Here is a 65,497-nt window from a genome sequence, read left to right as displayed (position 1 = left end):
TCGGTTTGCATTTTTAGTTTAATTAATTGATTATTTGCTAAATTGTTTTATTGTTTTATTATTTATTTGAATTAATTGTTTAATTGTGTATTTAATTACATTTTTTGTTTAATTGGTTGTTAATTAACTAATTGTATTTTTATTTTTCTTTATTGGAAATTACTTATTTTAATTGGATTAAATTAGTGTAATAGTTATAATTTTAAATTAGGTTTACTCTTTTAGAATTCACGAATGGGCCGACTAAGGTTCAGTTTAGGGTTTTAATTGGACTTAGGTTTAGTAATTGTCTATAAATATATATCATACGTCCGCCTAGGGTTTTAGAACCCTATTCACGGCACACTGAAGGCAGAGACATAATAAAGAAAGATTTTGGGAAAACAGAGCACGTTCAGTGAGGGTTTCAGCTGTGGCTTAAAGGTTGGACCTAGGAGGAGGGAAGGTTGAGTAGTAGGAGGTTGAGTGGACAGTAAACGGACGTCGTCAGAAATCTTAGGAAGACGGCGACAAGGTTTTGATTCCAAAACTGCACAGGCAAGTTCTTTAGTTATATACTTGTTTTAATTGAATTGATTTATTTATAGATAATTATTTGACTGATGTAATTTAGCTGTTTTAATTGAATTAATTTAATTGAATTTAATTGTTTTTAACGTGACAATAGGGAGGCACACATATAGTTATATTAGGGTTTTATTTACAAAGATGTAGCCGGCACTGTTAAACCTAGGTTGTTCAATGGGCCGAGTTGTATAAGGATTAGGGTTTAGAATTTAAAAGTCTATAAATATGTATATTCTACGTTGGTTTAGGATTACAAAACAAAACCCTATTCACTGATACTTATACCGTGAGATAGAGAGATACGAAGAGTGGAAACTAGGACATTATCGGAGAGGTTCAAGGATACACTGGATGGAGTGCTTCTGGGGAGCACCTGAGGTGTAGAACAGGAGTCTCAGACGTGGACAGAAGTTTCAAAGATGGCAGTTTAGAGTTTCAAATCAAAAACTCAAAGGCAAGTCACTATTCTTCTCCTTCCCTTTAATTCGTATTTTGTGCATGCCTATTTAGACTCCAGGGATTAATTAAGCATTAAAACAGATTAAATTGAAGTTAATATCAATCTTGGAAGCATGGTTGAATCGACTGTTAAATCGTTGTATGAATCTGTTCTGTGTGTATGAAGTTACTCTGTTAAGAGTCTGTTTGCGTGGGTTTTTAAACTTGTTAGCCTTGTGTGTTTTGGAATGAATACGTGATTTTAATTAATTCTAGGACATCAATTGAACTCTAGAATAAGTTATAAAAGTTGTACAGAGCCTCTGAACCCCACCGGAGGCGAAGAAGATGATCAAACTACGCGCAAACGGGTCACAGGGGAATAGAGCCGGCTCACCACAAGGGTGGAGCCGCCTCTACAAGGGGTAGAGCCGGCTCCACTTATTGTGGAGGCGGCTCCTCTTTTATTTTTTTTATTTTTCACGTTTCTGACTTCCGATTGGCCTGTAGGAGGGTTTCTGGGTTGCTCTAGGGGCTGTGGATGGGTTATTAAACTATTCTAAAGTTTTAAAAGGATTGGGAAGCATGTTGGTATTAATTTTAAAGTATGAAATAACCTACAGATAATTAATACACTGCATGTGGAAGGTTGATTTTTACATTGACATTGTTTGTTGTTCCTATAAAGCACTTTGGTTTCTAGCATAAATTTTAAACTGTTGTTCATGGTTCAAATGTTGTATAAGCATATATTACATATTCTAGGAAAATATATAGGTATGCTTAAATGGAAATTAATTGATGTTTAACTATACTAGTTATTGCATCAAGTTATGGTACTGTTTTAGAGGAATCAGTTGTTGTGTTTTACTCTAACATTTTAAAGGAGTAGAATGTGACTTCTAGATTATATACTGGATATATATTTGAATCATACACAGATTGGATTGGTTGTATGTTGGTTCTGGAGTATAGTTAATAAATGTATATGGTGCTATTTTGTTAACTATGTTGGAAGGAGGATTGTATGCACCGGTATGGGACGGTGGCGTACTGGGTATGGACTGTTTTCAAACACTGTGTTCTACCTAATCTGGATGTAATGATGGATTAACCAAAAATGTTAAGTTCATCTAATAATTGTGTCATATCATTAAAACGATTGAATGACCTGTGGTGGTTTTAGGATGGATTAGTTATACATATATCAAACCATAATACAGATGGTTGATATTTTGTATTAGCAGTACAAGGATTATATATATATATTATATGATGCCATGGTATGAGTTTGAATCTCAAGACCATGGTTAGGGCGCGTATATCGCCTAGGATGGATAACTGGACATAGGTGTTGTTCCCTGGTAGGTCTAGGTACACATGACCACATTATTGTGCGATTTGCATGGTATCTCTACTCAGACTGAGACAAACCCACTGGACTAGTGAGCGTCCTATAGTGTGTATTATATATATACATATGGACTACTCTAGATATTTTTGAGTCTTCCTAGGATGTATCTGCATATCGGATTACTGTTTGGATCGTAGTAGAATAGGACTTGTATGTGGGCCTAACCCACTCTCTTATTTTTCAGGTGTTCGTCAGTTTCAGGGTTAAAGCTTGGACATGCAGAGCAGATACAGACATTCATTCCTCCGACTATGTTGGAATCTTTGCTATGTTTACCTTAAGTTTCTTTTTCAGTTATTTTAGTTTCTTTTGGGATTTTACTAAGGGGTCCACTAAATAGATTCCCGAGATGTAACTTATGGAGTTTTGGAGTTTGGATTTAATAGTTTTAATTAATTATATTTTGAGGATTTCAATTAGTATTCTTCTAGCTTATTGTTATTATTTATTTCATCTTGTATTCTGTGTTCGGTTATATATTAATTGATAGATATTTCCCTCGGGTTTGGGCCGGGCCTGATCAACCCGTGTCTCGGATCCGAGGGATATCACACTTGGCCTGTGTTCTGTGCATACCTAGATGATCTCTAGGGATTTAATGGGACGTTAATTGAGTCTTACATGCGTGATATATGCTAAATTGAACATCTGTATGTGTTTAAATTTTATCTAAAATAATTCTTGCAAGATTGGGATTCGTTGTTTGTTTTTAAGGCATAACAAGTTGGTAGTTGTTTTAATTGTGGTTATTAATTCTCACTATTATAAACAAAGGACTAGGATGATACTGGATATATATTAGACTGTTAAGATCAGTTTTAAGGAAGAACGGAAGGGTAGGAAAAAGCCGGAGACGAAGCAGATGGTCAAAAACGGATCAGTGCTCTCAAAGAGGGAGAGAGCCGGCTCCAGGAGGTTGGAAGTCGGCTCCCCTCTTCATAGAGCCGGCTCCAAGGGATAGGGAGCCGGCTCCATGGTCCATTGAGCCTGCTCTGTGGTTTTGAGAGCAGGCTCCCTTGTTTTGACGCGTTTAGGAACAGTTTTAGGCACTGTTTTGGACGTGTTTGATATTCTGGATTGATTCAAGGGCTGTACTGAGGATTTTAAATGTAATTTCATGGGATTTTAAACTCTCTAATTGCATAATTTGTTCAGTAGTGCACATAGAATGAGCGGTATAAAAATAAGAAACTTTGCACGCTGTTAACAGATAGGAAAAATTAAATTGTTTTACTTTTGTTTTAACAATTTAACGAACTGTAGCATGGACTCCAAACATCATAATATACTGTATTAGAACCTACACAGCATAATTTGTCTTTATATGCTAATGGTATTCACAGTGTAGAAGTTTTAAGCAATGTCACACATTATTGACAGATAACAAGTATTTAGTTGCTTAAATTTATTTTAACAACTTAGATGACTGGAGTATAGTTTTTAAAGTTGTTTTGGATGCACAATAGGGTCGTATACATATTAGAGTTTTTTATGCTTCTCCTGGATTTAATTGATAAATTAATAATATATATTCTATCAATTACATAGAAGTTAACCTAGATTTTAATTGAGGAATTATTGACTTGTATTCTGTCAATTACATGGATTTATGTGTTGGATTATAATTGCTGAATTATTATATTAATTTCTGTTAATTATCTGGATGTTGTGGATTGTATGCACCGGTATGGGACGGTGGCATACTAGGGATGGTTTAGCTCAAAATGCTAAAACCTACCCTATTGGAATAAGGGAATGGATTGTAAAAATTGAATCATACTTATATTTAGGTCAGATCAATTGAGTAAGTTGAGTGACTACATGGATTAATTGTTGTTGCCAGTTAAGTCAGATCAACTGAATAAGTTGAGTGACTAACTGGATTATAAATCTTATGTTAGATCAATATATAACTGAATGACATACTTTGGTTATGGACGGACTATAAATATATGGTTATGGTACCACGAGATGAGCTTGAGTCTCAAGCTTATTGGTTAGGGCGCGTATATGCAGTGGATGCATAGTTGGCTATGATAGGTTGAGGTGTACCCTGTTAGGTCTAGGTACTCATGCCCACCTTTGGGTGCATTTTTGTATGTCGCCTTCTATTCAAGTTAAAACCCCCTTTGCAGTCCAGTGAATGTCCCTTAGTATGGATATATATATTTATTTATGGACTAGATAGATAATGTGAGATATCTAGGATGTATCTGCGTATCGGGTTATTGTATGGACTGCAGTTAGAATAGAACTTGTTCGTGGGCATGACCCACTTTTATATTTTTCAGGTATCAGACGGTTCCAGTCTTAGGGCTTGTTCTGGCTGAGCAGAGACGGTCATTCACTCTACCGACGACGTAGGATTTCATTCCATGTTTTAGATTTGGTTTTTATTTCCAGTTGTTTATGTTCAGTTGGGATTTTATTTAGGAGTCCACTAGATGGATTCCCGAGTTGTGCTCTTGGAGGTTTTGGAGAGTTGGAATATTTTAATCTTTATTATTTGAGGATTTTATATTTAGAATTCTTCTAGCTTTACTATTTTATTTCTTAAATCTTTTATATTCTGTGTCATTTATATATTAATTATTTGATATTCCCTCGGGTTTAGGCTTGGGCCTGATCAACCCATGTCTCGGATTCGAGGGATATCACACTTTTTACCCCACTAAGGAGGGGATGCACAACAAGGTTTTTTATCCGAGCTAAAAGAGCCCAACATCTTGCTAGAGACATTAAACACTAGTGATTCGTAGGGTTTTTAACCCTATTCCTCCCTCATTTCTATTTTACCTTTCATTTCTTGCATTGTCTAGATATATTCTAAGATCATACACATTGTTTGAGACTTTGATAGGGAATGCATGTGTTTTCATTTTCGAATTAAACATTTAGTGTCTGTTCGATTGATCTAAGAAGAAGTTCGATCGATCGAAAAATCATCCCTACATAGTCCCATCTTCCTGTCCCATCGTGCGAAAATCTCTGCATATTTCATCACTCTATGTATCGTGTGAACTTTCTTCCAGATCGATCTGAGTATTCCTATATCAATCTAGCTTTTTTTCATATCAATCTGTGTCCTATGCTTAGAAAAAATTTTGAAACCATGAAAAAAATCACCTCTCTATGTATCATTCGAAAATCTCTACAGGTTTTCACCTATTCGATCGATTGAGTTCCAATCGATCAATCTTCAATCGATCTGGTGCACTTCCATTGACTTTGACTTCTTTTTTAATTTCAAAAATTTCAAAAATTTTCAAAAATATTTTCCATTTTTATAAAAAAATAGTAAAATAAAAAAAATAATAATAAATAAAAATTTCCAAAAATATTTTTAATTTTTAAAAATTCAAAAAATTTTAAAAATATTTTGTCGTTTTGTGGGTTCGATCGATCTGATCACCTTTATGATCGATCTGAGTTCGATCGATCTGATCACCCAAGTGATCGATCAAATAGGTCAAAAACGGTTTTTAAAAATATGATCCAAGGGTCACTTGGATAGATTTCAACATCGATCTAAGACCTTCCTTCTCTCCCATCGCTGTTCATTCATCTTCCCTACCTCGGGCGAACGTTCGGTGACATGCTTTAAAGCTTCTTTCTCGATCCCGATCTTCTTTCTCTCTTTGACCACTTCTCTCCCTTGTTTTTGGTAAGTTTTTTTTATCTTGTTTTCCATTTTTGAACTTAATCTAGTGATCCCCATGTTGCCATGTTTAGATCTAAAGCTTTCCATGATTTGTTGTTTCCATTTTGAGTTTTTATGCATATGTATATATATGTATATATATGGATATATATTTGTATATATTTTGTTTTTGATTTTTATTTCGGGGGTCACGTGCCAATTTAAGTGACTATTGTTGCTTTATTGAGGTGTATAGGGACCTACGAGCATATTCGGATGCCCCCGTGTTGTCCATGTCACAGATTCGTGACTGTTCATGTTTTTTCACAGGTTCGATCGATCATACTAGTGCTCTGATCGATCAAAGCCCGATCGATCTTAATCATATCATGATCAATCCAACTTGGATCGATCCCATCTTTTTCATGATCGATCGAACTTTACTGCTTTGCATATACAGCTCATATACCCTCTTTTGTGTTCCATGTTATCTCATTTATGCCCAATGCCTATGTTTTTGCACATTGGTTGCATTCTGCTCTGCCATATCTAGCATGTCTGACTTTATTGGAATCGTCAGTATCTATACTTGGCTGTATTATCACTTGCATAGATTCATGCAATTTATTCTGAGTTGTCTATCTTGACTTGACAAACATGTTTCTATCTATATGCTTTAAATTCTGAATCTCATATACTATTTCTTGTACTGACTATAATTGCAAGTGTTTTTCTATTTTGTAAACCATGTCTCGAGTCAAGACCACTGCCCCCTGGACATATGAGCACAAGGTGCGGCAGCGGGTAGAGAAGCCTGAGGAGCCAGCTCTCGCTCAGTCCGAGCGCTCCTCTTTTTCTGCATCCGCATCCCCATCTTCTTTATAGGTCGAGGAGGCCGAGTAGGCACTACCCCCATCACCTATTCCACCACCGGCACTGCCCGTGACCGAGTTGAGAGCAGATATTCGCGCCTTTCAGTGGCACATGAGTCCATTTTTTATGATACTTTCTTCTCCCGGTTGATACTGACCAAGGCGGCCTACGATGAGATTTACCGGTACAACATCTCTCCTATCTTGGCCCCGGTGGCCAATCCGGTTTACTCGCGGCTCTTCCGGTGGTCTACTAAAACCTCCGACAAGCCCTGAGTAACCTGGCGGAGTTGCGGACCACCATTGACGGCCATTCTAGTGCGGTCGTGTCGTAACACCGCAAATTGCATACAAAGTGTAGCCAAGTTTAAATTTATAAAGTGCCACTACTACCTCTAACTACTGATATAACTAGGGTGAGTAAGGATCGTCCTAAGGGATTGGGGGCAACGTTAATATGATATGAAAACAAAGTCAAACTAGTAGGTCAAGTGATCAAAAGATGGTTTGATTGGTTAATTAAACTATAATGTAAATAAATTCAATACAAAGCAATTGAAGAAAATAAAAGGTAGAGAACAAGAGAGAGAGGTCTTGGGAACTAAAGGTCACCACTAAACATCACCATTCTAGATACTCAATGTGTAATGAATGAGGGAAAATATGTGTTGTAATACAAAGAGGTGTGATTAATTGAATCAACAAACATGGATTAACTAATTAAGTATACATTGTCTAGACAACTTAGTGAATAGCACAATATATCAAACTAAGCCATTATTCCTTGTTTTAAGCTCACAATCAACACACTAACAAGTTAGAGAATTATACTACTTGCATTCATAAGTATGAAACATCAAACAACAAGCGTGAATTATCCTCGCTTCTAAGAAAGTAAAGCAATTACACTACATCTAAGCTAAGGACATGAAAATTAAACTAAATAAATTAAAGTAGAAGCACAATCCATCAAGAAATGAGTATGAACCATCAAATAAATCACAAGAGTATTCTATTTAAACACTATACCTTAACAATCTCTAGATTCATAGCATCAATATACATAGACATGCATCAATATCACAAAACCAAGAGATAAACACATGAACATCTATTCTAGCATACATAAACATATAGATAGAATGAAATGATCAATTGGAAGTATTAATCAACACAAATCATTATAAAAACAAGATTCATATATAAATCAAGTGTCAAGACAAGATTATAACACAAATCCCCTCAAAATACAAAACATCAAGATCTAGAAGGCAAGTTTAGGGCTAACTCTAGCCCCAAGAAGATGTTTAGCCACTCATTGATGTAGTTATCCAACCCTCAAGGGCCATCTCCATGGTAGGAATGATCTTCGTCTTGATGGAAACTCTAGATGAATGGAAGAACTCCCAAATAATGTATGTCTCTCTAATCTCGAGCCTCCTCTCCAATATAGATATGATGTTACATGAGATATGATGTAAAAATGGCTCGAAATCCTTATATAGGTAACTCAAGTGTCACACCCAATGGTCAGGTCTCGTGCATTAGAGTCCTCTCAATGATTGCACCATGAGCCATCTTTTAATGAGCTGGACTCTTTTATTTCGGACTTTAAGAGGTTCGATCGATTAAATTCACATGAGATCGATCGAACTCTAGCCAGATCAATCAATCCTTGGCGGCGCCTTTTTCGAATAAGACAAATCTGAGATATTTTTAGGGTATTTTGGAAAAAAAGACAAAAGTGGTAGGTGGGGATAAGATCAAAGAAGTTTGATCGATCTGAAGATAGTTGGATCAATCGAAGATAGAAATTCTTGAGGATAAGGACAAGGGGTTTGATCCATCTTGGCAGGACTGGATCGATCACTGTGAGATCGATTGAAAATATGTCTAATCGATCGACGCTTGCTGTTTTTCACCGCTTTGCTTCCATTTTGCTCCATTCTTCCATTTAACTTGAGATTGCTTCTTTTATGCTCTAATTTGGCTGAATTGACTTATTTTAGGGATAAGCGCCTGAAAAAGGCAATAATATGAAATTAGTCTAAAACGAGAAAATAAGATAGATAAAGGTCCTAGAATACTCAAGCTTAAGAGGTTTAAATGCGCAATTTTCAGTGCTCATCACATCCCATCCGCATTACAGTTGAGACACAAGCCACAGCCTCTCAATGCCCACACGTCTGCCCTCCCGGCATTGATTATCCTATTCTCCAGAGGCCATCTAATGCAGACATCGCCACAGCTCTGAATGGCCCTGCTAGTGCCGGTGAGACATTTGCCACCAGGACTCACTTGCCCAACGACCTATGGTTCTTTGATTCGGTGTTATACCGAAATTTATTTATGGCGGGGCACAAAATTCAGAGGCGATCAGATTTTCTTGCAGCCTTATATGCCTTCTACACAAGCCACTAGTTCTATATTCCTGCACTATATTGGAGTGTTATAATGAAGCTCTACATAGATTACATTAGCAAGAGTAAGCCCAAGAGGGGCAAGTTCCTCCCCTTCGCGCATTTGATTACTCAGATCCTTCGGGACCAGCACTATCATTTCCATTCAGAGGAGCGTCCTAAGACAGGGGCTTGCCACTATAGCAAGACGGACTAGAATAAAAGCTACAATGCTCTTATCAGGAGTCTAGAGGATGAGGCCATCTTGGCAGCCGAGGAAGCAAAGTTGGCAGATATGGAGGAGGCAGTGGCAGCAGCAGCAAATGATCCAGCAGACACACCGGAGGCTACGGGTGCACATATGGAGATAGACTTGGAGCAGCAGCCTCCAGAGGAGTCACCACATCACTCTCCAGCGAGGTCCCCAATACAATCTCAGGAGCAGAGTCAAGGTGAACATCAGTTTCATGATCCCGCCATTCCTGATGCTCCAGCTTAAACACCTAGCTTGGGGGAGCGTATCCAGACCTTGGAGGATGCGGTAGTATCCCTTCGAGCATATGTGGCCTCTTTCAGCACCAACGTGACTACTCTTCGTGCTGACGTCCTGACTGCGCTGTAGGGGCATTTCCAGAGATATCTGGAGATCACGCCCCGATCTACCGACCTCCTCTGTTTGATCTCTCTCTCTCTCTCTCTCTCTTATTATTATATATTTGTGTTATTTGATTGTTATTTTGATACTGGTACTCTATTTTTGCGGCCAGTCTGTTGGCCTGATATTGTGATGTACATTATACTTTTTCTATTTCTTTTTCTGTGCATAATATTGTTGGATGTCAGATTATTATATTGATATATCTATTTGTAATTAACTCTATTATCAGGTGTATCCCAGTGACTTCACTGAGAGAGTGCTGCCCAAATTTTTTAGGACCACCCTTATTCCTCTCTCTCTTTATTTCATTTCCTATCCCACTTGCACTAGCATATCCACTGTGCACCATTATTATCCCATTTGTTATTTGATGAGGCTTTATCCCAGTGCTATTTTTTCAAGACCACGGTAAATCCCAAGTTTAGGGGGGTTATACCACCCACTTTGGATACTTATGTCCTAGCCATTCTTTGCCATAGTTGCACTGGTATACTCTTTCCTCTTTATGTTATTCTCTTTGCACATTGAGGACACCGTGCCATTTAAGTTTGGGGGTAATGTGTGTTCTTTGCAGTGTTTGTTTTCAATCCAACATTTTGAGCATAACTTGTGTATTTGAGGGATTTTCTATGATTAGTCCATGACTAGCGATGATTTTGATCTTTTGAGGACTATATTGCTTATAATTTAAAAATTACTTGACTTAATAGTCCAATACTCCTTGTATGCCTTGTGGATGCCATTTAGGAGTAAATTTTTCGAAAGATTAATGTTTTGCTTGCATTTGTGGTCTACATCATCCTGATTTTGTGATTGTTTTGAGATTCACTCTAAAATTCTACACTAGCACAGGCGCACACTAGCATTCATTAATGGGGTACATGCTTTGTTGATTATTGATTTGGTTATATCCCAATTGAGTTAGTAGTGCATTGAAAGCTTTCATTCTTGATAAAGGTAGATACAAACCCTTAAGTGGCCGGGATTCTAGCCTCATCAAGCACTGAATTTCTCACGCGGAAAGGTAGAGGGCCCAAACTCTAGGTTAATAACTTGATACAAATAAAAATAAAAATAAGAAGATTGCAAAAGCAAATAAAAAAAGTGAGGACTTCTCCCAAAAGGTGAAAAGTGAGAAATGATAAAATGAAAGTTGTTTTGATTTGTAACCTAGTTGACTTGAGTTTGTAAGTCCTTAGGGGTGTTTAAACACCTAATGACCTAAAGCCGTCTGGTTTGGGAGTCATTGACCTAACGCTCGACCTCATGGATCGCTAGAAAGCTTAATAGATCAACACATTACACTATACTTCCATCTTTGATCCTTAGGGATAGAACAAATAAATAAATAAAATAATCGAGTGAAAAGAATAAGCGCACCTAGAACAATAAGGTTTTAATAAGAGGTTTACTCTTTGTCTTGATGATCAGTACTACATTTGTGTGCTAGTTTGAGGGTAAGAATGTGATCATTTCTTTAGTTGACTTAGATAGCAACATATTTGATGCCGGTTCACTTAAAAAGGATTCTAGAGTTGTTTCGATATGCATGATCATTTTCTTAATGTGTGAAGGACCATATTTGTTTACTTGATGTTGAGATTTTGGGAGAGAAATGGTTGAAAATTTGCACACTTAAGGTAGTTTTCTTCCAATGCTTGTTTGGAATATTGGTACCTCTTTTGTGAGAATGAGCTTAATGTTTGTGGGTATCATTTCTGGAAACCCTCATGAGACTTCACTCGTCCACTAGGGGTAACCTAGGAGTTTAAAAGGCTTGTTGCATCTGTTAAATGCAATTGGGTTCCATACGAAAGTGGCGTTATCCATTTATTGTTTTCTAATTCATAGTTGTTTAGTTATTCATTTCATTCCTTTACTTTGTAATTCATTGCTAGGGTCTAGCAATATTTAAGTTTGGGGATGTGATAAGCACTAAAAAGTGTGCATCTAAATCCCTTAAACTTGGGTATTCTAGGACCTTATCCTATCTTATTTTTCCGTTTCAGTCTAATTTCATATTATTTCCATTTTTAGGTGCTTATCCGCAAAATAAGTTAATCCAGTTGAATTAGAGCATAAAAGATGCAATCTCAAACTAGCGGAAGAAAGGAGCAAAATGGAAGCAAAGTGGTGGAAAACAAGAATCTTCGATTGATCACACCAAGCTAAGATCGATCTCACAGTGATCGTTCCAACCATGCCAAGATGGATCGAGCCTCTTGTCCTTATCCTCTAGAAATTCCAATCTTCGATTGATCCAACATTACTTCGATTGATCGGACTTCTTTGATCTTATCCCCACCTACCACTTTTGTCCTTTTTTCAAAATATCTCAAAAATATCTCAGATTTGTCTTTATTCCAAAAAGGCGCCACCATGGTTTGATCGATCTGACCACTCTTGTGATCGATCAAACCTCCTCAAGTGCGAGAAAAATAGAGTTCCAGCCAATTAAAATGTGTGCTCGTGGTGCAATCATTTAGAGGTCCTAGTGCACGAGGTCTGATCATTGAGTGTGACACTTGAGCTGCCTATATAAGGATTTTGAGCCATTTTACACATATACAATTTTAGAGAAAGGAACCATACACACAAGAGAGGTTGGAAGAGTCTAGAGATCAGAAAGACACGCACCATTTGTGAGTTCTTCCACTCATCTAGGGTTTCCATTAAGGAGAAGAAGATCATTTCTACCATGGAGATGGCCTTTGAGAGTTGGATGACTACATCAATGAGTGGCTAAACCATTCTCTTAGGGCTAGAGATAACCCTAAGCATGCCTCCTAGACTTTGATGTTTTGTATTTTGAGGGGATTTATGTTGTAATTCTTGTCTTGACATTTGATTTATATTTGAATCTTGTTTTTACAATGATTTGTGTGGTTTAATACTTCCAATTAATCATTTCATTCTATTCATATGTCTATGTATGCTAGAATAGATGTTCATGTGTTTATCTCTAGGTTTTGTGATATTGATGCATGTTTATGTGTGTTAATGCTATGAATCTAGTGATGGTCAAGACATAGTGCTTTAATGGAATACTCTTGTGGTTTGTTTGATGGTTCGTACTCATTTCTTGATGGATTCTGCCTTTTCCTTAGTTTAATTAGTTTAATTTTCATGTCCTTAGCTTAATTGTAGTGTAGTTGCCTTACTTTCTTAAATGGGAGGACAATCCATGCTTATTGTTTGATGTTCCATGTTTATGAATGCAAGTAGTATATTTCTCTAATTTGATAATGTGTATTGATTATGGACTTAAAAGAAGGAATAATGGCTTAATTTGATATGTTGTGCTATTCACTAGTTTGTTTAGACAATGTATACTTAATTAGTCACCCATACTTGTTGATTCAATCAATGACACTCACTAATATTGCAACTTATAATCCCCCTTATTCATTACACATTGAGTGTCTAGGAAGGCAATGTTTAGTGGTGACCTCTAAGTCCCAAGATCCCTCTCTTATATTCTCTACATTTTACTTTATTTCAATTACTTTACCTCGCATCTATTTAGTTAACATTGTAGTTTAATTAACCAATCAAAACATCTTTGATCACTCGACCTACTAATCCGACCTCAATTTCTAAGCATAATACACTCCATTTCCCTTGGGACGATCCTTACTCACCCTAGCTGTATTTATAGTTAGAAGTGGTAGTGGCAACCTCTAAATTTAAACTTGGCCACACTACACTCTACTTTTGCATTCAATTTGGTGCATTGGTATGGCACACACCAATGTGCTTATAGGGATCTTCAATAGTAATCCCATGGAAAGTTGGAAGCATTTGGATCATAACTGGCTTAATCTCAAAGTGGGTTGCATCAGATTATAGAAATTGAAAGCAACAAGGGGATGTATATAAGGTGGGAATGAAGTGATCCCTCAATTGTGGTTGTGGTGGAGAAACAGATGCTTATGGCACATGTGCCCCATTTATATTATCACCATTATTAGCCATGTTTAATTTAGAAAATTCTCCTAACAATTTAAGCTAATGTCAATGGTAACAAGTTGTAGCAAAAAGAAAAATTTCAAGTGAAGAAAAACAACAAAAACTCCTGAAACCAAAACTTCTATTCCTTAGGCATCTTCGTCCTCGCTACTACTAGATTCCTGCACTTGAAAAGAAAAAGAAATAATTTGAGATATCAGAAAGTCTTAAAATTATAAATTAAACAAGAATTAATCTCGAACATAATAAATCCGTGACACATGCCCCAGCAGCGGCGCCAAAAATTGATGTGTGTTTTTATTTATCAATAATAAAATACCACTCGCAATAGAACGAATCCTTGTAGGATAAGGCTATGTTGAGGGTATCGAACCTCAAGGACTGTGGTGGTTTATCAAGTCTTCAATTAATACTATTTTAATTTTAAAAGAGGAATTGATTTTGTGTGTTGTGATGTAATTCAATAATATAAAAGAAAATAAACGAAATAAAAGGATTGAGATTAAGAGAAGAAATACTTAGGGATTGACTTCACCACGAACCTCATACTATGATCAACTGTTCAACCTTGGGATTTCAACAATTATGCATTATATGGAATCAAACTCAATAACATTCATTTAATTCAGATTTAAAGAAAGATACATCATTGAACTTAGCTAACTATAACCTATCTTCGGTTGGCACAAATTATCTACCTATTTACTTCTAACTAATGTTGCAGTATAACTCGTCTTCCCTAGGCATAGACTATGAAAACATTCATTCATTAAAAACGTTTGAACACCATTGCATGATCTCCATTCTTATGTCCGATAGGCCTCCACCAAATACCGTCCAATAAGAATGGGTTGAATATAATTTAAGAACAATTAAATCTAAGACAAGGTATTAATCATTCAAAAACTATATAATCATTAAAAACCTATTGAATTAAGTCAATTGCCCAAAATCATGCAATTAAAATACATAATATATTACATTCCCAAATTATAGAATAATCAAACCATAATATTCAGATTCGGGCTACATCAATGCCTTAAGAGAGGAATTAGCTACTCATGACGACGCAAGATGTCATCTGTGTTGTTGTGGTCTTCATCTCCATGGACCGCCAAAACTCCTTTTGCATCTTCTTCTTCAAAACCTTAAAAGCCGCCGTGAGAGAGAGATGAATAATATGATGGATTGATGGATGGATCCATCCTTTAATGTGTCTTCTCCTCTTCTTTTATAGTGGAGAACAAGTCACGATCCCCTTTGGATTGGTTTTACAGCTTTTGGTAACAATTGGGCCCATTAGGAAATAAAGAAGAGTCAAAATATATAATTCCTGCATGCATTTTTAACCTTCAGGACGTCAGAGTTTGAGCTCTGGAGTCAGGGCTCGAGTTTAACCTGTCAGCAACTTGTTCTAACTTTGTAACGCAATTTTGAAACATTTAGAGTGTGAATCTTGAGATGGCTATTAGAGATAAAAACATCAGACTTCAAGTTTTCTTTTCCAAAGCCGCTAAGTTTGCTCAATTTAAAGTTTCAAGTCAAAAGTTATGCCCAAAATACTAAAGCAGTTTCAGAGTTTTCAGCAATGCTCGAGCCCTGAGTGGTTGTGCTTGAGCTTTGAAGCTTGGGCTCGAGCTCTGGGAGCAAAATTTGTCCGAAACGTCTTTTTATTGATAGTGCTCGATCCTCTCTTCATGGTGCTCGATCCCAAGGTGTTGGGCTCGAGCTCTGGGGCTGTGGACTCGAGTTTCTTGAACATGTGCTCGATCCATGAGGCTTAGCACGAGGTTCTGGGAGCTTGGACAAACTTTTCACATTTCGACGCATCATATGCTCGAGCTCTTAAGCAAAAGCTCGAGCACCCTGTGGTTGGGCTCGATCTCTGAGGGTCAGGGCTCGAGCTTTGTTACCTTTGGAATTTCTTGTCTTTTTCTACGGAGCTTGAGCCATAAAACTGAGGCTCGAGCTTCTGAACTTGAAACTCCCCAAAATTCACTATTTTGACTCTCGGCTTGCTTTGAATGACTGGCAACGACTCAATAATTTTTTTATCATTATTTTCATTATAAAAGCTCGGTTTTAACCTTTTGTTTGGGAAAGTACATAAAAACACAAAATACACAGATATCAGTTTAACAATGGATAGAAGTATCACTTTAAGTCTTAACATACGTATATTTAGGGGTTCAAATATGCAATATTCAACATTCATCAGGTGGGTGTGCATGACCTCTCCTTTCGAGACAAAATCCCCTCCTGCCTCACAGTGACCGGTTCCATTTGGTGCCAAATAAGTGGCTATAAATGCGCCAGGTCAATTAAAAAATTTGAGTAACGAAATTTTCACCTCCCCTTAAGTTGTATTCCATATATATAAAAACTTTAAATATTATTTCCAAAATATAATATAAGTTATTTTAATAGACAAGGTGGGTCTAGTTTGTTTCATTTTCCTCTCCCTACTTGATCTCTAGTATTTTATTTTTGGGGTTGCTTTGTTTCGTCTTCCTCTCTCTACTTGATCTCTGTATTTTATTTTGAGGTTCCAGTGAAATTGATTTGATTATCGTCAAATTTGTTCCATTTGTCTGAACAATTGTTGACTAATTCCAAATTCATGTTCTTTATGTGTGATAACAGTCAATTTTTTTCACTTAGTCTAAAAATTGCTGGTTCATTGGTGTTCCTCTCTTTATCTCATCATGTTTGTTCATGATCTTTCTCCTATTCAATTATGTACTCCAATTACTTCCTTTAGTAGAATTTTGTTAGGATTGTACTTATAACATAAGCATGAAACAAACTACTTGAGATTTTGTTTTGGATTTTGTTAGGATTGTAGGTATAACATAACATGAAACAAACTATGTAGAACTTGGGATTTTACATATAACATGAAACAGACTACCTTAGGATGTTAAGTAAACTAAGCTTTGTGAGTCTCTAAATCAGAATGCGGCCTTAGTTTCAAAGATTTAGAAGTAAAAATTTCTTGGCATCTCACAATCAAAGATAAGAGCAAATACTTCAGTACCTGCCCCCGGGGCTTGGATGAGTTGGTAAGGTGAGAACATGGGCGTTACTACGTCTAGTGTTCGAATCTTGTCAGTCCCTTTATTACCCCTGATTAACCTAGTGCTTCTCGGGTACTGCACTCTTAGTTTGTAGACAGCCCTCCCTAGGTGAGTTCTGAGATTTCAAAAAAAAAAACTTCAATACATGTTCCTCCCTTGATTCAATTCACAAACCTTCTGCTTCATGACATGTGAAAGAATCTGCTTTTAACAACTTTCAACTGTTCATGACATGTAAAGGAATCTGCTTTTTACAGGCTTTTACTATTCATGACGTACTAGACCTAACTTTTTGTCATGTGCTGGATAATTATGCAGTCGTCTGAAAAAGTCTTGGTCATTCCACTGGTATATATGCACTGTCAAGAGTTGCATATGCCTCCTGATCAAGCAACAAGTAATCGCACCCAGGAATTCAAACCTCAATGGAAGAACTTCCGGTCGATTCCAACTAAAAGGAAGAAAAATCCAATTCTTCCTTTGGCAATGTGCTCATGACGGAATCTCTGTTTTCTCTAATCTTAAATCCACAAGCATCACCATTGATGAAACATGCAGAAGATGTGGCCCTGCAACAAAGACAACCTTGCTTCATTCATATGATGGCAAATCTGGAATGTACAATGACATGTGAAATTATACACAAGCTCACAAATGAAAGTTTTTTTTTTTTTTTTCTGATACTTTGTTATACTGAACAAAAACAATATAATTGCAATGACAAAATAATGAAATAGTAGCATATATGATATAACAATTACTGGAACAATAACATAACTTGATCTTTTAAATTATCTCGGAGAAACTCTTAGTATTGAAATCACTAATTAATTAAACTTCCATAACAAAAAAGTGAAATAGTTACTTGATAGAAATATATAAATAAAACCATTCAACAACTTTGTCTAGAGAAATTTATATCCCAATCATGAAGGTACTAAGATGGCTTAACGCACTTCAAAGGCAAAGGCCAGCACTGTGTGCTTCTTAATCCCATAGTCAGCCAAAGAATCCCAATCTCTAAGTGTCTTTATTCCGAGGAATGCTTCCTTCGCTGGTATATCCATTTTCTTTTGGACCAAAGCTTTCAGGTCAGCAATAGTGGTGGTCTCTAGTGCACCTGTAGAAAATTTTCCAATTTTAGATAATTTCGCCTCGTACACTAATGATTTAGGACAAAAAATGATGTTGAGAGTGGAGTGCTTTGTGATGTTGTAACTAGCCAAATCGCAGCCATCCTCGAGCTTTTTCCCTGCAAAGACAAGACTCTGGACATCAACCGGCAAGCCCAGCTTGTCGAAAATCCTTTTCTTAACATCTATGACAGTGTCCTGTCCCCGGACAGTGAGAGTTACGGTACCACCACTCCACTTCTTAACAAATATCTGAAATGGAGGAGGCAACATGTTTAGGATGCATTCTTCTGTGATGTCATAAAAAGCCAATGTCTTTGAATCCTCAAGTTGCACCCCTGCATATATCACTTTCCAATCATTAACCGGGACACGAACCATGCTCCCAATTATATCTTTGACATCACAGACAGTGTGCATGACCTTAACTTCCGGTTTCATGATTTCTCCAGTAGGCATTTTCACAGAAATAGACAACAAATCTCTCGGATTGAAGACCAAATGGAGAGTGGATTCACCCTGTATCTCGAGAGAGGCCAAAGTCCGGTTATCTTCGAGTAGCTTTCCAGCATAGATGAGGGTGTACTTATCTGCTTGAATCCCCTCTTTGGCCTGAATCAATAATTTGATGTTTTGGATGGTATCCTTCGGCTTTGCTTCAACCTCAATGGTTTTCTTATGTGATGGTATGTTGATAAGTAGTTTTATTGCACCTGAGGCTTGGAGAACAAGATGGAGAGTGGAGTTGCTCTTAATACCATAATCAACTAGATTTTTGTCATCCTGAAGCCGCTCACCAGTTAAGAAAAGCTCCTGAAAATTTTCTGAGATGCCCTGCTACAGTACATTTCTTTTATATTTTTAATGGTCTCCGATCCCTTGACATTGAAGGCAATTGTTTTTATGACCTTCAAGTATATATTTATCTGTAATGAAAGAAAAAGAAGAAAAAAATGAATGTATTCGGAATAAGAACCACAAAATCACATTAGTTGGGATAACCAAGCAGCCCTGCTTTGCTTTGTGCAATCAGAAAAGAAACCTTTCGGATCATGTTTGAACAGAGAGATGAACTACTGAAACCAGGTAATAACAGAAGGGTAATTCAGGACCATAGTTGTCATTGAGACAATATTTCTAACAGAAAAAGAGAACAAACTATGCAAACCAAAATATATGTTCGATTTACAATGATCATACTTTAATAAGCTGGTAAAAGTCATGGTATGGGAAAACTGACTATGAACTCGCGACAAAAAATTACCAATTGCAATAACATTTCATTATAAAGACAATGAGGAGGAGGAGGATGAATAACATTCCATTTGTACCATAAGATATTGACTATGAACTTGCGACCAAAAATTACCAATTGCAATAACATTCCATTCAATGGCAATCTAGCTGTTTAAAAAGCATCTTTAATTCACTTTCTTCACTAAAGCATTCAAGATGAGGCCCCAGCACGACCTAAGTCACATAAAGCAACTGCGGGAACAAGAGCGGGTAAGAGCGAGAAAGCGGGAGCGCGCTCAAAGCGTGAAAGCGGGAGTGCGCTCAAAGCATGAAAGCGACAGCTGTTGAGAAAGATTGTGTAACTTAGAGCGCAACTCTAGACTCAAATATCGTATGCTTAATAATGGGAGCTTTTGAACTGCCCATGAACCTATACATAGGAGTGAAGTAACTCAATTTGATGCTCGTGCAACTGTACCTGAAACTTAATAGAACTAATTTCCAAGAAAACTCGGTACTTAAAACTTTATAGAACTAATTGCCAAGAAAACTAAGGACAATATATTCTAGGGCATAACATTTTTCTCCGGTTCAAAAAAAAAATAAACCAACCATTCTTCTTCTATAACGAAACAACCTCTAAAATTGAACATATATACATAAATCAGGATCATAAGGTAATATATTACATCCGCCTAATGTTTTTCTAACAATTAATTCAAAACCCAATTTGGCTATTGAAAAGAGTAGAAAAAAACATAAAGAAATAGTAAATTTTACCTTCAAAATAAAATCAGCTAAACCAAATAGTTGATTAAGCATAAATTAAGTTGAGGTTAACCACTCAATGCTAACTGCTTAGGTGGGTACTCAAGTCCTTGAAGGCCATACTAACACAACCACTTTACTAGTGACGATTTGAGATTGTTGCTCACAATATTTGGGAATAAAAACTTAAATAATAATAATAATAATAAATTCTTTCCATAGATGGGATTAAAGTGCTTATTTTTCCTATATTTTTTCAGCAACCAAACATTGCACTAAAATCGCTAGCAAGTACTACAATGTTCCATATATATAATGATAAATAAGTACCCATTAAAGACACTGCATCAAAAACCATTATGATGGAAGGACAGGCAAGAAATCAGAAGGTTTGAATCTTGATAACTTCGTCAGTTTTTAACGCCCAAAATAACCATAAGCAAGCCTGATACACTGAACTTACTAAACTAAAATTCTACACAAAACTAAGAACAGATGGAACTCAAAATATATTTTCTCCTTTATTTTCCTCTTTTCTCAACAACCAAACGGAGTATTATAATAACAAGAAAAAGAACAGCAAGAAGAATAACAGGACTGCATGAAAATTTAACCAAAATAAGGTCATTCGAAAAAGTAATCAGTTAAAATATGGCAATAAAAGAGACAGTTTCAACCTTCTCTTCACTTGACTCCATGAAGAATCTCGAAACCCTAACCAAAACACTGTGATGATAGAAACTCTGAAAAATGAGGAGACTGGGAAAGGCTTGTAGAGTTTTTGGCAAGTCAATCGTTTAAATATATATCCCAATTCTCATTAATTCACTTTAATTAATTAAAGTTAATTATTTTTCATTTTTAAAATTTAAATACATTATATTAAGTGTGTTTTGAGTATGGAGCCACACATTTATTTACCTATAATAAAAAATAATAATAATAATAATAATAATAAAAAGGGTCTGGCCGATAACTTTAGCAGATAACTTTGACAGAATACAAAGTAATTTTAATAATTAAAAATAAAGAAAATAAAAGGAGAAAGAACACACTGTGGATTCATCTTCCCCAAAATTGTCAAGTTCATCTTCTCTGACTGTCTAAATTATTCTCTTGATAGTTATCAAATTTCTCTCTTTGTTGCCTCTTCAAACAATATTTCTTGAAGAAAGAAAAAATCTTTTAAATTTTTAAGGGGAACAGAGCTAACAGATCAGATTTGCCGGTGATGGTCGCGTCACAGAGACAGTACCCCGGGCGGAAGGAAAACTAACAGAGAAGGTCGGTACGGAACTCCGTTTAAAATTACAGACGATGGACTGGCGGCTGCGATGAACTGGACTTTCCGTGATGGAACGCCGGTAAAACTCAACAGAGACAACGATGAGAACGACTGGCGGGCCGCGTGAAAAAGATTGGAATCCGGCAGAGAGAAGAACAGGTCGCCGGCGTAGGCGCGGGCTGGTCCGGTGAGGGTGCGGGACTGAGACGAGATCCGGCAGAGAGGACAGGTCACCAAAGAAGAACTGTGAACGGTCCGGCGGGAGAAGCAAGAACAGACCCACTTCTTGCTTCTTTCCCGAGTGAGAGAGATTCAGTATTAGAGAGATAATGAGAAAAAGAAAGAGAGGAGAGAGAATAGATGAGAGAGAAAGAGATGCAACCATTATGATGGAAGGACAGGCAAGAAATGAGAAAGTTTGAATCTCTATAAGCTGATCAGTTTTCAACGCCCAAAATATCACAAGTAAGCCTGATACAGTGAAATCACTAAACTAAAATTCTGCACAAAACAAGAACAGATAGTACTCTAAATAAATTTTCTCTTTTCTTTTCCTCGTTTTCTCAACAACCAAACGGAATATTATAATAACAAGAACAGCAAGAAGAATAACGGTACTGCATGAAAATTTAATTAAAATAAGGTCATTCAAAATGTAATCAGATAAAATATGACATAAAAGAGACAGTTTTGACCTTCTCTTCACTTGACTCCATGAAGAATCTCGTAACCCTAACCAAGATTGTGTGATGATAGATACCCTGAAAACCGAGGAGACTGGAAAAGGCTTGCAGAGTTTTTCGCAAAGTCAATCCTTTACATCTATTTCCCAATTTCCATTAATTCACTTTAATTAATTAAAGTTAATTAATTTTCATCTTTTACATTTAAATCAACTATATTAAGTGTGTTTTCAGTACCGAGGCCACACATTTATTTTACCCATCAATCAAAATAAAAAAGAATTCACACAAATACTACAACATATGCAATTGTGATGACGACAACAAAGCCTTAACTACGAAGAAAGAAAAGTGAATTGCTTAGAGACAGTAAAAGGGAACTTTTCTTAGCTTACTAAGGCCATCACCAGCGGGCTCTTCGAAGCCAAATTGGCGAGCAAATGGTCTTTGTAGGCTACAGTGGTATCACGGGCCTAGAAATTTGGCGCAGCGACACGGCCCGTGCAGTACCAAGGCGTTGCTTCATTTCGCACAAGCGCTCTGGTCAGCCACCACAATTTGCCCTCCTAAGGATACATGCTGACTGATTTCGACCTGCCTTGGTTTCATTAGAGGAACGGCTCCAGCTCTCGATTAGTTTGTGCAAGGATGGCCAACTCCCTTCTTCATAGTCAAGTCTACGACCAGCGACAAGCTCCTCGCACTCAACCGAGTTGACCTGCCTGAACTCTGAAGAGGTACCATCCTATGCTCCTACACGCCCCTTCCCTGGAACCATTCCCAGTCAAACTCTGCTCTTTGCTAACCAGTATGCATGTCTTCCATCCTCCAAGCGTCTTAGAGATCACTTCGTGACATTATAATGTCACGCCCCGCCTATGGAGGTTGTGCCACACAGGCGACACGCAGATGCAGAGGAGGACGCTGCATGGCAACTGTATGGCGAGTGGAGTTTCTAGAGTCTTCCGGAATTGTCTAAAGTTGTGTGGAAGATTCTAAATATGTGTAGTATATTCTAGAGTTCTCTAGATTGTGTGGAGTAATATGGAGAGTTCTAAAATATTGTAGATACTTGTGGATAAGTATGAAAGTGTGAAGAATGTGGGAGAAGATTCTAGAGAATCGATCTCCACCGTTGGTTAGAATGCATCTTAGCCATCCATCAGGGATGGGGATGCCTATAAATAGGAGTAGAACTTCATTTTGTAGCCAACAAGTCTTAGAGTGAGTCTTCAGAGCCTTGTAGAGAGTTTGAGTACTAGCCTTGTACAAAGCATTCTTTGAAGTAATAGAAGTGTTCTTTCCTTGCCAACTTAAGTGCCTTAGTGTGTGTGAGTGTGCAAGCCAAGTGAGGAGAGGGCAAAGGCCACTACAACATTAGTAAGCGCACGAGGGGAGTGTGTTGGCTAAGGTGTGCACAGGGGTTAGGCTGACCAAGCACTTACGAGAGTAGAAGCAACGTCTTGGTGCCACACGGGAGTAGCTAAAGTGGTGCTAAAACTCTAAGCCCGTGACAGTTGGTATCAGAGCCAGGTTCGTCAAGGGAGCTTTGTTGGAGTAGACATGGCTAGCGAAGGGGACCACAAAGTCCACGTCTTGGAGCAGAGCTTGGAGGAGAAGCTTGCCACATACTTGGTCTACACAGAGACCAAGTTTAACAGGCTCGAGAGAAGGATGGCGGAGCTCTATGAAATGATTGATGGTATCGCCAACAAGGCACAAGAGAAGGAAAGGGACTTGCATGATCGAGTAGACGACTTGCATATGGAGATTACAGAGTGCAAGAAGGAGTTCTTCCAGGTGCGCGAGGTCGTGGTGAAGCCAAGGAAGAAGAAGGCGCTAGACCCCAAAAAGTATGATGGGGCAAGGAATGCGCGCCAGATTGACAACTTCTTCTGGCACATGGAGCGGTACTTTGAGTGCATGGAGATCGAGGATGATGAGGAGAAGGTGCAGACAAGTACCATATACCTCACGGACACTGCCACTCTATGGTGGAGGCAGCGCTTCACCGGTAGAGGCGCAAGAGCGATTGACACATGGGAGGAGTTCAAAAGGCAGCTCAAGAGGCAGTTTTACACTGAGTGTGTCGAGGACCTCTTCATGATCAACCTAAGGCGCCTGAAGCAGAAGGGCAGCATAAGGGAGTATGTGAAGGAGTACTCTAACTTGATGCTGGAGATCCCAGAGATGCCGGAGTTGCAACGCGTGTGCTTATTCATTGATAGGTCGCAGTCTTGGGTAGCCACAGAGCTAGGAAGGAGGGAGCCTAGAGACTTGGCATCCGCAATGGCTATAGCGGGGCGCCTTGAAGACTTTAGGCGCGATGACAAGAGGGTCACATCTCCCAGAAGGGACCGCGGCAAAGGTGGGGGAGACCGGCACTTCAAGAAAGGGGGCTCGCCCAAGTCCAGTGATGATGAGCATAGCGATGAGGAGAGACACCGACGCCATGACAAGGGCAAGGACCATGGAGAGAGGTCCAAGGCCAGCGGCAAAGGGGAGCGCCGCGACAAGGGCAAATGGTAGCCGAAGTGCTACTTGTGCGAAAGGCCACACATATTGCGACACTGCCCAAACAAGAAGACCATGAGTGCCCTTGTGAAGGATAAGGGCAAGGGCCAGGTCGACGATGCGGGCAGCAACGAAAACAGGTGCATGGGGGCTATGCACATGCTAAGTAGCATGGCGCATGACACCAAGAAGAAGGGCAAGGTGAAGAAAGTAGCTGGGGTGCGCTATGTGGATGCGCAGGTTTGTGGCAAAGTCGTGCAAGCGTTGGTGGACACGGGCGCCACACACAACTTCATTACCCAGAAGGAGGCGCAGTGACTTGGCTTAGAGATGCGCAAGACGGAGGGCTGGATCAAGGCCGTCAACTCCGAGGAGGCACGCATGAGCAGAGTGTGCAAGGAGGTGGAACTATGCATGCAAAGGTGGAAAGGCAAGGCCGACTTCCAGGTTGCGGAGATGGACGACCACGACATGGTGCTGGGGCTAGAGTTATAGACAAGAATAACGCCGCGCCACTACCATGCCTTGGTGCATTGATGATACTTGGAGGCGAGGAAGGCAATGCCGCATGCATGGTGCCGCTCGTAAGCAGGAAAGAGAGTCCAGAGGTGGCAGTCAACACGATGGAGCTCGTGAGGACCTCACATCTCCCGAAGGGTGCTCGTACATTTGGGCCAAGGACATATGCGCAATTACTGATGACCTGCGAGAGGCTAGGTCAGCTGAAGAAACCGTGATGAGGGCGTCACGGAAATGGGTAGGGGAGAATGTCACGCCCCGCCTATAGAGGTTGTGCCACGCAGGCGACACGCATACGCTGAGGAGGATGTTGTATGGCAACTGCATGGCGAATGGAGTTTTTAGAGTCTTCCGGAGTTGTCTAGAGTTGTGTGGAAGATTCTAAATATGTGTAGTATATTCTAGAGTTCTCCAGAATTGTGTGGAGTAGTATGGAGAGTTCTAGAATATTGTAGATACTTGTGGATAAGTATGGAAGTGTGAAGAAGGTGGGAGAAGATTCTAGAGAATCGATCTCCACCATTGGTTAGAATGCATCCTAGCCATCCATTAGGGATGGGGATGCCTATAAATAGGAGTAGGACTTCATTTTGTAGCCAACAAGTCCTAGAGTGAGTCTTGAGAGCCTTATAGAGAGTTTGAGTGCTAGCCTTGTACAAAGCATTCTTTGAAGTAATAGAAGTGTTCTTTCCTTGCCAACTTAAGTGCCTTAGTGTGTGTGAGTGTGTAAGCCAAGTGAGGAGAGGGCGAGAGCCACTACAACACTAGTAAGCGCACAAGGGGAGTGTGTTGGCTAAGGTGTGCACAGGAGTTAGGCTGACCAAGCACTTGCGAGAGTAGAAGCAACGTCTTGGTACCGCACGGGAGTAGCTAGAGTGGTGTTGAAACTCTAAACCCGTGACAGTGGGCTCACTTAATGCGAGTGGGCTCACAAGTGTTCGCGGGCCTACTCATCATCCCTGACAAGCTAACTCGCGATCGCTAATTGTTTTTTTAAATAATCTCAACCTTAAAATGATGTTGTTTTGAGGTTAGAAGGAAAAAATTAAAAATAAGTTCAAGTAGGGTGCACACAGTTCAGTTTGGACCGGTTTGAGATCTTTTTTAAATCAAACCATTCCTAACAGTTTCAAAAAATCTAGAACCAAACTAAACTATTTGACCAAAATAACCAAACTATGAACCATTTGACCAAAAGAACCAAATTGTGAAACACCGGTTCAAGTTGGTTCGGTTCCACGGTCATCTTTTTTTTTTTTTTTTTCTTTTTCTTTTCCGGTAAAGATCTAAACGCACTACAATAAACCAAATTAACCAACACATTCAGAACAGCTAATACATTCACTTTTAGAACATAAGTTAATACATTCAAAATTGCTAATATATTCATCCATCTCACTTCTGGAACTAAAGAGAATTAGTGAACACCTTTAGAACTGCTAATAGGCTAATACATTTAGAACTACTAATTCAAAAACAAACACCGCAGTTCAGAAAACCAACAATATTCAGGCACAGTAGAATTATATTATATGTATAATTATATATATATATATATATATATATATATAATTTAACGGTTTTGTTTTAAAGCACCTCAAACTGTGACCAAATCGTATTTTTACAATTCCATAAATTTGGAACCATGACCGAACCAAACTGTTAATAAACCAAACCAAACTATCTGGTCTGGTTCGGTCCGGTTTGGATTTTTGATTTCACCAGATTTTTGTGCACCCTTAGGTTCAACACACAGTAAACTTCAATGAGCATTTTTTCAAAAATAAAGGGGAATTAACAGCCTATTTGGCTGGACCCTAATCCCCAAAACTTATTTATCACATTTTTTTGTCTCTTTTATATATATATATTAAAAAAACTTTTTTTTTTTTTTTGTTTTAAAATTTTTTTTTTTCACTTTTTGTTATTTGTAATTGTTTTTAATCCATGATAATAGATATTGCATTATTTTTTCTTTTTCTTTTTCTTTTTCTTTTTCTTTTTCTTTTTTATTTCATAATGTAGTGATGACTATCAGATGATGAGCAAATGAGTTATTATATAAGATGAAAAATATAGCCTTTAAAATATAACTGTTATAAATATAGCCATTGGTAAAAAAATAAAAATAAAATAGAAAATAAAAAATTATTACTATTAAAAATATTTTATTTTTAGAGTGCAAAAATTTAGAGAGACTTCTGCAGCGCCAAAATTTGGAGAGCAGAAACTGCCTACGTAGCTCTTGGAAAAACTAACGTGGCTCTTGGAAAAATTGATGTGACTAATCTAGAGAGCAAAATTTTAGAAAGGCTATTGCGGATGGCTTAAGGAAATTTGTTGTTTGGCTATAAGGATTTGTTTGGTTTGGCTTTCAGATAGTCATTTTGACTTTTAGGACTCAAAAGCTATTTTTTTCGTCGTGTCTGGATTACAGAGTTGACGAGCTTCCAGTCTGTGGAAGAGCGCTGAATTGAAGCTCCAGAAGGGTAGCCGAATTCGCAACGCCCTCATTACAGTTGGGCCACCCTGCCCACTCGAGTGGCTCACCTAAACGCCTTCCAAGCCGAACACTTGGCGTAACACCGGATCAAGGATTGGATCTGACTCTGATACCAACTGTAACGGGTGACGCTTGCCCATTTACCCAAAAGTTTCTTCATAGAATTCTCCTCTCGAGGGACATGAAAAGTAGTTTGTGGTCTTAATGAAACTTTTGTAATTCCCATAATACCCTATTTCTCTAAGTGAACAATTATTTATCCCAAGCGTATCCCAAATAAATATCCATGTCATTTCACCATTTTTGCCTTCTAGGGTTTCTTTGTTAGTCCGATGAATCTAAAGGCGAAGCTATCATTCTGGAGAGTAGAGGGGAATGGTTGGTGATTAATGTTACAAATAATAAAGAGAGAAACAAACCTCAAACTCGTATCATGACTCATATATATATATATATATATATAATAATAAATATGTTATAACTAACAATGGCACAAGTAGAGTGTCATGACTTATTAGCCAGCCCATCTACACATCAATACAACAATACTATATCTAACAATGGTATAAAATATCAAGGAGCCTAACTTATTAGCTATCTCAATTATCACATCACATACAGGAATAAATCTTATCATAGCCATATATCAATAGCACAACCATTTATAATCCCTAACAGTTCAAGTCTAGAATAATAGATATGATAAAAGTATGATTAAAATCATAATATCATTTACTCATAACTAACCATGTTAAAACAAATCATTACAGTCATGTATCATGCTAGTAATTCTTAAGTAAATCCACAACCATGATTATAATAATGTATTCAACATATATATTTAATTACACAAATTAAATATTACGAAAGATTAAATCATATTTATTTAATTAATGTAATCCATTCCATTTAACATCAAAACATGTGAGTCTATACCAAAAATATATATTCTAAACGTCTATTACATTACCCAATACTTGTAAGCATGCTCGGGATAAATTACACTCAAAGCGGGGTCATTTAAAACAATTTTAGTGAAAACAATCCCTAGAGCTGGAGCACAAACCTCTTGTGCTCGAGCGCAGCCCAGTGCTCGAGCATAAACCCCAATGCTCAAGCACTGTGTGTCGGAACAGCTTTATGCTTGAGCATAAAGTCGCTAGATAGAATTTGCTTCTGTTCTTGGCCTGTAAATTCACGATTTAGATCCTAAAACCTGTTTTTTAAGTCCCATATTATCACTAATGATTTATACAACAAATATACATCAAATCCAACAATTTAAAATAAGTTTTATGCATCAAATCAAAGAATACATCAAGTTGAAAGATAAACATATATGAACATGAAATCCTTTAATTTAATTCATGCATAGCTATTAATTTATCCATTGAAATTCTTTTATTTAATCCCTAAAGTCTAACAAGTGATGGAGAGATCATAAATTCAAATGGGAAGAGATAAAATAAGAACTTGTCTTATGATTTTTGGATTGAAAATCAACTATATAAACTCTCCAGTCTTCTTCTCTGAATCCTAAAACCTCCAAGTTATCTCCGGTCACCTTCTTCTTCCTCCTCTCTCCATCTCTCTATCTCTTTCTCTCTCTAGATCTCTGCCTCTTTTGTAACTCACGTATACGTAAAACTCTCTTTTTCTAACTCCCACATCTATATATACTAGCACTCAAATCCTAACCTAAGACTAAATATAAATAAAATAAAAATAATAGTAATAATAATAATAATAATAATGATAACAATAATACAAACAATATATATATATATATATATATATATGCACTAATGAGTCATAATCCTTACCCATCTAGGCTTCCTATCCAAGTAGTCCATGAGACCTATTTGGTTGGTCCATTACTACTATAAAAATCTATCCCTTTAAATAAAATAAAATATTTAAACCTAACAATTAATTACAAATAATTACGCATAATTAAACAAAGAAGTACACACAATTAAATCACATAATTCACATTAAACAATTTAAATCAATTAAGCACATAAACACATAGCCACGTAATCAAATAAAATAAATAAATAAATTCAAATAAATCCTTTAAAAATTAGGGGTATTATAATAGATGAAGAAACTCCCATATCCTGAAGGAACCAATGCAACCACAGAAGCTTAGAAGTAGTATCAGCAAACGCCCTATACTCAGTTTCAGTGCTAGATCGAGCAACCACAGTCTGTTTATTACTGCGCCAAGAGATAAGTAAATCACCAAGAAAGAAACAATAACCTTTGGTGGAACGACGATCTGTAGGGTCTCCTGCCCATCTGCATCTGAGTAGGCACGAAGAACAAGTGTCCACTGAGAAGAAAAATGAAGCCCGTGAAACATAGTACTTTTGAGATAATGAAATATGGGAAGAACTGCAACAAAATGAGTGGATCGAGGGGCATCCATGAACTAACTAACTATGTGGACGGCATGAGAGATGTCTGGATGAGTGACAGTGAGAAAAACCATACTACCAACCAATTGTCTATATAAAGTACTATCTCGAAGAGATTCCCCATCATGTAGATTAAGTCTTATGTTGTGCTGAAGTGGTGTATCAACAATCTTGCTATCACTTAAACCCGATTTCGAAAGAAGATCGGATATGTATTTTGCATGAATGAGATAGTAATCACCTGTAGATGTAGTGATCTCAATACCAAGAAAATAACTGAGGGGTCCAAGGTCCTTCATCTCGAACTGATGACTGAGAAATTATTTGAGCTCCTAAATTCTCATCAAATCATTTCCAGTGATGATCATATCATCAACATAAAGTAAAAGGAGAATGATACCCCAACCGGTGTGTCAGATAAATAAAGCTGAGTCATAAGAGCTAGCAGAGTATCCAAGACAAGAGATAGTTTGACTGAATTTGGAAAACCAAGCTCGAGGTGCCTATTTGAGTCCATACAAAGCACGTCTAAGTCGACACACCTTATGAGGAGGATGAGAATAACCTGGAGGAGGCTGATGTATACTTCTTCGAGTAAATCACCATTAAGAAAGGCATTCTTAACATCCATCTAAAAAAGTCCCCAATGACGTGAAGCTGCTATAGCAATAAGAGTGCGAACGGAAGGAAGACGTGCAACAGGGGCAAATGTTTCCTCAAAATCAATGCCATATTTCTATGTGAATCATCTAGCAACAAGTCAAGCTTTGTAGCGCTCAACAGACCCATCTAAACAAGTCTTAATCTTGTAAACCCATTTGCATCCTACAACAGACTTTCCAGGAGGCGGATCAACCAAATCCCATATATGAGTTTTGGATAGTGCATCTAATTCTTCTTGCATTACTTGTTGCCATATGGGGTTAGAAGAGGCCTCACGAAAATTGTGAGGTTCATGTAAGGGAGCAAGAGCATGATAACAATGAAAATCATTAAGATGTGTAGGTGGAGCTCTTACCCGAGTGGAATGGGGGCGAAGATTTGTAGTAGGCACACTATTAGATACCTCGGACTGGGCAAATGAGTGGGACTCAGCCGGCAGAGGATGGACTATATCTGATGAGTGGGACTCAACTGTCAGAGGGTTGACTATATCTGATGATTCTGTAGAATCAGGAAAGAGACCTGTAGAAGTGTCTAATGGAAGAATAGGAAAAACCTGATCATAAACACACTAAAATAATAAGGCAGAGAAGCAGAGATGGTGAGCGATCGAGTTAAGTCTAAAATATGTCGAAGTTTACGTTTGGCTCGACCATTCTGTTGAAATATGCCCGTACAAGAAATGTAAAAAATAGTACCGTAATGTTGAAGAATTTTTTAAAATTCATTTTGTCGTTACTCTTGAGCATTGTCAGAGCTAAACATTTTGATGGGTTTGAAAAACTGGGTTGCAATCATTTGAGTAAAATCACAAAATATTTTAAGTAATGTGAAACGATTTTTCATTAAGAAATCCATGTGAATCGTGAAAAATCATCAACAAAAATAAAAAAATATCGCGATCCCCCCATAGTAGATATAGTGGAAAGTCCCCAAACATCAGAATGTATAAGATCAAATGGAGCAGAAGCAAAAGATTCACTTTTATTAAATGGTAATGCATGCTGTTTTCGTAATTGACATGAAATACAATCAAAAGACTCAAGTTTAACCTGACCTAATAAACCCGTAGATACTAGGGTTTTGACATGAGACAATGACGCATGACCCAAATAAGAATGTCATAACTCAAGTGTAGGGGAAGTGCATCGTGTAGAGGTAACAAAAATGGTGGTAGTAGGCAGATCTAATGAAGAAAGTTTAAATAGTCATCCTAGCTTACGGCTTGTCCCAAGAATCTATCATGTCCAAGGATCTTATACAACACAACCATTAGAGGAAACTGTTATAGTCAATCCCAACTCAGTTAGTTATCCAAAAGATAAAAGATTAAGGGAAAGATTTGGAACATGATAAACATGTGGAACGGATAACTGAGATTGAGAAATAGTTCATATATGACTAATAGCCATAGTGGAGTCATTGGCTGTGTGTATAACAGGAGAGTGAGAAGTAGGAGTCTGGGATGTAAGTAAGGTAGGATACGGTGTCATGTGATTGCAGCAAGCAAAGTCAAAATACCAAGATTCACGTGTACCTGGTGTAGTAAAAGAGCAGTGGAAGATGCACCTTGATAGCGAGATAAAACCTAGTTGAGGATGGCCTCAAGGTTAGTTGCAGAAAAGACAAATGAGGAAGATGTAGATTTACTAGAAGAGTTGTTGATCAGAGTTGCAGTTGAAGGTGGTGGTGACATATATTTAGTGTTAGCCACAACTACAGTGGAGAGTCAAGCACGAGTACGATAATAGTCAATACAATACCCCAAAATTCGACAGAAGGTACAGGAAAGAGATGAATGATCTTTTTTGGTGTTGGATTGCTAAGAACCAGATTGATTGTTATTGTTGCGTCCACTGGAGCTAAATTGATTGTTATTGTTGTGTCTATTAGAGCTAAACTTGACTGTTTTTGTTACATCCATTGTGTCGGGAGATGAGGCGGGGCGATCTAGTGCTAATTAAGATGGCCCTGATTGACAAACAGAAGGTGGTGTGGCTAGGACAATGAGATGGATCTGGAAATGAAGAGTCTGCAAGCGTGTCTCTTCTTAAACAAGTTCATTGAGAGCTTGATCAAATGATAAAAGAGGTGAACGATGGAGAAGTTGACTGCGTATGGGTTCAAAATTATCATGAAGGCTCATTGAAAACTGTTAAAGACAAATCTGATTGCGATACTCTAAAAATTTACTTACTTCAGAAGAATGTTCCCATGATGGTTCTGAAAGAGCTAATTGATTCCATAAACATTTCATTTGGGAGAAGAATTCATTAATGTGCTAACCTGATTCTTGTTTGAGGGTAGAAAGTTGAACCATTAATTGAAATTGTCGAGCCCCATCAGATCCAAAGTAGTGATATAACACCCCTAATTTTAAAAGGATAGTCTCAGTACTTATTTATTTGTTTTAATTGCATTTTTAATTTTTTAATTGGTTATTTAACTAATTGATTATGTGTTTAATAAAATTAAGTGTTACTTGATTATTTGGATTATGTGTCTATGTGTTATTTGTATTCGTCTATGTATTAATTGTTTAATTAGATTATGTGCTTAAATGTTGTTTTGATTAATTGTAAATTAAATGTTTTATTCTATTTTATTTTATAATGTTTTATTTTCTTTTATTTTTCTTTTATGGTTATGGTTAGTAGTAATGGGCCAACCAATTGAGTCCCATGGACTACTTGGATAAGAGGTTGGATGGGTATGGATAATTACTCATAAATAGTTGTGCATGTATATATATAGATATATTTATATACATATATAAAAGGGAAAGTAATTTATTAATTACTTTTATGGTAACTTGGGTATTAATATTTAATTTGATGTATATATTTTATATATTTGTATAATAAGGATACATAGATTTTATATGTATTATTTTTAAGTTACCTTTTAATATTATGGTAACTTTAAGTGTTATTAAATAATATGTTAATAAATAATTGGTTGTATATAATTTGTTTATTTAATAAGGTTAAATATAAATTATATACGTAACGTATTTTAGGTTACCTATTTCAATACATTTTTTTTTTTTTTTTTTTAAAGTGGACTTGGATTGGGAAAAAGATTAGGGTTAATTTATCTAGCCTACAAATATAAAGCTTAGGTTGTAAAAGAGGGTTAAAAATATTCACGTAATATATTCTAGAGAGAGAGAGTTAGAGAGAGAAGGAGGAAAAGAAAGAAAGGAGGAGAAAACCCTGTAGAGAGAAGATCAAGGAAGAAGAAGTTTAGCCTTCGATCCAAAAGTTTAAGGCATGTTCTTCTTCTATCTCTTTCCCTTTGATTCGTGTTTCTGTACATGCCTAGGAAATTCTAGGATTTATTAAACACATAAAATTAAAAAATTATGCATGTTTAATTGGATTAGAACATAGGTTTTATGAAATTGGTTCATATATGTTCTTGTGTTATGAATTGATACATTCATGATTTTGATTTGGTTCTTGTATGAATTTTTACATGTTTAAATTATGTATTTTTCATGGTTGTGGATTGATGGAACGTAGAAACATGCCTAGGATTCCTGAAACAAATAAAGAATGAATGCACAGTGTAATTTTGGGTTGATTCGCATAACAGTGTTCAGACTGTTGTTACAGTGCTCGAGCCTTGGGGACAAAGCTTGAGCCTTGGATGAAAAGCTCGAGCCTGAGAAGGAAAGCTCGAGTAATTGGTTGTAAAGCTCGAGCAATTGGTTATAAAGCTCGAGCAATTGGATTTAAAGCTCGAGCAACTAGGATAAAAAGCTCGAACCTGAAGTAAGATGCTCGTGCCTTGGACAAGGTGCTCGAGCATTTAGGACAAAAGCTCGAGCATTACCTGGAGAAGTTTCGTAAACAGCGCAGTATTGCTTTTTATTGATTCTGAAGGGTCCTGAACATTTAGGGACTAGGTATGGGTTTAAATAAATTTAAATAGACTCAATCTTAATGATGTTTGCTATTTGAATGTTTTAAACAAACGGATGGATTTAATCTTTTAAATTATTATATCAATTTGGATTAAATGTGTAGGATGAATTGGATATGGAGAATGCTTATTTAATGGTATAATAAAATATCATCATGTATAAGATTCAGTTTATGTAGGACATATGATATAGGAAGCTTAAATAAATAATAAGTTATTCCTATTTTGTAATAACTTGATATCATATTATCATGGTTATTTCTGGATTGTTTAATGTATTTCCATAATTGTTACATCAATTATTGGATTGTGTGGTTTAATGCACTAGAATGAGACAGTGGCATTCTAGGTACGGATTAACCAAAAAAGTTAAGTCCTACCTACTTTGTATAAGGGAATGGATTAACTAAAATATTAAGTCTTACTTATATTCAAGTCAGGTCAGCTGAACAAGTTGAATGACTTATAGAGGATTACTTGTAGAGGATTAACTTATACTGGATTATATATATAATTATGGTGCTATGATATGAGCTTAAGTCTCAGGATCAGTGGTTAGGGCGCGTATATCGCCAGGGATGTGTAGCTGGATATAGTGTAGTTGTGTACCCTGGTAGGTCTAGGTACTCATGCCCACTATATGTGCGTTTTGCATGATGCTTACTATTCAGGTTGAGGCAACCCTATAGTCTAGTGAGGTTCCTTTAGTGTGTATTTATATATATATACAAACTACTAGTTATTGTTGGATTAACTAGGATGTATACGTATATCGAATCTCTGTTTGGACTATAGTAGAGTAGAAATTATTTGTGGGCCTGACCCACCATTATTTTTCAGGTGCTCGTTAGGGGTAAAGGTTGTTCGTGCTGAGTAGGGATCAAACTACTTCATTCTTCCAGTTCTACTTAGGAGATTTGTTTATGTTTCAACTTTCAGTTTGGTTTTTCTAAGGGTCCACATAGTATGGATTCTCGAGTTGTATATTTTGGAGAATCAGTTATATCAGAAGAGTTTATTAATTAATGAAAATTTATTCTGAGGTTTTATTATTGGATTATCATTTTAGTTTCTTTTTAGCATTTTATTTATTCTTTTGAAATCTGTATTCGTTTATTACCGATTTGTTCTGATATCTTAGGGTATTCGGACGTAGGCCTGGCCAACCCGCATTCGGAAATCCGGGGGTATCACAAGTGAGAGGCAAGCATGTCCCATACCTCCGTGGTTGTGTCGTAACTCCCAAATTCCATCCCAATTGAAGGATTAGATGTGTTACATAACCATGTGATGATCTTGTGATTGTTATTGTCCCAGTCTTCAACACGTATTGCATAGGCATCTGATGACTCTTCTTTGGCTTAAGTAGGTGATGTACAATCTCCAGTAACATAGGACCATAACTTGTGACTTTTTAGAAAATATCGCATAGATTGACTCCAAAAGGAGTAATTTTCACCATCAAGAATAACTAATATATGGTGAGTAACCTCATTTTGTGCCATTTAAAAACCTCGAATGCAAAAACAGACTGCAAATTCATAATCCGCGCGAAAAACTGGGCTAGAATGGTGTTTTTAGAAGGAAAAAAAAATAATAAATAAATAAATAAATAAATCCGACACTGCTGATGTGGCAGACAGTTGAAGTCTGACATGGCAAAATGGCCCCTGGATGGTGATGTGGCACATGGAAGCGTGTTGAAGCTTGAAGGAAGAAGAAGTCACGCGTGTGATAGCGCAGAGTGGATCTGACGCGTGTCGGCAAATGGAAGCATGTGGTTGGCCGAAAGAAGGTACAGAGGCTTGCGGCGGCACGTGGGGGCGCGTGCTTGCTTCTTTCCGACTGTTTTAATGGCGTCGGGATAGTTTGAGTCTGAACTTTCATCCGGTATGCTCTAAATTGCGAAAGGACTTGCTAAAAACCAGATTCGGACACTTAACAGAATGTATTTTTGATAGACTTATTGGAAGCCACCAACAAATTAAAAATCATAAAATAAAGAAGGCAGATAACTTAGCTCTAATACCATGTTACAAGAGAGAGAGAGAGAGAGAGAGATAAATTGTATATTGTATTAATATGTTGATATAGGAGAGGTTATGTGTGGTGAACAAGTAAATCTTATATATATATATATATATGGTGACTCTATACATAATAACAAAAGTAGGTGAAGAAGAACCATAACCCTAATATACAATAAATTCTAACAATTAACTTTAGAATTTTTTTTTCCCCGTGTATGATGAAGTGATCATTCTCGCATTTTAGATTGACAGCTTTTGTTTGTTCATGAACTATCAATAATCTTAACAATTTTTTTTTTCGTTTTCCCTCAATTATTAGGACTATATTTTCCATCTCCTCATTCTATTTCTATTGTTCTAAATTCTGTGAACAAGGGAGGTTTCACGTTCTGTCGACTTATTTATTATGGATAAATTGTAAGTTTTTGGTCATCAAAATTGATAGCAAACCTTCCATGTAATTTTTGGAATAAGCAAAATTTATCTTGTTAATAGAGCTTACTAAATTGGAAGATTGTGATTCAAATATGTAAATGGTATAATATGCTGCCGCACAGTTTTACTTGTTAGTTGGTGGGAGGATATGATTTTTTTATAAAAATTCAGATTTTTTTTTTTTTTTTTTCTCTTAATGCTAAGTGTTCAACATTCGGCTCACATTCACTAAATTTTTTATTCTATTTTAAGTGACTGCTTATAAGTGACTGCTTACCTTTTTAAGTAATCAATATTCAAATTCCATTACTAATTAATCTATATAGAATTCAGTATTAAATTCTATTTATCAAAAAATACCTTTAAGCAAAAAAGAGACACAAGTAGATTTGTCAAGTTAAAAAACCTTATTTACCGAAAAAGAAAAAAAGGGTTGATCTAAATTAGAGGGGGAATTAATAAAAAATTAATAAATAATACTTACACCTATTTATTAAGAGAGTAAAACTCTCTACTTGTATTGTGCATAAATAAAGAATTAAAAAGTTAAAAAAATTAGCCCAGAGATTGCAGTTCTTTCTCCTCTCACATGTTTGAAAATTTTTGATGCTATACTCGAATACCAACCACATTAAGGTAATAGAATGACCAAATTACCCTTTTGTACACAATTTTCATATTATTTTTTAAAAAGTTGCATATATGAAATCGCCAAATAGGACAAGCTAAAATAACACCAAAACAAGACCCAAGTGAGAGCTTCGATGGTCCATGAAGGAGACCCAACTAGAGTAGCCATAACAACGTAGCCATAATACAAAACTAGTGTAGCCAATGTTCCGCGAAAGTAGAATTATACACACGGCCACAAATAAAGCATACAATGACACCTTTTCCTTTTTTCCCTAAATAATGATACTTTTCATACAGAATAAAAACATAATTGTAATGACAAAAGAGTGAAATAGTAGCATATAATATATATCATATATATATATATATGTGTGTGTGTGTATATGTATATGTATGATATAACAATCAGTGCAATAATAACATATCATGAAGATACTAAGATGGTTTAACGCACTTCCAAAGCAAAGACCAGCTGTGTGTCCTCTTCAATGGCATTATCGGCCAGAGAAACCTGATCTTTCAGTGCCTTTCCTCTGAGGAATGCTTCCTTCACTGGTTTTTTCACTTTCTCTCGGACCAAAGCCTTCAGATCACCAATAGTAGTGGTATCTAGTACACCTGTAGAAAAATCTCCAATTTCAGATAATTTTGCCTTGTAGACTAATGTAGTAGGCCAAAAACTTATATTAAGAGTGGAGTCCTTCTGGATGTTGTAACTAGCCAACTCGCAGTCATTCTCGAGACTTCTGCCAGCAAAAACAAGACTCTGGACCTCAACTGGCAGGCCGAGCTTGTCAAAAAGCTTTTCCTTCACATCTTTGACAGTGTCCTGTCGTCCCACATCAAGAGTGATGGTTTCACCACTCCAGTTCTTAACAAATATCTGAATTGTAGGAGGCAACATTTCTAAGATGCATTCTTCTGTGATGTTATAAAAAGCCAACGTCTTTGAATTCTCGAGTTGCATTCCTGCAAATATCAGATTCCAATCAGCAACTGGGAAACGTACCATGCTCCCAATTATATCTTTGACATCACGAACAGTGTATAAGACCTTAACTTCCGGTTTCATGATTTCTCCAGAAGGCATTTTCACAGAAACGGACAACAAATCTCTAACCAAATGGAGAGTAGATTCATCCTGTATCTCGAGAGAAGCTAAAGTCCTGTTATCTTCAAGTAGCTTTCCAGAATAGATAAGAGTGTACTTATCTGATTGGATCAAAAGCTTTTCCTTCACATCTTTGACAGTGTCCTGTCGTCCCACATCAAGAGTGATGGTTTCACCACTCCACTTCTTAACAAATATCTGAATTGTAGGAGGCAACATTTCTAAGATGCATTCTTCCGTGATGTTATAAAAAGCCAACGTCTTTGAATTCTCGAGCTGCATTCCTGCAAATATCAGATTCCAATCAGCAACTGGGAAACGTAACATGCTCCCAATTATATCTTTGACATCACGAACAGTGTATAAGACCTTAACTTCCGGTTTCATGATTTCTCCAAAAGGCATTTTCACAGAAATGGACAACAAATCTCTAGGATTAAAAACCAAATGGAGAGTAGATTCATCCTGTATCTCAAGAGAGGCTAAAGTCCTGTTATCTTCAAGTAGCTTTCCAGAATAGATAAGGGTGTACTTATCTGATTGGATCCCCTCTTTGGCCTGAATCAATAATTTGATGTTTTGGATGGTATCCTTCGGCTTTGCTTCAACCTCAACGGTTTTCTTATGTGATGGTATGTTGATAAGTAGTTTTATTGCACCCGAGGCTTGGAGAACAAGATGGAGAGTGGAGTTCCTCTTAATACCATAATCAAATAGCTTCTTGTCATCCTGAAGCCGCTCACCCTTCAAGAAAAGCTCCTGAAGATTTTCTGAGATGCCCTCCTTACTACGGAACGTTGCTTTTACATTTTTAATCGTCATCATTCTCTTGACATTCAAAGGAATTGTTTTTATGACCTTCAAGTATATATTCATCTGTAACAAAGCAAGAAAAGAATCAACACATTCAGAATAACTATCACAAAAGTAAATTAGTCGGGTATCAACCAAGCAGCCCTGCTTTGCTTTGTGAAATAAGAAAAGAAACCTTTCGGATTATGTTTAATTAGGGTTGAACTACTGAAACCCAGGTAATTCAAGACTATAGTTGGCATTGACACACAATGTTTCTAACAGAAATAGAGAACAAACTATGCAAACCCAATCTTAGCCGCAGTTCACACATATGTGATGGGACAAATAGAAATATCACGGTCTGTATATAAAATGATCATACTTTAATGGTAAAAGTCAAGGCATGGGAAATTAGACTATGAACTTGCAACCACAAATTACAAGTTGCAATAACATTTCATTTGTGACATAATGGAATGCTTTATGATTCAACTGCAATCTAGCTGTGCAGAAAGCATCTTTAATTCACTTTCTTCAGCATGCACCTAGATAAAATCCAAGCAAGCATTTAAGGTGAGGCCCATGAGCGCTCAACAAAGACTCTAGACTCAGATATCATACACTTCCAGATGTGAGCTTTTCAACTGCCCATGAACCAATACATGGGAGTGGAGTAACTCATTTTGATGCCAGTGCTACTGTAAATGGAACATAATAGAATTATTTTCCAAGAAAACTAAGGACAATATATTCTAAGCCATATGCATCTTCCCCAGTTCCTAAAAAAATAAAAATAAAAATATGCTAAGCGCAAGAGGCATTTCAGAAACGACTTTTTAAGCTTTTGCACCACTATAGACCTTATAGCTCAAACAATTTTAATAGAAATTATGGAAAGCATTTCTAATAAGATGACCACCATTCTTCCTTCTATAACAAAAGAACCTCTAAAATGAATATACATTCAAATACAATCTTTTACCACTGCTTCCTGACATTCTAACAATCAATTCAGCACCCAAATTGGCTATTGAAAAGAGCCGGAGAAAATATAAAGCAAAGAGTAATTTTATCTTTAATAGTATTTTCTAATAACAAATATAAACCAAAGAGCTGGTCAGACATTGTTTAAGACGAGATTAGAGATTAAAGACCCGATGACAACTGCTGAGTTGGTTGTCTGAGTCCTTGAAGGTCATGCTAACACAACCACTTCTGACTTCACTAGTGACCATTTGATAGTGTTGTTCACATCATTTGGGAATCAAAATTGTTTTTCCTTTCCTTTCTATAGGTGGAATCAACTTTTGATGTTCTTATTTTCCTACATTTTCTTGGCAACCAAACAGAGCATTAAAACCACATACAAAACTACAATGTACAATTTGGTAGGAACCTAGTAAATAAAATCTCCAACTATAATCGTCAATATGAAAAACCCAAATTAAATAAGTACCCGTCAAAGAAATGACATCAGAAACCATTATGATGGTAACTTCAAGCCAAAACTTATTAGTCAGTGACTTACATTTACCACCCAAAAATAAAAATAAAAATAAAAAAACCGTATCAGTCAGTGTAGATGCCTAGAAAATGGAAGGACAGGCAAGAAATCAGAACGTTTAAATCATAATAAGTTCGTCAGTTTTCAAAACCCTAAAGAACATATAAGCAAGCCTGATACAGTGACCTCACTAAACTGAAATTCTCCATTTAGAACGGATAGAACTCAAATTAAATTTCCTCTTTTCTTTTCCTCATTTTCTCAGCAACCAAACGGAATAAACTAAATAGAAGAAGAGGAACAGCAAGAAAAATGAAGATTTAACAAAAATAAAATCATACAGTAAAAGTAATCAGATCAAATAGGACGATAAAAGAGAGAATTTCGACCTCCTCTTCACTTGATTCCATGAAGAATTTCGAAACCCTAACCAAGCTGATAGAAAGTCTGGAAAAGCAGGAGACGACGGTGAAAGGCTGGTAGAGAAAAAGAACTTTTGGCGAGTCCACTCTTTTATATCAGAATGAAAATAAATAAATTATTTTAATGCTTTGTTTGGAGCCAAATTGTTTGGGATTTGAAATTTAAATGGAAACAGAAATGGTATTGTATTGGAAATGAAATCTAGAGAGGAGGGAGTAGTTGAGTCCAAAACATGCGAGTATGGATGTGTGTGTTCTTACCTATGTAAAAAAATAAAATAAAAATAAAAAAAAAATATTGTTTGGGAGAAGCTGAAATTTAATTATAAAGGACATATTTTTTATCATTTTATTTTTATTAAATAAAATAGAAATTTTATTTTTTTCTAAGAAGGGTAAATTGGTAAGATAAAAATCTACAACTAAATTAATTTACAAATTCTATCAAATTTCATCATTTTTAATAGGTTTTGAGCCCTTTGAGGACACTATACTTTGGGATTCAAATCTCATGAAATTCAATTTTATTTTAACTTCTCGACCATGCTTAGCTACTCATCAGACTTTTTATTATTATTATTATTATTATTATTAAAGTTGATGTATTATTTTGTTATTATAATACATGAGTAGGAGTAGGATGAAGCAGTTTCACCCTACCCACCCTCATATGTTCCAATAACAAAATAACACATCAACTTTAATAACAAAATTAACAAAAATACTTTTTAAAAAAAATCAAATTAACTCGTTTTATTCAAGTAATCTCCCTTTCTCTTTCATCGCTGGCTCGAGGCCCTGATGGCTTGGTGGTTGCAATCAATTGTTCTGTTTGGAAGTGGAAAGGTGTTGTGCTACACTGCTAGGTTGGGCTCCATGCTTCTGTTGTGCATTTTCTTGGTGCTTGATTGGTCCGTGTTGTTTGCTTTGGGTGACTTTTGATACTTTCTCGTTTTGAGGTTTTGCCTTTCCCCGAGTCTTTTTTTTTTCAATATTGTGTTTATCTTTATTTTAAGATGTTTCTTCCAAGAACATGGCCCATAAAAATAAAAATAAAGTAAAAATTTTGGGAATATTTATTGAATGATGATTGAAAACCCTTTTTAAAAATTAAACCCTAAATGTGCAAAGTAAATAATTAAATCATACTTCCACCATAAGACCTAGTTGAACTCACAGTTCTTGCTTGCCTGTTGAATAATGATGTTCAATAGAATACGAGAGGAAAAAGAAAAATAATCCAAACACGAATCAGACATGTTTGCTCATTGATTGATAATGTCCCATGGAGGTGGGAAGAAGAAGAGTGAAGAGAGAGGAGGGCATGAGTCTAGGAAGCGATAAAAAAGAGAAATAAAATAGAAAGGGTGAAGAAGAAGAAGAACAGTGGAGAAAGGAGGGCATGGGTTTGAGAATCGATGAAAGAGAGAAAAAAGAAAAAGGGTGATTACCCAATTAAAACGGGTCGATCCGACTTTTTCTTCTTTTTTTTATTTTATTATTTTGCTAATTTTATTATTAAAGGTGATGTGTTATTTAGTTATTGGAACACATAAAAATTGAGTAGGGTGAATCTACTCACTGGTGAGTAGCTAAGATTTTTATTTTGAATTCCAAATCCCGTCATTTCAAACATAATGTATTTCTAAAAAGTATAGTGTAAAAAACACCACTAACATATACACGGCATGACACTTTCACTCCATATTTAAAAAAGTATGTTATTAACTTCTTTATTCTTTAAAAATTGAACGAGAAAACCTCTCAAATTGCTTTTTACAAAGATCTAACATAAAGTAATGTTGTCATGTCCATTTTTGCCTTTTTGTTTTTCGAAAATGTCCAAAGAAGTGTGTATGCTAATAGTATATGGGTGTTATATGCACATTAACAATCTTTAACTCACCTTTCAAAAAAGAAAATTCTCAATATTTCCCCTAACAATGTACTATCTCTATGCACTCTCTCTTTGAATTGACTATTGTACATTTTCTAGTACTTAAAGTCTATCAAAAGTTATAAAGTTCTATTTTTTTTTAATGGTAACGACCTGGGAACACTTATGTCCCAGGTTTGAACCTGTCTATCGTCATTATAACTCTCGACTGAAATTGTTACCGAGTGAGGTGTGGGGCCGTCAATAGCATCCCCTATTTGTAGATTGGGGTGGATCCCAAAGGAGCCCTGCCCAGGTGAGTTCCAGTGCCAGTCAAAAAAAAAAAAAAAAAAAAAGTAGAGATAAAAAATAAATAAATAAATTATTCTCACAGTTGTCTATATCATATGGAATGAAAACCTTTATTCTTTCTATAATTATAAATATATATATATATATATATATATATATATAATTAAAAAAAACTTAAAGATACTTATTCATTATATATATAGAGAAAACTGATCACTTACTCCCCATGGAGTAAGAAAAATAATCCACACTTTCTATATAGACCGTTAGATTAAATCTAACGGTCATTTCACAAATCTACCTATTGTCTTTTCTTTTAACACAAAACCATTCTCACCCTATTTTTAGTTTAATTAATTTTACCATTACCACCTACTGTAATAATAAAAGGTAATTATCAATAGAAACCTTTGAAAAAAAATAATTCTAGTATATTTTACTAATAAATTTGTTTTTATTTAAATATTTCTTTGAATGAAAAACAATACATGCATCTTGCTAAAAGGCTTGATAGTGTCGGGGTGCCTGGTTTTTCTTCAGTTTTTTTTTTTAAAACTAACTTTGAATGAGAAATCAAAGAGTAAGATCACTTAATTGGGAGAGTAATGGGGTTGGTGGGTATGATTAATTTATATTTGAAGCTTGATTTTTTCATGGTTCAGCATGATATGGAGAATATGTATATGTAGGTTTTCAAGGAGAGGCCTGAAAATACATTGGGAAAGATGTAGCTGAGATGTTAAGCGATGTGCACGATTTCGGGATTTAGAGGTGTTTCATGTTGTTTCAGAACCAAAGCTCTCATGGAAGACAGTATTATTGTTATAGTTATTTGTGCGTGTACGTGTGGATAACAATATTGTACAACTGAATAATGGAATCATATGACATTGACTTTATTCAAAATTGTTAAAGCTTAAACTAAATAAAACGAAAACAAAAATTTTAATCTCTTCATAAAGGGATGAAACTTAACAAAATTTAAAAAAATTTAATCCTCAAAGCCTTAAAGTTAACTCTTCCACAACAAATAAAAGTAAGGGAAAATTACATATAAATGGAGTCAAAGTTCCATATTTCTCTAAAATGGATTGCTGAGGTGGCACATGGTTTTTTACTGTTTAGAAAATTGTGGTGCCTAAAATGCCCTTCCCTAACAAAAAAGTAATACATTCAGTTCAAAAAAGTAGTACCTTCAGTTCAAAAAAGTGGTACCTTCGGAGAAAAAGTAGTACCTTCGCGAGTGTTTAAAAAACATGGTACCTGGACGCCAAAAAGTAGTACCTTCAGTTTAAAAAAGTAGTATCTTCAAAGAAAAAGTAGTACCTTCGCGGAAGGGTATTTTAGGCACCACAATTTCTAAACAGTAAAAAACCATGTGCCACCTCAGCAATCCATTTTAGAGAAATATGAAACTTTGACTCAGCCTCTAAGTAAATATGGAACTTTGACTCCATTTATATATAATTTTTCCTAAAAGTAAAGCTACGATAATTAATCTTTTTTCAAAGGTTTCTTTTTTTATTTTGATAATTACCTTTTATTTTGATAATTATCTTTTATTGTTATAGTAGGTGGTAATGGTAAAATTAATTATAGAAACTAAAAATAGGGTGAAAGTGGTTTTGTGTTAAAAGGAAAGACCATAAGTGGGTTTGTAAAATGACCGTTAGATTAAATCTAACGGTCTATATAAAAAGTATGGATATTTTTCTTGCTCCATGGGAAGCAATAGATCAGAACTATATATATATAGTTAAAAAAAACTTAAAAATACTTATTCATTATATATATATATATGTGCGTGTGTGTGTGTGTGAAATATACATTTAATTTTATAAATTTAGAACATGCAATAAATTTTCAAATATATATATATATATATATATATATATATATATATATATATATATATTTCTTTACCTAAAAACAAATGGGTGTTCAATTTTTACTAAAAAAATAAAAATTGCATCACTACCATCTGCTCCTTAATTTACACACACACATAAGGGATTTGATATAAGGGATTTATCTCATTTCTTACCTTTCTCTCATTTTAAACAACTCAAACACAATCTACATTATCTATTTTTTTTTCTCTTCAAATCCCTCAATCCAAACATACTCTACGAGAATTGTTATTATGTCCAAGTCAAGCTGTCGAATATCATTTCAAATCCCACATGGGCTCCCTTAAATAAATAAATAAATAAGATATGCTGATTAAAGAAACTAAAACTTAGGAGTGTTCATTTTATTTGTGAAATTGATTAAATTTATGCAGATCGATTTTTTTGGCTCATCGGTCCTGTGACGGATTCATAAATTAAAAAACCGAGGGATCAGTTTGGTTCACAAATTATGAGCTAAATTAGATTGGTTCACGAATTAGGGGCTAAATTAGATCCAATCCTTGTTGATTGAATCGAATTTTTAGCCCATCGACTCGATTACGGATTCATAAATTAGAAATCCAAGGAATCGGTTTAGTTCTCGAATTAGAATCTCAAAATTTCCATTAGTTAATAATATATACAAATATATATACTCCATATATAATAAAATTTTTAACCTTAAACCTAAACCCCCACCCCACCCCACCCAACCCCCTTTATTAGTCCCACACACTCGCTTCTTTTATCCGAGGAATCGATATTGTTTTGACTACTGAATATGATAATGTCCTTTGGTTGTTAACTTGTCGATTCTCTTTCATTGTTTTTTAAATATATGAAATCGTGTTATAAACTGATAATTCATCTATTAAATCCTGAAAAAAAACAAATTATTGAGATATTTGGAAAAGCTCAGTCAATACAATCAATTCAATATTGTCCAATTTTTGCGAATTAAAATTTTTCACGAATCGAATTGACTTTAATTTTCATCAATGCGTAAGAATCAAATTGTTTTGATTTAATATATATCATACAGATATATACCTTTGGGGCAATGTTCATATTAGTTTGTTTTTGTTCTTGAACTCCTTTTTAATCTCATACTGACATTTTTGGATCTTGAGAATAAAGAAGAATGAACATATTTTGAGCTAAACAAGGTAAAATTTTTGTACTTCTTTTGTGATTAATTTTCTGTTATATTTTTTATTTATACTCTGTTTGGTTAGATGGAAATAACAACTATGGCGTATCTAGGGTAGGACTGGGCTGGGCTCCAGCCCACTCCAAAAATATATATATATATATATATATATATATATATATATATATATATTATATTTAATTTTAGCCTATTCCATTGACAAATTTTGAAATCGCCTTTGAATTGCAAAAATAAAAGAAATGCAAAATGAAAAGAAAAGTGAAGTGAATGAAAAAAAAATTAATTTTTTAATATGTATTTTGGTTATGATGAAAATTTATTCAAGAAAATTGTGAAAAAATATCATATTATAGTTTAGATACCTAAATTGCCCTTATTTTATAAAAAGTAAATAATAAATTATTAATTAATACTAATGTATGAAAAAAAATGATGGAGTTTTCAAACCTTACAAATTGCTATTTATTTCATTCATATATGATGAAAAACAACTAAAAATGGAACTCAAGTTGATTAAAAACTCTATCAATGATAAAGTTATTCTTGGATTGCAATTCTTTGAAACTCAGTATAAAAAATGTGTTGTTGGTTTCTAAATATCGATGAAATTGTTTGGTATGTAACCAAACCTCAAAAAAATTTGAAAATTTTCTATTTCCTTTCTTTTTCCCTGTGTAACCAACCGAAAACTTATTCGTTGATTTGTCACCAATTTACCCTTCTTCCAAAAAAAAAAAACCCTTCAATAAATCTCATTGGGTCATGGAATTGATGAATTTTAAGCAAATAAACAATCTTATCAATCTTGTTAAAGCCTCCACGAACTCACCTAATTTACAAGTTGGCTTGTCAATTTTATACATAAATTTTGATAATTCTAAAATGTCCCCGCTGAATTTTTAAAATATTTCTTAAAACCTTTGATAGAAACTTACAAAAGTAAAAAATATTCCTCATTTTTTAATTCATTTGACTCAACAAAATTTTCAAATTCAAAATTTTGAAAAGACTCCTCCTTTGTTTTTGAATTTTCTGTTATTTGTATTTTCTATACACAAATTTTAAATATTATAAGAGTGCCCCAATTGAACTCCTAAAAAATTCAGAAAAGAACATAAGAAAAACTTCCAATAGTCATAAATACCCCTAATTTTCCCTCATTTGCCCAACAAAATTTTAAAAATTTAAAAAGGACCATGTCTTTTCACCTCTAGCGTAACTCACTATAAATTAGTGAAAACAACTCATCATCTGGGCTTCCATATGCAAAAAAAATCAGAGTCATGCCATTTAGTACATGATGTGCTTTTCACTGCGCGCGCGCAAGTTTCTAACTTCCCTCGAAAGCCGTTTCTTCAAGTGCATGAAATGACTTCGAAATCTCACAACATATACTGAGCTCAGATTGCTGCTAATTCTACCTACTAATTACTCTGTGTAAAACTCTTCACTGGTCTTTCATTTGAATCTCACATTCCATTTTGCCAATAAAAAGAACTAGAAAGATTTGATTGAGTATGAAAAGGGTAATTAACCAATCATTATAAACTATGAAATATTTTCCCACAAAGTAGAAAAACCCTACACATCACAAGTCACCCTAATTAAAATGCTAATCATAAAAGGGCATTGGACGAGACGGAAATATCACTCTTTGAAATTTTACAAAATAAAAGTTTGAACTCCGGACCAATAGTATTGATACGGTCCTCTAAGATGCTAATCATAAGCTCTCTCATATTTAACTATATCAAACACAAAACAAATCATATGATAAAATGACTGGTGAGTCAATTGAGTACAAGTTATCAAGATCAATAATGTATATTTTTAATTTAAAATTTTGTTATTTGGCCATCTAAATTTGTTGATCCATGCATACATTTGTGCATCAAAATAATATTTTGTTTGAGGGTCCACTAAGTTTAATTTGATCTCATAAAATGTAAAAAAACTTCTTTTCGTTCTTAATCATTCAATTCAAACATGATCAACTCCCTAAAAGAATCCGATTAGACTTCAATTTAATTGGCCTTATATCAATTCATGTCATGATTTTTAAATTTCACTTAATAATATTGAATTGGTTGCCTCACATGTCTAAGGCCCAATTTGGTCAGAGGGTATTGAAATGAAAAGAAAAGAAGGTATGGAGGGAATGGAGGGAAATCAAATATTGTGTTTGGTATGAATTTTTAAAGGAAAAGAAAAGAAACAAGGGATTTAGAAAGAAACGAATTATATATGATGTGTTGGTTTTGTTATCTTTCCAAAAATGGAAGAAAACGATAACTTTTTTAATGAAACTTTGTTAATACTAAATTACCCTTATTTTTATCAAAGACAAAATTTATGAAAAAATGTATGATAATAAATTCATTATAATACTTTATTTTCATTTCTTTCCCAAACATGATTATTATCATTTCCATTATTTTTGTTTATTAATAAACCAAATATGATAAGTGTTTAACTATACTTCTTCTTCTTCTTTTTCTTTTTCTTTCCTCTTTTTTTTTTTTTTTTTTTTTTTTTTTTTTTTTAACTAATCTTATCATACACTTATCTATATATATATATATATATATATATATATATATATATATATATATTTTTTTTTTTTTTTTGCTAACTAATCTTATCATTTCTTTTCTTTTCCATTTGTACCAAACATACCGTAACAATTTTATTGTTGATTCTGACATGAGTGTGTCAATTAGAGTTGGTTGTTGAGAAAAGGAATATTAGGCTCAAACTAATTCATGCTGCTATATATGGCAGAAGCTCTTGGTAGTACATGAAATCTTAAAAGTATTTTTTTGTTTTTTATTATTATTAGTTTTTTTGAACCTGGCTTTTCAATTTGAGGGGAATAAAAATGTTCAATATTATCCATTTGTTTCAATGTAAAATATTTTTCTAGGTAAAATATTTTTAAAAATATATATATATGTTTTGTGTTTGGCAAAACCTTAGGTCGAGGTTGAAGTCAAGTTCATCGAGCCGGACGTGTAAAATAATTTGTCAAAATTTGATAAGTAAATTATTTTTGTTAAGTTTAAATAAATAAAAAAATTTATAAATATTTTTACGACAACCAAATACTACAAAAAAAAAAAAATTTCTGAAAAATATTTATATCCAAACAAATAGATCCTATTTTAACTGTAGGTCCATAGCTTTTAGAACTTGACCTGTCTTATATCGATCAATATCTTGGACCCAGGCTTAATTTAAGCTAATAAATATTGGCCCAAACCCATCCTCAAAACTCTATATAGTGCTGTTAAGTTTAATCATTTGGGCCCAATGTATTTCTTTTCATGTTATCCTAAAATAAAAGTGACAATTTATTTTCATGTATCCACTCTTGAATTAACAATATAAATCTATTTTCATGCTCAAACCTCCCTGTACTGCCGTTAAGTTTAAATTTATTTTTTCAGGGTCACTGGTTGGAAAGAAATGATATGAAAAGAAAAGAAAAAAAAAAAATGGCAGGGGTATTATTTTTTATGTTTGGTAAAAAAAAAAAAAAATAGAACTAAAGTTCCGTTTGTTTAGATGTAAAATATTTATTTATTTTTTGGTGTTTGGTTGTTATAAAATATTTACGAAAATAAAAAATATTAAAAGCTAACAATAATAACTTACCCGTTAATTTTCGACAAGTTAGTTTACATGCTCTGTACGATGAATTCCACCTCAACACCTAGACTTTTGACAAAAGTCAAAAACTAAAATAAAAAATATATATTTTACCTAAAAAAGAAAAATCTTTTTCAAGAAAAATATTTTAGGTAGAAACAAAAGGAAGGATCGGAAGAATTTGGAGGGGTACATAAATGCTTGATAAATTGATTTTGTTATTGTCCTAAAAATGGGAGAAAATTGAAGGAAATACTAACATTTTTAATGGCATTTTTTTTATTATTTTTTTTTTATAAAAGACAACATCTATGATTTTGTTATTATTTTTCATTAAAATAATTTTCTTTAACAAAATATGATTACTATCATTATCTTTCTTTTCGTTCATTATTATAAGTAGTTAACATTATTTTTTTATTTCCTTTTTCTTTATTTATCTCCTAGCTAATGTTATATTTTCTTTTATTTTTAACTAAACCAAACATAGCAGTTTTTTTATTCTCCTATAATTTATTTTCATAAAACAAAATTTAGAAAACAACCACTCAAATGAAATTCCAAACAATTTATTTGTCTTTTGTTTTCTGAAAATAGAGAATTATTACTATCAAAATAAATAAAATAAAAAAAAAATTGTCTTTCTAAAGGTAGGTTTCCATTTTCACTCTGCAGAGTGGACCGTAGGTGCTCGCCTACCACAACCAGGTAGTGGGGTCAAACTTGTCAATTTATTTTGCATCTCAAAGTGTAAAGCACTTTTGGCCAAAAAAAAAAAAAAATTAATAATAATAAATTGACAATGTTAAGAGGAATATTATCTCCTTTTTTTATGTAAAAAATTGAGAGCAAAAGAAGAAAAAAGAGACACAAACACAAGATTATATATAAATCTTTGGAAATCCAACAACCTAAATGAAGATTCTAAGTTTAATTCAAGACTCTTTGATAAATAGAGTTTTTTTTTTTTTTTTTTTTTTTTGGGTGAGATCCATAGAATTCAAACTGAATTTATGAAAAACCAGCAGATTTGTTAAGTAAATTAATGAAAAAACAACAATGGTAACCTTTTTATGATTTTCAATTTAAAATCTTTCCCACTTTATGGTAGGCATTGTTCTTTTAAATTTCGACAGATGCACAAATCAAATATATATATATATATATATATATATATATATATATATATATATATATTTCTTATGCTCTCTTAAACATTACTAGTAATTATGTCATTTATATGTTAAAAGAACTGATGTCATTTGAAGATCCTCTCCTCTAATAAAGCAATAGTTATACATCTAAAAAAAAGAGGGGAAAAAAATGTATGCATCTAATAATTACAACTAATCATCAATTTAAGTTAATTATGGAAAAATCATTCCCTGTTAATCATAGCTGTCAAGCACTTAAAAAAAAAAAAAAAAAATTAAATAAATTTGACACATTTAATATTGTGTGAAAGTCTTGATTGATTGCGACTCCTAACCATATAATAATTTCAAAATAAAGTTAAATGATTTAATATCATATGAAAGTCTTTGACTGCAACACTCGACAATTTTACATAATAAAGTTGACACATTTAATATCGCCTGACAATTTAATATGGTTGGGGTTGTAGTAAATTGTAAGAAACTCATATTCAAGAAAGCAAAGACATACATGACAATTACAGGAAACTATAGAAATGTTGGAGGAAATATGACATGCGTGACAATTAGGGAAACTATAGAAGTATTAGAGAAGGATAACATACCCCAAGTGCAAGAAAGGTGAATGCTTGATTCTCTGGTTCAAGATGAACTTCTATCAGCTTCCGTAAATCAGCAAGGGTCGAATTTTTCATAGTTTTAAGTGTAGTGATGAATTTCCCTGATTTTTCCTTTGATGCCGCCTCCCATTTTACGTACACTTCAAGTTGATCACCAGTGTTTTCATTTGATGGATTGTTGTTCTCCTTTGACTCCAATACAATCTCATCAGTATCCTGAATTTTGTTCATCGCCTTTGGCTCCAATGCATTTTCATCAATTGATGGTGCAATCTCAATAGATATATTCTTGTAATCCTTGGTCGTCCATTCTTCACCACAGCAAATGTCAATATTAACTGTAGGACTGGGGCTATGGATATTTCTTTTGGAAACATGAAGCTCAAATTAAACATCGTGGGGTATAAACTTGAAATCTTTTGTGTTCACACTTATATGTTCACACTTATATGCATTTTGTGGGGTATAAACTTGAAATCTTTTTTTGATTTGTGTTAAACTGAAATGAGCAAGTAAAATTTGATAATTTTGAGAACTAAGGTATAAAAAAAAATGAAAGAAATAAAATGGTATATATGCAATGGAAAAGAAAATGGTTCTTCACTAATGTGAAAGAGACAAATGAAAAGGAGAGAAATAAATGGTCAAGTTCGGGTCTGTACCTAGATTACTTGAACAATTAAGTCATCAAGGATGTTTCAACACCTAATGTCCTAAAACCAACTGGTTTGGGAGTCATTGATTGAAAGTTAGCTACATAAGTAGTTTAGGCTGCCTAGGTTACTTGAACAATTAGATTATTAAGGGAGTTTTAACACTTAATGCCCTAAAACCGTCTGGTTTGGTAGTCATTGGCTAAAAGTTCGTTATAAGAGTGATTTAGAAAGCATAATAGACCTGAGCATTGAACAGTACCCTTTTGAAAAAAAAAAAAAAAAAAAAAACTGAAAAAAAAATTGAGTGATGAATGAAATAAATGCATACCTGTAGAAAATTAGGAAAAATACATTGGGGAGTAGAATTTGAAAGGTTTACTTGTGAATTGAGGGATAACATGAGTTATATATAAGTATGTATGGTAAGCCACATGTTTAAAATTGTAAGTTCACTATTAAAAAGGATTTGGGGGATCGAGATTGTTAAACATGTGATTAAACTGACATATGGGGACCATGGCTGCTGATATGATATTAAGAGTTGGAGATTTCTCCTGTTTAATATAGTTCCTTATACTTGTTGTAGTTGACTGATTGATGCATTGCTGGGACATTATGATATGAAAATAGGTTTAAATGAACTTACCATGCAATTAAGGCACTGATTTGATGTTTGTGGGTATCTTCACTGGAAACCCTCATGAGATTATAACTCGTCCACTAGGGGTAACCTAGGGGTTTAAAGGCTTGTTGTATAAGCTAAATGCAATCGTGATTCCTACGCAATTTTTAATTCTGTATTGCTAAGGTACTAACAATATGTAAGTTTTGGGGTATAATGAGCTTTGAATATTGCATATTCGAGCCCCTAAATACGCATATGTTAAGATCTAAAGTGATACTTCTATCCAGTTTTAGACTGATTTATGTTTATTTCGTGTTTGTAGGTATTTTTCTAAAGAAGCAGTTAAAACCAGGCTTTTATGATGAAAATAATGATAATGAAGTTTACCGCGTCGTTTCCGGTCATCCGAATCTAACCGGGAGTCAAAATGGTGAATTTTGGAAGAGTTCAAGTTCAGAAGGTCGAGCCTCAGTTCTATGGCTCGAGCACAAAACAAAAAATTCCATTAAGGCAAGAAAGCTCGAGCCTTGACCCCCAGAGCTCGAGCCCAACCATAGGGTGCTCGAGCATTTTCCTAAGAGCTTGAGCATATGATGCGTCGGAATTTGAAGAGTTAATCCAAATCTTAGGACCTCGTGCCAAGCAACATAGGATCGAGCACATGTTCAAGAAACTCGAGCCCACAGCCCCAGAGCTCGAGCCCAACACCTTGGGATCGAACACCATGAAGGAGGGATCGAGCACCATCAATAAAAAGATGTTTAGAACAAATTTTGCTCCCAGAGCTCGAGGTCGAGCCCAAGCTTCAAAGTTCGAGCACAACCACTCAGGGCTCAAGCATTGTTGAAAACTCTGGACCTGCTTCAGTATTTTGGGTATAACTTTTGACTCGAAACTCCAAATTGAGTAATTTCTACGACTCTGGAAAAAAGACTCGAAGCCCGATGTTTTTGTCTCTAATATCCATCTCGAGATTCGTGCTCTAAATATGTCAAAATCGTGTTACAACGTTAGAACAAGTTGCTGACAGGTTAAGCTCGAGCCTTGACTCTAGAGCTCGAGCTCCAGCGTCCTAGAGGTTAAAAATACATACGGGAATGATCGGTTGATCAACTATACATCAACCTTCGCAATAGCACGAATCATTGTAAAATAGGGCTATTGGTCGGGTAAGTCGAACCACTGGGACTGCGCTAGTCTAAGGCAACCTAAGTGTTTAGAGTCATTCTTAGGATGATGAAGGGGTGTTCATAGAGGTTGTGTTTGTTGTCACTTAACTACAAATTCAGAATGCATGCACAATAAATTGAAGGAGATTAAAAGAGAAGATTTAGAGAAGGAAGTCTAGGGAAGTGAATCCACTCCAAACCTCTACACAAGCTAATTATATGATTGATTTGGGGAATTAATGTAGAAATGACCTTGATGAATAGCAATTCATGACTACTATATCATCTTCAAGAAATTCAATTAATTAAAATGTAAGAACAACCTATCAAAGCTCCACATGCTTAAACTACCTAAACTATGGTGCAATCCTCAACATGCTCGCTAAGCTAGAGATTGTCAAACAAGTAACCAATTGATGAGAGCACATGATAACAAGTCACAAGGTTAATTCATCAAAAGAAATTCTTAAGCAATGAATTAACAAGCTACTCAAAATCATGCCATTAAAACCATTCCATAGTCTTAGCTCCATTGTCACTATGAAACTACAAGCCATACAACCATGAGATTAAATCATCTAAGACAAGAGTATTTAATGCAACATGATCTTTAGAACATTAAAACATCCATTACATTATGTAACATGCTCTAGATTATGGAACTAGTCAAATACACATTTCATTCCCCAAAATAAATCAAAAACTAGACATGCTTACAAGGAGGAGTTTCATCACCTCCCTAGATGGAGGTTTAGTTATCCATGGATACAAAAATGGAAGAGGAAGAAGAAGACTCCATCTCCATTTTCGAGCTCCTACTGTAGCACTCAAGAACACCCTTCTCCTTGCTTTCTTCTCTCTCCTCTATCTTGCTAAAGATCAAGCTCCCTTTAATGTGTGGCCCTTGGGTAGCTTTTTATGCTCCAACAACACCCTCTCTCCTCCAAGGAACACATCCAACCACTTCATAAAGAAGGAAGATGGCATTGAGGAAACCAATGTGCAAGTGGGCTGAAATGAGCCATTTCCGAAGGGCATTCTGCCTGATTTTCGAGCGCTTGCTTGGTGATCTCGAGCACTCTAACTTAGTGCAATGTGCAACATGCTCCTCTTGCTCAGCTCTGACCTATTTTGGGAAAACTGCTATAACTTTGTGCCCCGAACTCCGAATGGTGATCTGTTTGTAGATTTGGAGAGCTGATTCAGTGCTTTAAAAACTTCATGTTTTGATGAAGACCCAATTCCCAAGTCTGGTTGGTCGAAAATGGAGAGAAAGGCAGTACATCAGTGCTGCCAGGCAGTTCTGCGCACCTCTGTTATGAAGATCATAACTCTCTGCTCTGAACTCCGAATAATGAACCACTTGAAGATTTGGAAAGCTGATTCAGAGATCTAAATCTTTTATGTTATGATGGAAGTCTAGTTCTTGAGTTTGCTAGGTCGAAAATGGCGACAAAAGTCAGGATCACCGCTGCCAGAAAATCAAAAATGGCATCCTTTTTGTTCAAAAATCCACAAGGCCTCATTTTTGCTTCCTTTTTTTTTTACTTCAACCTGAAAATGCATAAAAACATACAAATGGAGTTAATCTACATAAAATAACTAAAAACTGGACTTTGTTAATGTAATTTAGGGCTCTTGAATATACAATATTCGGCGCTTATCACACCCCCAAACTTACATTTTGCTAGTCCCTTAGCAAAACTACAATGAAAAACATAATGAAAAGACAACCATGGGCATGCTACTACAAAAAAAAATCATCCATGGTAAAATGAGATAGATACATAGCTCAAATACAACTTGAAACAGACAAAAACTGGAGATGGGGTCATTGGGAAAACTACTTTGCATATATAAAGCATTGATACAAAAAAAATGGAAAAACCATTTCAACATGCATGCATCAACATCACAGTCCATATAAATAATTCAATTGTCATCTCTTAAATGGAAATAACTCAAACTCCAGTGAAAGTGAATTGGATTCTCACATGCGGCTTTTACTTTCTTGTCCAATTCCAAGGCACAAGTTTTCAAATCAATGAATTCCCTTTTACATGAAGTCCCTAAGGCATGATTTTATTTTCAAGACAACTTTTGTTGCTTGTTAACAATTTATTTCAACACATAAGCGAAACATAGAATGGTTGTGCAATGCTAAAGTCCCTTAAGCTTTCTAACCAACCTATGTAGCAAGCGTTAGGCCAACAACTCCCAAACCAGATGGCTTTAGGGTGTTAAGTGTAGAGACACTCCATAGGGCTTAATAGCTCAAGTTGGAAAGGTTACGAACTCCAACGAACCATGTTTATTACAATTTTTTTGAATGACCGTGCAATGTTTAAGTTCTTTAAGCTTTCTAACCAACCTTTGTAGCAAGCGTTAGGCCAACAACTCCCAAACCAGACGGCTTTAGGGTGTTAAGTGTAGAGACACTCCAAAGGGCTTAATAGCTCGAGTTGGAAAGGCTACGAACGTCAACTGGTCATTTTTCAAATTTTTTTTTTTTTTTTTTTTTTAATGACATAAATCATGCCAAAGATATTCATCTATCAGGTCCATCAAATCAGATTAACTAGGCCAAGGTCAAGGTTAATCAGCTGTATGCCTCACAGTTAAGTTTCCAATGTGCATCTGTGCATTGTGAAGCTTATAAGAGTGTAAATCCAACAAGAATCTAATTGAAACATTTATACAGACTAGTTTGAATCTACATGATCATTTCAACTCAAATTTTTCTTTATTTTCAAAAATTTCAATTGCTTCTATACACAAGGTATTAAACATATGTTTCATCTCCGACAAGTGTCAAGTTATACTATCATTGCTTAGCAAAAATTATGGAACCAAAAATATGCCAAGAATGCTTTGATGCACCCCCAAACTTAAACGACACAGTGTCCTCAATGTGGGACATGGATGCAAGTTAGAGACAAAAATGACAAAGAGTATAAAATGAACAACAATACCCAGGGGGAGGGAACGGCATTTTGAGACAAAAACCCCCAAACTTGAACTGGACTGCGCAACCTGGAGAGCAACATGAAGAACCAAAAGAAACAACCACAAACAGCATTAATAGCACAAGCATAAAGACAAAAAAAGAATGTAGCGAAAGTTAACAGAACATAAAGAATTTGCATTACAAAAAGAGTTTACATGATGACAAAAAGAGCTGTACAGGGATCATGTCGACCAGAGCAACCTATACATAGCAAATTCTTACAGTTTAAAAGGAAAACAAAATATACAAGAGAAATAGTTACAGATGAAACAAAAAGAGAAGGTCCACACTCGCAACAAGCTACTGGCCAGAAGGTAAACGGGCGAGGATGGAATGGAGGAGAGATTGAGTCTTACGCCGTTCAGCGGAAGCCAAACGACGGTCCTCAGCAGCGACACGGCGGTCTTCAGCGGCAAGACGACGATCTTCTTCAGCACGTGAAGAAGACTCACACAGAGCCTGAGTGCACGCGGACAAAGAATGCTCAAAACGATCTAGTCGCTCATGAATACCGGCAATGGAAGCCCGGATGAAAGCCTGGTCCTGGTGAGAGTCGACCGAAGGCTCGACCCTCGCAGTGGCTGCGGCGGTGGAAACTGCCTCAGAAGGAGGAGGAGGTGGAGCGTGGATGAACAGGGGCGCAGGAGGCGGAGGGGTACTAGAATGGCTCAGAACATTGATCCACCGGCGCTGGGTAAAAATTTTAATTTTGTCGCCTTTTGGTTCATGGGGAGGAACAACGAAACTCTTGTGCTGAAGGAGCCGAGTGATGAAAAACGGCAAAGGCAATTTCCGATTTTCAACTCGCGGAGCCCGTGTATTATGAGCATCATGCCAAAACTTCATAAATGTGGACCAAATGAGCTCTGGGATGGAGAACCATTGGCCTTGGTCCATGGCATATAAGGCTTGCAGAAAGAGGCCCCAACGCTCGGTGCTATGCACCAAAGGGCAGACATTGTGCTTGAAGACAGTGTCAATGAACCATAGGCGTTCCGGAAGATTGGTTTTGCGGATAAAAGACCGGGGCCGAGTAGGATCGTCAATAGTGCAAATGGCAGCGGCAATCTGCGCCACAGTTAATGTATCCGGCTCCTCATATAAAGGGAGATTCTCACGATTGACAATGTCATCGGGGCACTCAATGGGGCAACCAGAAACCTGAATGATGTCGGTCATAGTGAAAGCATAGGCGGTGCCATCAATGGATGTAGTGAGAGAAATGGGTGGCTCTTCAGGGCATTGGAGATTCTGGTAGAAGAGGCGCACTACACGGGGGTAGGCAACCCTGGCAAGGGGTGCGCAAATGTGTTGCAGACGCCGGTTAGTCAATTCGGCAACAGCCCACGAAGTTGTGGGTAGAATGTCAAAGGCATCCGTGAGCGGAAATGAGAGTTCGTAGTTGAGTTGTTTGCGATCCCAAGGATCACGTGGTCGCTCACGAGTGACAGCACGGGCACCTGAAGAGGGTCGAGGAGGGCGAGAAGGACCGGCACGAGACATTTAGAGAGGTGGACTTGGTAGAGGAATTTCAGCGAACACCTGGCGTGCACCACAAAAAGGAGAAGATGAAAGTGAGTGGGATGGAGGAGCAAACCCAAAATTTTTGACAAAGAAACAAGCCCTATTATCGACAAAGCAACAACAAAGCACCAACAAAACCAAACTCCAACATTACAAGCCCATCCTCCTTGTAAAACACCATGAATGAACAAAGGAAAAGAAAAACTAAGGAAGAGGACACAAACCTGAATTTCAGGGTATCCGAGAGCAAGAAGGAAGGCAGGAAGAGGGAGGTGAGAGGATGGGGTGGTGAGGTATGGAGGTGAGTAGGTTATGCATGGGGAGGTTGAAGGTTGTGGATGGAGGAGTCCCGAGAGGGTGATGGGTGTTGGATTTTCATGCATGCATGGTGGTGTGCATGCTGGTGGTTTTGAACTGGGTTGGGAGTGGGAGAGAGAAAAAAGTTGGTGTGGTGTGTGAGAGGGTCGAGCAGGAGGGTGGTGAAGTTAGAGAGAGAGGTGAAAAGGGGTGGCAATGAGGGTGGTGAAGTTGCAGCCGAGAGAGGGTGATGAGAGTGAGGTGGTGGTAGCTTCGGGGTTTAAAAGAGAGAGAGTGAGAGCTTGGTTCGAGCACTCGAAGTCCCACTTCGAGTGCTCGAAATTTTGGCAGAGAGTTGGGGGCCAAGAGTGAGAGGGGCTTGAGCACTCGGTGGTGAGTGAGAGAGCTTGAGTGATGGGCTAGGGTGTGGGCATGAGGAGTTCAAGCACTCGAAGCTTGGTCTTCGAGTGCTCGAAATTGGAGCAGTGGGTTGCAGGGAAGGGTGAGGATGCCGAGAGAAGTTGGGTGTGAGTTGGTTGAGGTGCATGGCAGGGTGAGGGTTGATGGAGGTGGAGGGGTGATGAGGTTGGTTGTGAGGGTTGGTAGGAGGGTGGTGAGCTTGGGGGTGGGATGGTGAGAGAGTTGGGTTTGGCATGCATGCATGGGCATGCATGCATGCAGGAGGGTTTAGGTTGGTTAGGGAGTGGCTGAGTTTGAGGTTGGTTGTGAGGGTTGGTAGGAGGGTGGTGAGCTTGGGGGTGGGATGGTGAGGGAGTTGGGTTTGGCATGCATGCATGGGCGTGCATGCATGCAGGAGGGTTTAGGTTGGTTAGGGAGTGGCTGAGTTTGAGGTTGGTTGTGAGGGTTGGTAGGAGGGTGGTGAGCTTGGGGGTGGGATGGTGAGGGAGTTGGGTTTGGCATGCATGCATGGGCGTGCATAGGAAGCCGAGAGAGAGATGGTTTGCATGGAGTGTGGTTGGTGGTTTGTTTGCTGTGATGCATGGTTGGCTGAGTGGTGTGAGGACGAGGGTTTGTGGAAGGATGAGAGTGGAGGGTGGTGTGAGGGAAGATGGTGGAGTTCGAGCACTCTAGAGAGCTTGGCGAGTGCTCGAACTGAGAGCAGTGAGATTGTTGTTTGGTGCAAGCAATGTCGAGCACTCTAAATGGGCTCTTAGAGTGCTCGAAATGAAGCCAGAGAGGTCGAGGAAAAAGGCAAGGAAGCTCGAGCACTCCAAATTGGAGTTGGAGTGCTCGAAAGTGGGTCAGTAGGCTCAGAATGGTGTGGTTTAAAAGAGGTTGAGAGCTTGGGGGTGGGATGGTGAAGCTGGTTCTTGAAACCATTGAACCATAGAGGGACAGTGAGCATGCCAGTGAGCAAATGACTACAATGGCATGCCATGCAACATTGAGTCCGATGCATGCAAAGGGTTAAGGCATGCAAGAATTTCTACATGGAATTTGCATGCATGCATGAAGGCAATGCATGCACTGAGAGCTAAATGCAGGCAACAGGATGCATGAATGCAATGCATGCAAGAAAAAAAAAATGGCGTTAGTATTATTATTATTAACAACAATAAGAATCATAGTAAGTTGGCGGAAAAGAATAAGTAATATTATTATTACTAGTAATATTATTATTATTATTATTATTATATATATATATATATATATATATATTTTTAAACGTGCAAATTCATTCCATTCCAATGCATGGGAAATTTTGAAGGTTTTGTTTTGAAACCTTGCAATTTTTCAACTGTTTAAACATCTCAAATGCATGAAGAATTTTGAGAAAAAATTCAAACTTTTTAGTAAAAATGAGAAAATATGCACATGAGTCGCATTTGAAAAATCTAATGAAATTGCTAGAAAGCGATGGAGAATTCCGGGAATGAAAATTAGAGTTGAGAAGGTCTAAGAGAAATCAAATTTTGGGCTTTTCTAAACCGTTTCCCAGAAAAAAAAAAAATTTTTTTTTTTTTTTGTAAGGCACGAGCAATTTCAAAGAGAAGGAAGCTTGGAACATCGAAAGAATTTATTCCCTTGCTTTGCTAAATTTAATGTCGATAGCTAGACCAAGCTAGAGCAGGCACTAATCCTCATAAATGGGATCCGTCAAGGGGACTTCCTCAACTTTTCGGGTTAGAATTGTGCCGTCAATGCAAGGCTTAAGCCTTTGGCCATTTACCTTGAAGAGTGATCCACTTGCAGGATCATGAAGTTCGATTGCTCCATGAGGAAAGACGGTAGTGACAATGTATGGACCATCCCATCTTGACCGGAGTTTACCGGGAAAGAGTTTCAAGCGGGAATTGAAAAGCCAGACTTTTTGTCCCGGGGCATGATCGGTTGGTCAATTAACATCAACCTTCGCAATAGCACGAATCATTGTAAAATAGGGCTATTGGTTGGGTAAGTCGAACCACAGGGACTACGCTAGTCTAATACAACCTAAATGTCTAGAATCATTCTTAGAATGATGAAGGGTGTATAGAGGTTTTGTTGGATGTCACTTAAGCTAGGAAATTAAAAGTGCATAAAACAGTAAATTGCAAGAATTCAAGGGAGTGAGTACAAGTAAAGAAGGCTAGGGAAATGAATCCACCTCCATCCCTATACACATGCTAGGTTAAGATTAATTTTAGGGGAAAACAACATATATGATAGTCATGATACATAACAATACTAGGTTGCTATAATATCCTTAAGAAGTTCATTTAATTAGAAAGGCAAGAATAAACCATCAAAGGTTCACATGATCAACTACCTAAACTAAAATGTAGCTTAGAACATGCTTACTAAGCCAAGGATTATCAAGCCCTAATTTAAATGGTGAATGCACATAAAGCTAAGAATCAAGTATAGCCCATCAAAGGGAAACCCTAAGCCATGAACTATCTAGGTTCTCCAACTCCATGCCATTAAAACCATTCCATGATCTAACTTCCATTGTCACCATGGAAGTGCAAGCAATATGATTAAGAAAGGCAACCATCCAAGACAAGATGAATAACTCACAATAATCATTTAAAACATTCAACATTCATTACAACAAAAATGAGGCTCTTGACCATGGAAAGACTATCAAAAATACATTGTAATCCCCAAAAATAAACTATACTAACACATGCTTACAAGGGAGGGGTTTCATCACCTCCCTAGATGAGGTTTAGTTACCCATTGGTGAGCTAGAAGAAGGAAGAAGCATCATCCTCATCTCCATTTTCGAGCTCCTACTGTAGCACTCAAGAACACCCTTCTCCTTGCTCTCTTCTCTCTCCTTTCTCTTGCTTAAGATAAAGCTTAATGATATATGTGGCCTTTGGGTAGCCTTTTATGCTCCAACCATACCCTCTCTCCTCCAAGGAACACCTCCAACCACTTCATAAAGAGGGAAGATGGCATTGAGGAAACCAATGTGCAAGTGGGCTGAAATGAGCCATTTCTGAAGGGCATTCTGCCTGATTTTCGAGCGCACGCTTGGTGACTTCGAGCACTCTAACTTAGTGCAATGTGCAACATGCTCCTCTTGCTCAGTGCTGACCTATTTAGGGAAAACCGCTATAACTTTGTGCCCCGAACTCCGAATGACGATCTGTTTGAAGCTTTGGAGAGCTGATTCAGTGCTTTAAAAACTTCATGTTTTGATGAAGACCCAAATCTCAAGTCTGGTTGGTCGAAAATGGGGAGAAAGGCAGTACAGCAGTGCTGCTAGGCAGTTCTGCGCACCTCTGTTGTGAAGATCATAACTCTCTGCTCCGAACTCCGAATGATGAACCACTTGAAGATTTGGAAAGCTGATTCAGAACTCTAAATCTTTCATGTTATGAGGGAAGTCCAGTTCTCGAGTTTGGAAGGTCAAAATGGCAAGCGAAGTCCAGGCTCTACTGCTGCCAGAATTCAGCATTGGCACCCTTTTGTTGCTCAAGACTCCACAAGGCCTTAATCTTGTTCCATTTTGGCCAATGAACCTGAAAATGCATAAAAACATAGAATTGGAGTTAATCTACATAAAATAATTAATAACTGGACTTTGTTAATGTAATTTAGGGCGCTTGAATATACATTATTCGGCGCTTATCACACCCCCAAACTTACATTTTGCTAGTCCCTTAGCAAAACTACAATGAAAAACATAAAGAAAAGACAACCATGGGCATGCTACTACAAAAATATCCTCCATGGTAAAATGAGATAGAAACATAGCTCAAATACAACTTGAAACAGACAAAAACTGGAGATGGGGTCATTGGGAAAACTACCTTGCATATATGAAGCATTGATACAAAAATTGGCTACATACATTTCTACATACATGTATCAACATCAAAGTCTATATAAATAACTCAATTATCATCTCTTGAATGGAAATCAACTCTCGCTTCAGTGAAAGTGAATTGGATTCTCAACATGCGGCTTTTACTTTCTTTTCCAATTCCAAGGTACAAGTTTTCAAGTCAATGAATTCCCTTTTACATGAAGTCCCTAAGGCATGATTTTATTTTCAAGACAACTTTTGTTGCTTGTTAACAATTTATTTCAACACATAAGCGAAACATAGAATGGTTGTGCAATGCTGAAGTCCCTTAAGCTTTCTAACCAACCCTTGTAGCAAGCGTTAGGCCAACAACTCCCAAACCAGATGGCTTTAGGGTGCTAAGTGTAGAGACACTCCATAGGGCTTAATAGCTCAAGTTGGAAAGGCTACGAACTCCAACGAACCATGTTTATTACTAGTTTAATTTTTTTTTGAATGACCGTGCAATGTTTAAGTCCCTTAAGCTTTCTAACCAACCCTTGTAGCAAGCGTTAGGCCAACAACTCCCAAACCAGATGGCTTTAGGGTGCTAAGTGTAGAGACACTCCTAGGGCTTAATAGCTCGAGCTGGAAAGGCTACGAACGTCAACTGGTCATTTTTTTTTTTTTTTCATTTTTTTTTTTTTTTTTTTTTTGAATAAACATGCCAAAGGTATCCATCTATCAGGTTCATCAAATCAGATTAACTAGGCCAAGGTCAAGGTCAATCAAGTTGCATGCCTCACAGTTAAGTTTCCAATGTGCATCTGTGCATTGTGAAGCTTATAAGAGTGTAAATCCAGCAAGAATCTAATTGAGGCATTTATACAGACTACATTGTATTTACATGATCATTTCAACTCAAATTTTTCTTTATTTTCAAAATTTTTCAATTGCTTCTATACACAAGGTATTAAACATATGTTTCATCTCCGACAAGTGTCAAGTTATACTATCATTGCTTAGCAAAAATTATGGAACCAAAAATATGCCAAGAATGCTTGATGCACCCCCAAACTTAAACGACACAGTGTCCTCAATGTGGACATGGATGCAAGTGAGAGACAAAAATGACAACGAGTATAAAAGGAACAACAATACCCAGGGGGAGGGAATGGCATTTTGAAACAAAAACCCCCAAACTTGAACCGGACTGCGCAACCTGGAAAGCAATATGAAGAACCAAAAGAAACAACCACAAACACATTAATAGCACAAGCATAAAGACAGAAAACGAATGTATCGAAAGTTAACAGAACATAAAGAACTTGCATTGCAAAAAGAGTTTACATGATGACAAAAAGAACTGTACAGGGATCATGTCGACCAGAGCAACCTATACATAGCAAATTCTTACAGTTTAAAAGGAAAACAAAATATACAAGAGAAATAGTTACAGATGAAACAAAAGAGAAGGTCCACACGCGCAACAAGCTACTGGCCAGAAGGTAAACGGGCGAGGATGGAATGGAGGAGAGATTGAGTCTTACGCCGTTCAGCGGAAGCCAAACGACGGTCCTCAGCGGCGACACGGCGGTCTTCAGCAGCAAGACGACGATCTTCCTCAGCACGTGAAGAAGACTCACACAGAGCCTGAGTGCACGCGGACAAAGAATGCTCAAAATGATCTA

The 65,497-nt window shown here is 36.2% G+C and overlaps 1 protein-coding gene and 1 pseudogene across 1 annotated transcript; both read right to left on the bottom strand.

Moving 5' to 3' along the window:
* Positions 1-16,955: 16,955 nt before the first annotated feature.
* LOC132296844 (polyubiquitin-like) lies at positions 16,956-22,258 on the bottom strand (annotated as a pseudogene).
* Positions 22,259-37,803: 15,545 nt separating this feature from the next.
* Positions 37,804-41,844, bottom strand: LOC132296828 (uncharacterized). Its single transcript, XM_059794873.1, has 2 exons — positions 41,583-41,844; positions 37,804-39,770 (listed from the first exon to the last, which is right to left on the bottom strand). The coding sequence occupies exons 1-2, from the start codon at positions 41,601-41,603 to the stop codon at positions 38,229-38,231; spliced, it is 1,563 nt and encodes a 520-aa protein (XP_059650856.1). The 5' UTR covers positions 41,604-41,844; the 3' UTR covers positions 37,804-38,228.
* Between the last annotated feature and the right edge of the window lie 23,653 nt (positions 41,845-65,497).

This window comes from Cornus florida, unplaced genomic scaffold (genome assembly GCF_030987335.1).
Source record: "Cornus florida cultivar Cherokee Brave unplaced genomic scaffold, ASM3098733v1 CherokeeBrave_3.0.0_Hap2_Chr01, whole genome shotgun sequence".
Classification (NCBI taxonomy): domain Eukaryota; kingdom Viridiplantae; phylum Streptophyta; class Magnoliopsida; order Cornales; family Cornaceae; genus Cornus; species Cornus florida.
Note: the sequence above shows the minus strand (reverse complement) of the source record. Positions and strands in the feature narration are given on the sequence as shown.

What these genes read in the sequence shown, in the direction of transcription:
- LOC132296828 (XM_059794873.1), bottom strand. Translation starts at nt 41,603, where the DNA reads ATGGAATCAAGTGAAGAGGAG. An exon ending in TGGAATCAAGTGAAGAGGAG is followed by an intron (nt 39,771 to 41,582) that starts GTCGAAATTCTC and finishes GCTTTGTTACAG; the next exon opens with ATGAATATATACTTGAAGGT.